General features: G+C 41.6%; 1 protein-coding gene across 1 annotated transcript; it reads right to left on the bottom strand.

Moving 5' to 3' along the window:
• Positions 1–8,903: 8,903 nt before the first annotated feature.
• SYNPR (synaptoporin) lies at positions 8,904–61,814 on the bottom strand. Its single transcript, XM_089919889.1, has 4 exons — positions 61,642–61,814; positions 49,192–49,390; positions 13,357–13,548; positions 8,904–9,161 (listed from the first exon to the last, which is right to left on the bottom strand). Exons 1-4 carry the CDS (start codon positions 61,812–61,814, stop codon positions 8,904–8,906), a joined length of 822 nt encoding a protein of 273 aa, XP_089776015.1.
• Between the last annotated feature and the right edge of the window lie 4,243 nt (positions 61,815–66,057).

Genomic DNA, 66,057 nt, shown 5'->3' with positions numbered 1-66,057 from the left:
AGAACAGGACACACCAGGGCAGCATACTGCCTCTCATGTACACAAGAAAGGGGAATTATACCAGCATTTCTTAACCTATTTTTCATAACATCTTCTGTAAGGAACCTTTTAAGATATTTTTTTCCTAATGCCCCTCCAAGTGAAAATTTAATATCACAGATATTAGATCTGTTTATGTACCATATTATCTGCACTTTATACATAAACAGTAAGATATTTCTGCCCTCATGGAAAAAAGTTTCACCCCTTTGGGGGCAATACTGCCCCGTTGAGAATTAATGGATTATATGTGTACTTACATCTTCATGGTCCATCTCTGGAAGGATCCATAAGAAATTGAGAACAATGGTTGCTTCTGGGGGTGCAGTCTGGGAGGCTCAGAAGGGGAGGACCTCTGATTATATTACTTTCCACAAAAAAAAAAAAATGAGAAAATAAAGGTCTCTGAGTTGCCAAAAGAAGTAACCACGTAGTGAAGGAGGGAGAGGCCCCCCAAGGGAGCGCCTGCTGAGCCCCACCTTTGTCCTGGGCTGGCGGTGCTTCCGGAGCGCTAATGAGACCTCTGAGGTCCTGGGAAGCCCTTGGTTGGAGGAGGGCTGCTACTTTTTACAACTCGGGGGAGGGTTTGTTTGCCCAACTTCAGTGGTTCAGTTGACAGCCTCTCCTTCCCTTTCCCACACAACAGGCTTTCAGGATTCTCTGTTCCCCACACAACTCCAAATTGGGGAAAAAGAAATGATTTTTAGTGAGTTCTTTAACCCCTTGTTACAATGTACCTAGCCCTGCCTTAGTCTCTCCTGAACCCCAGAAATCCCCTCATGTCAACAAAGCAACCTCCCCACTTATTCTTTGTTTCCCAACAACTGAAGCCTCTGCTGGATGCAACAGTATATTTGGGGGAAGAAAAGGAGTCGTGGCAAACTGGTTAGTACCAGGATAAACATCTTCTCGGTTCTAAGCTTTGCTCTTTTGCACTAAACCACACCTCTGATCTGGTGTCAAAACTGTGTGTGTCATGGAGACTCTAATGACCTGGCTGAACCATTAGGGACCCTTTAGTGCACGTGAGTCAAGTGAGCGAAGAACAGCATTAAAAAACAAACGAAGTACCGTGGAGTGGGATGGCATCGAATTTAGTGGAAAACAGAGTGTCTCGTGTGGTAAAGGTAAGATTTGTTTTGTGTAACTTTGAGTTTAGGGCTCTATGTACTGGAACACATTCAAAATGTATTTAATTTTTAAGAGTGCCTGTACCATGAAGAGATGACCCTTGTGCTTTGATGGTCATTTTGTGATTGCCTGTAGCTTCCATATAAACATCTCACCCCTCCAGGAATCCTTTATTCCATCCCTCTTTTTCGTCTCCTCCATGGCTTATCCATATCTGCAATTTGCTTACTTGCTGCTTATTGGGGGGTGAGTGGTACAGAGGGACAGGAACGATGCCATGGATAGTCCTTAACCTATGGGCTTCAGGTCATTCCTGGCTTGCGATCTGGGGGTGGTGTAGTTTGCAAACAGGGGAATGTGAGTCGGTGAGTCATGAGGGCCAAGAGTTGCCGGCCCCGCTGTGAGCTATCTGTAAACATGCTGGAAACTTCAAAGGAGCATTAAGATTCTTCTTCCTCTCTGGCGAGTCGATCTGTTATATCACCTCTAAGTTTGCATATTCTAATGTATCACATTATAGTTGTTCAACAAATATTTACTGAGTACCTAGTATAGTATAGGTACTGTTCCAGGTGTTGAGGACACAGGTGTGTCCAGTCTAGTAAATAAAGTCCCAGCCCTTAGTGGAGTTTATATGGGAGCGGGAGAGATCTAAGGCACAAGTAAACAAATGAATACATAATGTAATTTCAGGTCTGTATGTAATCTCTCCCACTGGGCTGTAAGTACATTGAGGCAAGCATTGTATTTACCCAGCTGTTTCTCCAGCAGTGAGCTGGGCTGAAGGAATGTTTAGTACCTCAAGGATTGCATGTGTAAACAATGCCTTTTAATCTACTCCAGCACCTTAGCAGGGAATGCGATAAACATTGGCTACCTGATGGGAACGCTGTCAAAGTTGGTCTCTCAATACCCGAGCACTGAAAAGCCGTCAGTTGCCCTACATTAATGCTACAGGCTGGGTCATTTTCTCACAGAAAAGGTAATGCTACTGATTGGAACAATTATCAGTTTTAATCATCGTTACCAGCTACTGAGCACTCTGACGAGGTGAATCTGCTATGAAATTTGCTTACGTGATATCATTTTACCCTTTACTGGTGGGATAGTGTGGCAGGTAGAATAATGCTCCCCTTCCCGCCCCCAAGATGCCCACATTCTAATCCCTGGAATCTATGGATATGTTAGGTTCTGTGGCAAAGGGAACTACGGTTGCTGATGGAATCAAGTTTGCTAGTCAGTTGACCTTAAAATCAGGCGATTATCCTGGATTATCCAGGTTGGTCCAATGTAATCACAGACTTCCTTAAAAGTGGAAGAGAGGCCAAGAGGAGGTCAGAGTGATGCAACACGCAAAGAACTTGACCTGCTCTCGCTGGCTCTGAAGATGGAGAAAGAGGGTCGTCAGCAACGGCTTCTAAAAGATGGAAGAGACAAGGAAATGCGTTGTCTCCTGGAGCCTCCGGAAGGGAACAGAGTCCAGCCCACCCCTGGATTTTAGCCCAGTGAGACTTCTGTTGGGTTTCTCCTACAGAATAGTATGATAATACATTCGTGTTGTTTAAGCTACTAAGTTTGTGGTAATTTGTTTCAGCAGTCAGAGAAAACAAACAGGTTGATATCTTTATCTCCCATTGTATGGATGAGAGTCTGAGGCTCAGAGACTTTGGGGCACTTTCCCAGGATCACACAGCCTGGTTTCAATGATGGAACCAAGATAGGAATCCACGTCTATCTGACTACAAGCTGAGGCTTACCCACTGCTGGTAGGAATTTACACGATCAATTAACGCTGAAAAAGCTAATGACAACATCTACCAATGCCTAAAGATGTGACCCAGCTCTAAGCTCCTAGAATACAGATCTGGACCTCAGGTCTCCTCTGAGGAGACTGTGCTTAAAAACGTGTTCCTCCTGAGTGTGTGTGGCGCCATGTTGCGAAGTTCTGTGGAAATGTATGTCATTTCTCACTGTGAAATTTTCACAGAAGGTCTAGGAGCTTTCAGAGAGCGAGATTAACAATGGACTTGTAGAAAAGGACAGCAACGCTCAGGGCAACGTGTAGGCTATGAAATGTATCACATTCTAGAAGGAACATGATAGTGGAGATCAATCAGAAGAAACCTGAAGGTCTGAAGAGACCAGGGGAGATGATATCAGGAGAAATGTCAATTCACAGGCAAGAAGGGAAAATACTGGAAGTAAGGAAAACTACTGAGTTTGTATTTTGCTTTTCTCTCGCTCACCAAAGTGGCATGAAAGCAAGTAACGTCACATGAGATTGTTTCTAGTAAGTAGGGAGATGACTTGAAGTTCATATGAGCCAGTGAGTCTAAGTTCACAGCACAAGCCAGTTAGATTCTCTTAAGCTCCAAGAGGTCAGGTAATGAAAATATAAATAAAATAGCAGAGGCTCAAAGGCAAATCCTTTTTCAGCCACCAGGAAACCTATTAGACTTATTACAACCTCCTTCAAGTGTTTTGTTTGATAACCAGGGGGCCTGCCCCTTTAAGGAAAATACTCAACTGGACTTAAAATATTTCCCACAGAAACACAGGAGTTCCAGGAAGCCTTCTTCTGTTCTCATCTTGGCCTTTTAATGTCCAATGTCCATTATTCATGGAGGCCCAGAGAGGACTGGAGGAGCCAGGGCCGTTCTTGGAAGCACTTGCTGCCAACAGGCTCTGAGGAGAATTTAGCTGAGCCCGAAAACCCAGCAAAGCCTCAGACTCCAAGTCAAGCAGGTTAAGAAATAATTCTTCATTCAGCTGGACCTTTCACACTCTCAATGACTTAATGAATTTAGTGAATCGAGTTTGATTTTATTCACGTTGGCAAATGATTCTGACAAAATCTATCCTTATATCTATGAGGGACTCAGCATCCCTATGGAAGGTCAAATGAAGCACTTGATGGTCTGGGTTATTGTTGAATGTACCCCAGTTGGACAAAGCACATTTGGCTTAAAATGTAGGAGAACAGTGGGGGGTTGCACTGTTGTGGTTTAACAAGGTTTAGAGCAAGTTGTTTTGGACGCGGAGACCTGGATTTGAATTTGGCGTCTTCCCACTTCCACCTCAGTCATCTTGAGCTAAGAGGTTACTTGATCTTTATGAATCTCAGTTTTCTCATCTGCTCAACTGGTATAAAATAGTACCTGATCTTGCATTAAATAGGAAAGTGGAGATAAAGCGTGTGGCATTGTTCTCTGTGTAGACTAGATGCTCAGTAGATAGTAGCAATTAAGAATGATTTTTATTAGTGAAGGTACTCACAAGGATTTTGTTGTTATCTAACTTCCCTGACCTTTGGTTTTCTAACCTGATACGTGGGAGTACTGCTAGCATCTATCTCATAGTGCTGTTGTGGTTAAATGCAAAATGCTTAGCTCAGTGGCTGGCGCACTGTATGTGCTCAATAAATGTTAGTTGTTACTTGATAGTTGTTATTAAAAATTCTTATCTTTGGACAGCCAGATAAAAATCACATGGCATACTGAAATTAAAGTCTTATTTATATGCTGGGTAGACTGGGAGTTAATGGGAAAAAAAATCAGTTAGGAAAGGGACAAGTTCTAGTATTTTTCCTGGCATTACTTGTCCATTATTTGAGCCTTTCAAACTTGAGTGTGAGCTCCAAGATGCCAGGAGCTGTATTTTGCTCACCTCACTATGATTAGAAGTCTTTGACTTATAAAATCTCAGGCTTATGTAAGTGTGGAGTAGACATTCAATAGACAACTAATATTTGTAGAGTGCTGTACAGTTCATCAACCTTTCCCGCACACCACCAGGTCGGTTCTTGTCATTACCCTATGAAGCAGGATTATCTGCGTTCCCATCTTACATTCTAAGCAATAATAGTAACATTCATCCATCACTGATCACTGTAGTAGGTGATTTTGATGCTCTGTGCTGTTTTCTCTTGGCCAGTCTCTAACTTCAGCCGCAGTTGTGAGGGGTAGTTCCTGCTCACGTTGACAGTGACCTGCACCTTCTGTGGCTCCCGCCTCATCCTTCCTCAAGGCTACTGTCCCCGGGAATGGGGTAAATGGGGAAGGGGAGGGCGGTGATAGCACTCATGTCAGTTCCCCTCCTCCCACAGCCAGCATGCTGCCTAATAGTTGTTAGGACTCAAGGTCACAAGAGCCTGCTCAGTCTATAGGCAAGTGCAACCTGGAAATGTGGGAAAGTTATCAACCCTTTGGACAACTCTCAACCAGTTGAGGGGATGGAGGTTGGGAGATAAATATTCCCACTCTTGTCCCTTGCTTGAAAATTGCTGGAGCCACTCTGAACACTAGTCAGAGATCCTGACGGAACTGAGCTCCTATTGGTCTTACCAGCAACAACTAATGTGCTCTTTTAACGGATGGATTTTCCTCCTTTCCTGTCTCACTCTCCCGCCTTGTCAGTCCTGCATCCTAGAATTACCTAGAACCCGGACTGAGAATGTGCCCGCTGTATGCCAGAGGCTGCTATGATGTCTTTACACGGCTTACCTTTTTCATCCTGATACCAACCCTATGAGGCAGAGCTTATCTTCATTGTAGAGACAGGGGAACTGAATGAATGAGTTTAGCATCTTGCAAAGGCATTTACTGACCTGCCCACGATCCCCAGTGATTGAAGGTGGTCCCTAGGGTGTAAACTCCCCTGCGTTCCAGGGTGCACCTGCCTTCAGGTTGTGGCTCCAGAGAAGTCCCTGGGCTTTGGAGAAGGCGCGGAGGAAGACAAAGGACAGGCAAGTAGATGGCAGCACAGGGATTCTAACCCAGGCGGCGGGATCTCAGAGCCCACTCTTTTTATTTGGATGCTTTACCTCCTCCGAGGAAACGAAGGCTCAGGAGGTGAAGTCACATCCTGAAATACAGCTAGTGAGCAGGGAGGCTTCGATGCCAAATGAGGTCTACTGGAAACATAGACCCAAGGTCTCCTACCACACTGATTACTCTCCTTTTCAAAAGGCCAGATCTACTGTTCTTTTCTTGGAACCAGAAGGAATAAAACCAGCTTAACGAAATCCCCGTTGGACTACAGCAGCATTTTACTGCAAATCTGCAGTGGACTCTGGAAGCATGTCTCTATCTGGACCAGGGTGGATAGTGCTTTCCATGACAGAGCCCCGATGTATTATGGGACTGTTAAGGTTGGTAAAAAGAACTGGTGATTCTGAGCATTTCTCCACTTTGGAGAATTCATGACAGCATAAGAATCAGAGGCCAGGGCTTCCCTGGTGGCGCAGTGGTTGAGAGTCCGCCTGCCGATGCAGGGGACGCGGGTTCGTGCCCCGGTCCGGGAAGATCCCACATGCCGCGGAGCGCCTGGGCCCGTGAGCCATGGCTGCTGAGCCTGCGCATCTGGAGCCTGTGCTCCGCAATGGGAGAGGCCACAACAGTGAGAGGCCCGCGTACCGCAAAAAAAAAAAAAAAAAAAAAAAAGAATCAGAGGCCACTCTGTGCCCTGGACAGTGCTGAAGAAAGCAGTCCAATCCAGCCGCTATCCCGAGAAATCAGAGGTGGATGGGCGGAGAACTCATGCCTGTTCTCCTTCTCCCACTCCCAGCCCACTGCCTAATGGGTGTTAGGTCAAAGGCCAGGATGTCCTCCACTCTATCCCGCACCCACCAAGATCTTGTCAAAATGCTGATCTCATCACGTCCCTCCTCTGCTTAAATCCTTCAGTGCTTTCCCTTAGCTTCTTTAGGATAAAGACAGAATTCTTGACCGTGGTGCCCAAGCGGGACACCCCCCCCCCCGCTCCAATAAGCAGCGACACCTCTCTCAAAGCCCCCCTCACACATTATGTGCTACATATCCATCCTGTCTCCTGCCATCTGAGAGCTTTGCAAGCCTACTCTCTGCCTGGGATACTCTCCCTTCCACCATGTCCTTGTGAAATTCTGCGCTGTCTTGAGGCAGATTCAAGCTCCTTGACTTCCCCCTAAGCAGCTCGAGTCCCCCTGATAAGCATTCTCATAGAATCCTGTGTCTTTGTTGCACATAGTGTAACTGGGGTATGATTATTTTACTGTCTGTCTCCTCAATAGAATGTAAGCTTCCTGAGGTGGGGCGTGTTTCTGCTTTCGCTATTGTATCCCCAGTGCCTGGCAGAGCAGTGGGTATACAGGAGGTCCTGGAATGACGGAATCAATCAATGAACAGCCCTGGGCTCATAAAGCAAGGTCAGGGTGAGAGACTGGGAAGACTGTGCACTTATCCTTTGTTCTCTCATTGTTCAAGCTCACCAGGTTCTATTGCTGTAACTCTCCATTATCCAGCCAGCACGGTATGCAATAACTTTATTAAGGTCAAAGAGATATCACGATACAGATTTATCCAACAGGATCCAGAAATGGTTTATACATACCATCTAAGACACACAGCCGTTTTGGCCTAAAGTATTTCCAACATCACAGATCACACAATGAGTTTATACATCGATAACGACTTTTATCTGGAAATACAGATGCTCAGCTTGCTCTCACTGTTGGGCCCTGGCTTTTCAATTGAGTTAAGACAAACAGGCAAAGATTAACATTTTCTTGATAATGAATACATTCTGGGGAATATTTAATGAGAAATATTTAATATTTAATGACAGAAAGGAAGTCATTTTTAATTTACGGGTAACATTCAAATCAGACTTTGTAAGTTGAGCCAAGACTTGAGAATTTTTAATAATTGGATCTAGGACGTATTAGCTTTACAAATAAACAGGATTTAAAAGTTTAGCTGGTAGTGTAGGTTCCACAGACTATCCTTCATAAATTAACATGTTAGCACACTATCTTGACTATGGTGTCTGATACCTACATCTCCATTATTCTAAGGAAACAAAACTCCATCCACACTCATAGTTATTGGGCCCATTGTTCATGGTCCATAGAATAAAAGCCACAAAACACCATAGAAAGTTACAAGAGTGTAAATATTTAGCTAACTAAATAGCATAAATATTGGGCAATTTCCATATACAACACTGAATATATACTAATCAGGGAAAAACAAAAACCCCAAATCTTAGTTACAATGCATTCAGAACTGGATAAAGCCAGAGAGACAAATTTGCAAGTATACAAAGTGGTGAATATATTTCTGTAAACGTCCATTTAACAAATACGTGGTACAAACTGGAAAATTTTCATAAATACAGTTCAAATGTTCATTTTGTGAGAAAATGCTTATTCATGCACTAAATCATATGAGCACTGATTCATCAAATAAAAAAAAATACATAGTAATTGTCTGAAAGCAATACTTAGAGACTCACAATTCTACCGGGTCTGCAACTAAAAAATAATAATACATGCACGTTGTGATGCACCAAACAGTATTAGAGAAAATCACTAAAATGCCTTTCGCGCCAAAAATCGTAAGAAAACTCAGTGCTGTTTAATTTACTTTATGCATATTACATACCAGAGACTTTAAGCTACAAAATGCTTCTACTATCTCAACACGCATACAAAACGACCATAAAAGTATCTGTGTATATAACAAGGTACTCTCCAATCAGCCATCTTGATGAATCATGTATCTCCTCATGTCATCTCTTCTCTAAGTACCATTCATCACGACCCAGGCCTTTCTGCTTTAATGAGGACTAACAGATCTCTTATTTACATTCAACACTCCCTGAATTAATAACTGATTGAAACTCTTAAAAAATTCTCCTGCCACTGACATGGAAGGTGGTGAGGCTGTGTTTGGAAGAATGCCAACACTACCCTGTTAAATCTGATTGGTAAAAGAAGCAGGGCCACCGGGCTGTTGGCCAAACTCATCCGAGGATGGCCCCAAACTCGCCTGCTGGTTGTACCCACTGCTTGATCCATAGGTGTCTTGGTTGTACCCGCCTTGGTTATAGCTACTGGAGTGTCTCTCCACTGGGTCTGAAAGGTATCTCTGGCTCGAGGAATGCCAGCCGGTCTCCTTGAAAACAAACCAGATGTTTCCAGCCCAGAGAATAAAGTTCAAGAATCCAAAGACCTGAAGGAGGATCAAAGCAAGTGAGTTGACAGACTGGACAGAAACCCCAGAAAAATCTCAGTTTCAGAAAAATCCTTCACAACACAAAAGGTCACTTTTTACCTCAATGTGGAGGCCTCTTCCAATTTCACATTTGGAGTCACTGTTTCATTTAGAATATCTGACTTTTCATGAAGGCTTGCTACAATACATGTTAGGCACTGCATAAAAGGCTTTATGTATATCCATTCATTTAGGCAAAGAAGGTGCTATTATTATACCCATATTAAAGATGTGAAAACTGAGGTTCAGCAAAGATAAGGATTTTATTCAAGGTCACATGGCGTGGTTAGTAGTAGACCTGGGACAAGCCCTGTTCCATCTAACTCCATAGACAGAGCGCCTACCTAATCCATCACTACCTCCCCGGATGAGGTAATCCTCATGGTGTGTAAGATATCTTCAGGGGACACAGGGTTGAGTATTTTCATTTTAATGATGGTGCATTAATTTATAAGGTTACCTTCACTTTAATGCTAGAGTTACTATTTTTCCATTTATTGAAATGATATAAATAAAATGAGTCAACCTAACAAGTATGGAGTGGGCTTCCCTGGTGGTGCAGTGGTTGAGAGTCCGCCTGCCGATGCAGGGGACGCAGGTTCGTGCCCCGGTCCGGGAAGATCCCACATGAGCCATGGCCGCTGGGCCTGCGCGTCCGGAGCCTGTGCTCTGCAACGGCAGAGGCCACAGCAGTGAGAGGCCCGCGTATACCGCAAAAAAAAAAAAAAAAAAAAAAAAAAGTATGGAGTAAGCAATGGTACAGGTGGAATGCAGACAAGTACACGCATGGTAGTGTGCACAGAGGTTGTGCTTCTTCGAATAATTGTACTTTCTGTGCCTCTCACAGTCAGAAGTGAATGCCCAAACCACACTCTGAATAAAGTTCAGGTTGCAGAGAGGTATGGAATGTTTTCTCAAGAACTGAATATGAGACTTTCCTATGGAAACTCCTCTCACTCTCCAGAAGGGTGTCCTTGGTGAGCCAGAGGACCGGGTATCACTTCCCTGGGGCCTGAGTGTTTGACGGAAGCAGAACTGTTTGCTTCTGTAAGAGGCCCAAACAGAACAGTTGTTCCCCAGCCTCTTCCAAGGCGGACTTGTTGACTGGGAATTCAGCAAGGCAGTCAGTTTTAACAGCCCGCTTTTGGAGACAGACAATGATAGTGTGACACAAAGCTGTGATGACATTAAAGTATATTTAATAGCCACTCCAGCACGATGGTGACCAAACAAAATGGACTTGGGCAGAGGCCATAGCTCTGGAGTAGGCTCCTAGAAGTCCTTTGCAGTGTCAAAATAATTTATCCCTTATTTGTTGGATGGTGGGATGCTTCAGAGTGCCCTGGGGGTGGGAGTGGCAGGCTAGGTAGTCAAGGTGAAGGACTTCGGGGGCTTGAAACATGGGCTCCAAACTTCAAAATTTTAGCAGCAAGTGGATCAGGACACACTACCTGAATCTCAGTCTTGGAGCCATCCCCTCTGGCTTTGGAATTCGAGTGGCCTGGGCTCTGCAATTTTTTGCTTTATGATTCTGGACAAGGCAGTTAGCCTCTGAACATCAGCATTTTAAAAATTCTATGAAATGGAGACAATTATTCCTTCCTTGGGGGATAGTTGTGAGGATTAAAGAGGATGTGTGTGAAGCAGGTAGACAGTGCTGGACACGTTAGTAAATGCTTACTGATTGCTAAGCTATGCTATGAATCACTTTCTAAAATATTTCCATGAATTGTATTCAGTTGACTCTTTTGCTGAGGCATAAACTGAAGCAGGGCTTTGAGGCCATATTCTTGAGGTGTCAACAGCCCAAACTGAGCATCTAGGCGGCTAACCAATCGCATTGAAGACTGGGTTATCCAGACCTCCCTCCCTCCCTTCCTTCTTCTCTTTCCCCATCCCATCCTTTTGTCTTCCTTTAACCTTAACTGAGATTTATTTAACATAATTTTGTGCCATGTTCTAGGCTCCTTGCTGAAGGAGATACAAAACACAAATAAGGTACTTTTAGTATAATAGTTGCATGATCAAAATGAATTAGGTAATCACTGACACAACTCTAATTTACATATAGGACGTTTTAACCATGTGTACAATAACTAGGATACTTTCCATCAAAGGGGAGAGCTTGATTAAATTACACCTCTGTAAGTATAGGTTGATATATGAGTAGAAAAAATGATCTTGGAATCTTTTCAGATATGAAGGGATGGCTCTGCCCAGGACTATAATTTTACCTGTTTTCTATTCCTTGGTCCCTCCCTTTCCCCTGATGCTACTTCGTCTCTAAAAAAGGGATGCTTGAGAAGAGCCTAGAAATTAGGGAAATGCAACTTAAAAGTAAGTACATAAACAAGGCATTGCCATGGGCCTATTTAAGGAGCGGTGATGTTTTATCGTCATCACAGAGGTATCACCGATCTCTTGTCTGGCACATTTTAGGGGCACATGAGCCCTCGAATTTGTTCTTGCCATTTTGTTGCGACTGAAATCAGAGTAGGGATTTTGATTCTAGCCTAGATGTGGGACAACAGAGAGACTGAAAAACACAGTACATAACATGAGAAAGAATGGAGAGAAGACATCTAGATTATCTGAGGACATGTACCATCATTGCTTCCGTGAAGCTGGAGGAACAGAAGTAGAAATTATGGATGGTTAGTCCGTTTCTGGTACTTGTGACCCAACCATTATACCCCATATAGACATTGGTACCAGCAGTGGGATCCAAAGAACGGATTTTAGGGATACGAAGACTGTTTTGCTTTAGCCAGTTTAAATGGAGTTTTCTGCCACTAGGAACTGGAGCACACAAACACAGATCCAGAACCATAACAGCACCTGACCTGCCCTTCCACACACGACGTGCTTTGCTTTCCGTCCATTCTTCTTTTGATTTTTAAGACATACGTCACATTGTTTCTCATTCAAAATTTGCATCTCCTAGTCTAAACTTATTAGAGACACCAGAAGCAGAATTAAGTGGACCGTGCAGGATGTCATAATTTACTAGAAGAACTAACAAACACACTGATTGATTTTATCTTTGTTCTCTTAGATTCTGAGGTCAGGGTGATAATAACTTTTATTAAGCACTGCCTGTAAACAAACTACAGAAGTAGTAGAATGTATTTTAATGTACACCTCGAAGTATTCATCCATAGCTGGGGCCAGAAGTAAATAAAAATTACTGTGAGACCCTAATATATAGTTTATTTCAATGCTTACTATCTTATTACTAAGGCAAGATTCACAGTCAAACCAGCAGCAGTTGATCAGCCACACTTCTTCCTTCTTAAATGCCTTCTCAGATTAAATTCCAGAAAGTTGTAGAAACATAAGTTAACCTTGAAGCAAAGATAATTAATTTTTAAGGGTGGCTAAAGAATGTCGATCCTTTATCAAACACTGAGCCCTCTACTATTCGGTAACTACTGCTTTTTGCTGCTACTCTAGCTTCTGTTTCTCAGATACAGTTTCTTTCTTTGGAGTAACACAAGTTCTTATACTCATAAAATAAGAATCCAATTTAGTGGCCCTGCTATCTGTCAGGTGTTCTGTCTCCCTGTAAGAGCCATACACTTGATGATAATATTTGACTGTTCAACGAATACAGTTTGGCTTTTCCAAAGTTATCAAGCAACTAAATCAGAAGCATGGAAAAGATTAAAAAAATTACCGTAACTATTATAGGTATTTTTTATACTTTGCATTTCTATCTGTACCCTACTGGGTCTGCGTATTTTTCTCTAGACAATCAACTGGGTGTATTCTAACTATGTGTGGCTGGAACAGTGTTTTCTTTCCAGGAAACCTCTATGCCATCAAATATTCCTTTCAACTTCTGGCAGACTTTAGACTTAAAGTTTAGATTTTATATCTGCTTCTGGCTTAGAATTCTGACTTGACTGTCATCCAAGCAACAGCTGCCAGTACCTGCTGGGCTCTTATTAAGAACTCTTTAATTGGCAGCATTAAAGTCTATGGGTAGAAAACTGGAAGGCCAAAGGATCATCTTGCCTGTGGAGTGAACTATCACCTTTTAGACTGGACTCATTTCAGAGGCAAAATTCCCCAGAAGACTCCTGAGATGTTTTTCTGACTCCTGTGACCGGCAAACAAAGATTTGGGAGGTAAAGCATAGAGGGAAACATACCACAGAAGTGTTTAGGCTGGACATCACAGGGCTGTGGACAGCCATGCATTTGTTGGACGGCTGTTTGCAAGCTGACATCAGTAACAATACTTCTTTGGGATCCGTAGCAACCTTGACATCAGACAGCCCTTTTGCCCAAGCTGATGAACCCACCAACCACAAGAAAGAAAAGACTACAGTGACGATGAAGTCCTACAGAGACAAACAGAAAGATAAAACAGGAAGAGAAAAGTGAGTTCTAGAAACAAATTGATTCGTTTATACAACTCTTTGGTTTGCCTTTTGAAAAATTCCAAGACCCCATAGCATTGGAACCATGTTGAGAAATGAATAAAAGAAAGTTTTGTGGTACTGTATTTATATTTCTAGAAAACAGACTTATTAAAATCACAATAGTAATAATAACTTTTACTGAGCACTTATTATGTGAAGTATTATTCCAAGTTTACATGTATTAATTCATTTAATCCTAACAACAGCACTATGAACCAGTGAACTTGACTATTCTATACTGCTTTTCTTGTCTGCTTTAAGGAACATTCATGTTTTTATTTAAAACAAGTACCTTAAGTTAAAAAGATTGAGGTCCTGCTTAAGTTAAATATGACACAGTAGAAATGAATCACTTTCCATAAACAAACTTTATGGCTGAAGTCAGGATCTATGTCCTTGGAGTAAATATGTTATTTTGGGGAGCTAATGCAACCCTTTTCCCCCCAGTACCATTTTATACAGAGGGATGGTATACTGTACTAAGGTATCTCATATGAGTTAAAAGCTCAGTCTATCATCCATAGGCCTGGGGTTGAATCCTGACTTTGCTGCTTACTAGCTGTGACCTTAGGCACTTTGCTAAACTATTAATACTTGAAGCCTCAATTTAACCCTCTGTCAATTGGGATAATAACAGTATCTGTCTCACTGGATGGTGGTAAGGAGTGAAAATGTGTACGTTTGCCTCTTTTCCCCAGTAAGAGGTCAGCTCCATGAGGGCAGGGCCTTTGTCTCTTTTGCTTATTGTTGCGTATTGGCAGAAGAGGTGCCAGCAACATTTGTTGAGAAAATAAATGAAAGAATAAATGAGTATACAAAATGGTCCCAGTTGGGTTCTATAAATTTCTGTATAGGAGTTTACCAGGTGGTAATGGTAGGGTTAAAGATGACTTTTGTTTTATATAAACTTGTATATTTTAAAACATATTTTATAATTAGACCAAATAAAAACAGCATGGCAATGTGATCAAGGCACTGATTGATTATATCAATGGCTCGCCCAGACAGAACTTCAGGTGGCCCTATTTGTCCTTACAGCAGCACCAGGATTTATAATTAGACCAAATAATAAATGTCATTAGAATTGAGAGTTTTAGCATCAAAAGTTTCAGAAAGCAGCCTCAGGCCAAGTTTTCTATACCTGAGCAAAGTGTGACAATTTGGCAACTATGTCAAAATTCTAGCTAGAGTATAAATTAGCCTCAACTATTTTTTGGTCTTTTGCTAAGCCTAAGTTTGAAGTTACATTCAGGGAGAGATGTGGGAGCAAAGCCCTGACCCCACTTTCCTCCCATTCTTTAATCTACCAAACCAGGTTCATTTTGCCCCATGCTCAGCAAGCCAAAAGCCCGACAGGCCTAGGACTGCAGCAAAGAAAAGATTTTTTTCCGCGATAGAGCCAAGCGCAGGGATGGGAGAACAAATCTCACACGCACCCCCCAGAAGGCGAGGGGCTGGTGGGTGGTGGGGTATTTATGGGATGAGGAACAAAGCAGCAGGGCGGGCAGAGGCGTGCGGGGCGTGGGGAAAGGTGATTGGAAAAAGGTGCAGGAATCCTCATTCTGCGCAGGCGTCACGAGGCTACAGGCCTCTGCACGTGGCGTTTTCGACACGCTGACGCCAAAAGGTCACCTAGAGGACACTGGCGCATGCCCAGTTGAAGGGTTGTTGGTCCCATACTCTCTTGACCAGCTCATCTGGAACTAGACACAGCTGACTCCAAGTTCCTTCTGCCTGGAGGACAGGCAAGTCTTAAAACCACCTTGATTAAGGAAGGCAGGTGAAATGGATTTAACCCACGGTTTCCCTCCAATTGGCCAAACCCAATTGGAACCCCATGTGATCCATGCAAGTCACCTCTTGGACACAGAACATGGTGGACAGGGCAGAGCGTCCATCAAAAGCTGTCCCAAACTAGTGGCTGTCTTAGGAAACAGCTGCTGTCACATTAAATGTGCTATCACATTTAGAGTGCTTCCTATATGCTAGGCACTCTGCTAACCACTTACAGACATCATTAGCCTTACAGCAAGGTACTGAGGTTAGCCCTGCTTTTCTTAGGAGGAAACTGAAACACAGGTCAAATACTTTCCTTATAACTAGTGCCTGGCTTGACAACTGTGCCGTATCATGAGCTCACCCTCACCCTCAGTGTAGCTGGATTCACTTTGCTAAGTCAGCTTTCAGGAATACCAGAATGAAGCTGTGAATCAGGGAACACAGAAATCAAACAGCAAGATAGAAGCTCAGCTCACAGAAGAGCTTTGGATTTTTCAAAGAGAGTATCACTAAGCAGTGGCTGGATGGGATAACTTTCTGGGTCCACTCACAGATTTATTTCATTATTTCATTTGGAACACTAATAAAAGTGACACCTGACTTCTAGAGAATGTCTAGTTTTTAACACACTATGGCAGAAGATCATTGGATCTTCACAATAACTGCACGAGGGCGAAGACAATTACATCCATTTTACAGATTCAGGGAAGTTAAATGATGTGTCCGAGTTGTCATAAGTAACAGAGATTTGAATTCAGGACATTGGGCTCCATGTTTAATGAGTGGTTTTCCATTATGCCCAGGTGTTCTGAAATTTGGGCTACCTAATTGTGGAGACACAGACATAGCAATAAATAACACTGAGCTACAGAGGAAGAAATGCTTTCTCCTTCAGGATTCTCTTGTAATCTGAGTAGTAAAGGAGAAAGTCTCAGCTGGATGTTAATATGTCTCTAACACCTATTTAACAAATATTTAATACCTACCTATCAAAGAAAATTGGCCCCAGGCTCAGAGCCTTCAGGCAAACAATGGTACCTTGCTGGAATACAGTACTGTTTATTTTCTAATGATTCATTTCTATGTTTATCTTCTAATTATGTCAAATAATGCTGGATTTCTGTATCCAGGAGTGGTACAGGAGTTTCTTAAAAAATAAATTTTATTGAAGTTACCAAATAATTTAAAGAACAACAGTAAATAATTTCTGGCCCACATGACAGAAGCAGGGCAGAGAATGTCTGAGGTTTGGAAAGATCTGCATGGCCACATCCTGGGCTGGGAACACTGAGACTCTAACCCAGTGCTATCTCATAGGCATAGAATGGGAGCCAGAGATGTGAGTCACATATATAATTTTCAGTTTTATAGTAAACACATTAAAAAAAAAGCAAAAAGAGATTGGTGCAATTAATCATATTAATACATCATATGTATTCATATAATACAGTTCAATATATAAAAATATTATCATTTCATGCATTATAAAATTATAAATAAGACATTTTACTTTTTTTGGTATTAAGTCTTTAAAACCTGGTGTAATTTATACCTACAGCACACCTTAATTTGGTATTACCTACATTTCAAGTGTTCAACAGTCACATGTGCTATGGGACAGCATAACACCAATCCACAATTAACAAGTGGAAGCACTTGTTGAGGGTCCACTGAAAGTGATGCCCTTTGTCTTGTTTTGGGTCACTAATGTCACAATTTTTCTTAGTACTTGAGTCTGAGATGGCCCTGGTAGCCATCTCGCCTGTTGCATCTGTCCTGGCCTATAGGATTTCTTACATAGGTTGATAGGATGGCATAATCCATTGCCCCAGTGGTCTGGTGGAGGACTGAAGGCAGATCAATGACCAAAGGGAGGCTTGGGTTTTTGGTACTGGCAGCCAAGGGAAGAGATGGGCCCACAGAAACAGCTCCACTAAGTGGGAGCTACATTTCAGCCTAGATGTAGGGGAAAAGTCTGACTTGAGCTCTCTATTCTGACCACATGTGCCAGGATGGTGACTGGTGAAATGGGATGAAATATGGAGTCCCATTTTACAGATGGGATCAATTACTTAAACCCAGCATGAAAGACGCAGAGCCAGGATTCGGACCCAGGGAGTTCAGCTCCAGAATCTGTGTTTTTTTCCTATAATATTTATTGGAGGACAGTTGATTTACAATGCTGTGTTAGTTTCAGGTGTACAGCAAAGTGAATCAGTTACACATATACATATATCAGAATCTGTGTTCTTTTTTTTTTTTTTTTTTAGAGTCTGTGTTCTTAATCTATTATAAAAGCACTCTGTTGCTTTTAGAGGCCCATGATTTTATTGACTCATAATAAAAATTAAGTTGCAATATTCATACTTATGGCTATCATTTACAGAGCAGTTACCACGTACCAGACACTGTGTATTTCATGTATCGCTCATTTAAGTCTCATAATAACACTTTGAAGTGGCTATTGTTGACCCCGCTTTACAGATGAGAAAATCAATGTTCAGAAAGATCAAGTGAGTTGCCGGAGGTCTGAGAGTCACTAAGTTGCTGAGCTTTGTTTGCGACCAAGGTTTGCAGGGCTTCAAAGTCTGTGTCTCTCCTCAGAAGGTGAACGTAATTATATTCCAAACCAGCTTTGATGGGGGGCGCACCGTGTGTCAGGCCTGAGGTTGATGTGCTTTACACGTTTAGCCTCAGTTCAGCCTAACCACAACCCTATGGCGTAGCGTCAGTTTTTCTATTTTACCGATGAAGGAGGAGGGCTTAGAGAAGGTAAGTGATTAGAGGAATTGGGTACCAAACTCAGACCTGACTCCAAATCCCATTGATTCGTTCATTCGTCCATCATTTTACTTGTCCCTTTTCCCAATCATATGTTCAGTATTGATTATTTTCCCACTCTGGGCTGGGTACTGTTCTAAAAATGGAGGAGGGGCTGGCAAACACTGGCCAAAGAACTGTTCCCGGCCCTCAGGTGGTTTACATCTTTGCCCTTTCTGCACTGTCTGGGTTGTTTTATGTTATTACTGCCAGATACACTATCAGCTAATCAGGATCTTGCAGAAAGAAAGCTGCAGTGGATGGGGTGGTTCTGTTACAGGGGCTGAGTAATAATCAGTCATCTGGTTTCACATGTGAAGAATCTGGCTGACACTGGAGAATCAACGTAGGATTTCATTTCTTTTTCTCTTAAGTTAAATTCGATTATGATCGACACACTGCACTTTTTCAGTCTGTTCCCAGAGAACTTTATCAATTGATTTGTGGTTGTTCAGCTGTGGAACTGAGGCCTCCTGTTTCTTCTTGTTTTCTTTTCTTATGAAAAGAAAAAAAAATTTTATGCATCTCTCCCTGTAGCTCAGTGAGAGACAACTGATTTCATAATCTGGGTGCAAGAAGGAGGTGTTCTTGGCTGTTTGGCGATCTTGGAGTAGATGGCAAGGTCTTCAGTAGCTTTCTGCAATGCTGTTGTAAATCACAGGTTAAAAACATTCCTTACAACCTGCTCTGAATTCCAATCGATCCAGCCTAAACCTTTCATTACAAATAGCACAAACATTTCCAAACAAGTCCATAATAATATAAGAAAATTAATAACTTCTCAAAATAAATTAATAGTAATAATGTTACTAGAAGTAGCTGCTATTGATTCAGTGTTTACTATAAGCCAAGCACTGTTCTAAGAACTTTACATACCTTATTCTACTTTCTTCACCAAGAATTTGTGAGGTAGGTCTTATATATAGGTTTTTAGGAAAGAATCACCTAGTAGTTCACTCTACAGTCTTTGGAATCTGGTAGCCCTGGGTTCAAATCTCAACTCTTTCTAAGTAGCTCTGGGACCCTTTAAGCCTCAGTTTTCCAATCTGTAAAAAGGGGCAATAATAACATATATTTTCATAGGGTTTTTGCTAAGGATAAATGAGTTAATTCAATAAAATGCTTTGCTCAGTGCTTAACACAGAGTAAGCCCTCAATGAATTTACACACACAAACACATATATAGGCAAATTCTATACATAATAATTAAATATATAACAGTATAGAAAAGTGTATTAGTGGGTTTTGATGGTCAAATTAGGTGGTTCATTCATTCATTCAACAAATCTCTAGTAAGAACCAATTAGATGCCAGGTCTTAGGGATACAGTAGTTAATAAAAACAGACATGGCCTCAGTATTCATCCTGTTGGAGGAGAATAACTGACTCACATAACCACAGAAGAATGTGTAATTGCAAATGGTGATAATGGCTTTGCAGGAAAGGGACTTGGTGTTTTTAAAACAAACAAAAAATGCGTGTGGGTCACTGGCCAGTCTAGAGGGACGGGGAAAGCTGCACAGATCTGGTTGTATCCAGAATTCTTTTAGGTTTGTCCCTTGGGTGGCTCTCAAAGCAGACTCATGTTGAATAATAAACACACTACAAAATGACTTATCTGGAAGGCCTATGAATTTTTGTGTAGAGGGAGCTTTGGGCTTCTCTTTACTACCTGCTTAATCTATGCCCAAGAAGGATGCATGTTGACATTGGTCAGGACCAAGAGGGAAGTTTGAGTGGGAGGCGGGGAAGCTTGCTTATTGGGAATTTTGGTGGCCCACATGTCTGCTGAGGCTATCAGCTTTCTGCACTTGCTTACCTGTAATTCTCTCCCTCTAAGAAAGCTAAGCAATAAACAGAGTGAGACCCAGGGGTAAAAAGATCTAGGATGGATCTGCTTATATATCTAAATGTTGGCAGAAGAGTATTCCTGCCTTTCCGGACCCTTGTACTCTACAAGTTTGTAAAGCCTAGGAAAACAACCAGGGATGCTACTGTTTCCAGGTGAGTTGCTAGCTTATGTAGAAAATGACACTCTTTCCAAATCGTTGGATACAGGTTTTGACACCTCTACCAGTAAGTACAGAAACAAGTAAGATGCCCAAGTCTTAGACCAGAGGCGAGGCAACTGCTGAAACCAGTTTAGATGTCTTAAAAATAATTGGGAAAAATCATATTTGTAGAGTTAGTCAAGGATAGGTCTGGAGATTTAGAGATGCTTATTGAGCATCTTATCAACCTTTTTAATTTTTATGTATTATTTAGCATTTCTAAAATACATTTGGGCCTGCCATTGAAGCAACTAGATGAAAATACTAAGGTTTAAGCAATTAACCAGCTTTGTCCACTTAACGTGAAACATCTGGGCATAGTAAACATATCTGGAAAACACCACATGTCAGGCGGCATATAGATGAAACATCTGGAGGAAATGTAGTATATAGGAGACGCGGTGGGAGGCTTGAAGTCAAAAGCAGCCCGATTTGAACTTCATCACTCACATGTACCTTGGACTACAATGTTCTTTCAATGTGTGAACAGATAGATAGGTAGACAGATAGATATGACTTGGGAGTCACATATATGTGATAGCACAAACACACTTTTAAAAAAACAGATGACACACAACTACTTTTTTTCCTCCATAAAATGGCAAACAGTAGAGACATGGATAGTTAAAATATCAGGCAATCCAAAGTAATTTCTTAAACTGTCTAAAAATTTAAGTTGCCCCACCGCCAACCTATATTTAAGAATGGATACGTTTTATAGGAAATCATTTCAAGTAAGCTACACTGAGAAATTGTGACTCTGAAAATGCTAGCAGACCTTTTAGGGGCCACCTTCTGAAACAAGTCAGCTCCTTTTTGAACCCTGCTCTGTGCTCTCTTGCTATCACCTTCCCTGAAACTGAAAAAAAAAATGCTTCTCTGGAATTACATAATATTAGAGTGGGAAGGAACTGCTGAAGAGATAAATCCAGGCTGTCAAATACTCCTTTGAAAACATAATCCTATTATTAACTTACTATTCTACACTTACTGAGATATCTCCAGATAGGACATGGAAGAATTGCTATGCACGGCTGGAAATAATACACAGACTTAGAAATTCTCTGGGCTTCAGTGTTGACATCTGTAACATGGAATGGGAGTGCCTACCTTACAGGATTGGTGTGAGGATTAAAATTAAATACAAATGTTAATCATGGAGACTGGAGTATTTTCACTGTTGCATTTATGAAGGTGGTAAAGGTGATGTAACCTTCAATAGACATGGCCTGATTATGTCATGGTCAGTGATATTTGACAATGAATTCAGCTGTAATGATTTGCTTTTCCCCCCCTCCCCACTCTGTATTCTGATGTTCTTTCAAAAATACATTCACTCTGCTGAGGTTAAATTCATATGGCCAAAACTTTGTATTTTCTTAATACAGTCTAAAGTTCGAGTCAGTGGTTCTTTGTGGATAGAGCTTCAAACCTATTTGGCAACGACCAGGAGTGTCCCTGTCTGTGTGCGTGTGCGTGTGTGTGAATATATCATCCGGTTACAATACATGATAGAAAAGAACTGGGATAATTGTGTTAAGACACGAAAGGCCATTTGAAGAAGAAGTTCTGCCTGGGCTACGTTGGTCACTGCTACATTCTCAGAAGGCACACAGTATGTGCTATTTAAATTCTGTTCATATATTGACCTCATTCACTGGAATGTAAGTTCCTTGGGGATGGAACAGTCTTAGCCACCTGTGTCCCTGTGCCTAGCCAAACGTCTGGCGTGACTTCTCATCTATAGCCACTGAATGCAAGAAGAAAGGGAAGAGACTTCACATTTGGCAGTCACCCAGAGTGGAAATCATTTGGATTTCAAAAATCTCACGTTTTGTAAATTATTTCAAAGATATAAGAAACTCCTAACACTGGCTGCCTATAAAAAATTACATGACTGGAAGAAAGGGATGGAAGAAGGGTTTGGGGGGTTTGTTTTTATTATTTTTCTTTATATCTATCCCCCCGTATACCCTTTCAAATAACTGGATTTGAAAACCTGAGTATAATTTTAGAGTAGGCATATTTTACTGGATTTGACCTTCGGCAATTGTGAGAAACTTTTCTGTTTAGGGGAATGATTATGATTATATTTCACACTTCCCTCCCACCGACATTTTTTTTTTTTTTTTGCAAGTGAGCAAGCGGTGTTAGCACAGTTAGGTTCATGAAAAGAACTGTTATTTTTCAAGCATTGCTTCTGCCTTCCTAGAATTGAAGACCCATTATTCTGTCATATATCAACCCATCTGTCAGCCTGCAACAGATGGTTAAGACGAAGAACTTCTAAAATACCAACGAGGAAATTATCCTGCACTTCACCATCCACAGCTTAAATTCAGCCTGACTTAAGAAAATTCCTTCGCCACTTCCCCGCTCACCATACAAAGTGAAAACGAGGGAAAATACTACATTTGAATTACAAATTAGAAGCCATTTCCCGAGAGGATGGTTATTGGATTCATCGATGCTGGCTTCACTCTGCCAGTTGGGGAGAAGACAGACCCGGGTTCGAGCCTCATTTATGCTGGTTCTCAGCTGCGTAGCCTTTGGTAGTTTATTTGACCTTGTGGGTCCTTATTTCCTCAACTGAAATAGTAGACAGTTAATGGCCTGTCTTAGAGAGTTACTGTGGGAATGAAAAAAGAATGGCTAATCTGTGGGACAATATCTTGCACAACTAGGTACCCAATAAATGATAGGTATTATTATTTTCATGATCAGTTCTTCCTTCTGTTCTTAGCCTATTTCTCATAAGTCTATTCCAGATGGAAGATTCTGTGTCTCTGGCAGGCAAGATTTGAGCAGGTGCCTAAGGACAGAAGGAAGGCAAACATGAAAAAGTGACAAGGTGTGGATGAATCTGAGTGTGTGTCTGTCTGTAATGTGTGCTGCGTGCATAGTGTAACTCGTGGAAACACGGTGTTGTTGTTTGGTGTGTGTTTGAGGTGAATGAACAGGGAGATGCGTGGAATTGAAATGTCATTGCCTTCTGCAGGAATCCGTTTTTTGTAAGCCTGAGGGGACCAGGGACTTCTGCCCAAACACTCCCCCAAAGAGTCATCATATGTTTTCCTGGTTTTCGTTTTCAGTCTGGATGAAATAAATATTTGTGATTTATACCCTGTCGAGGCATAAATATTAATGGAATCATAACTTATGTTTCTTGCTTTATTTAGCTGATTCCACTTATTTTTGTCAGTTCTATCATATTCCCAACATATAACTGTTAGAATGTAATGCTCACAGTTTTTTTGCAGTGGGAGTTTTGGGGAGGATAGCTTCCTTTTCCCCAGTGCTATTCTTTTCTAAGCGCCAATGTGTGTGATAAGAGAGAATGGCAGGCCTGAAAGCTCTGAGAAGCAAGGTGTGTCCAAGAGCTGCGCTTCTCCACTTTAGGTGCCACGGATCACCTGGGTATCTTGTTGAGATGTGGATTCTGATTCTGGTTCAGTAGGTCTGGAGTAGGTCTGAGAGTTTGTACTTCTAACAAGCTTCCAAGTGATGCCAGGGCTGCTGATCCAGGGACAAACTTTGAGAAGCAGCGTCCTAGCCTATGTGGAAACTTCCTCCCTAAAAGTGACCCAGTCCACACCAGAATCCACTGCTCACCACTCCTGCTCTCAAGGGCTTTCCCGCTATTTGCACACATTGCCACCCTGCCTCACTTTCATATAGGTAGGTCTCATTTTCCCACTTCAATTTTAAGATAACTTTCTTCTTATTTTCTCTCTTCCAGCATTTATTGAGTAATTTCTATCCACCAGGCACTGTGCTGAGTGTTAACCTCATTTAATTCTCAGTGATAAGGTAGGTACTATTATTACCATCAATTAACAACTGAGAATATAGAGGTACAGTGAGTTGAAATAAATTGCCCAAGGTCACCCACCAAGCAAGTGGTAGGCCCAGGACATATACACAGTTTGACTCCAGAGCCTGGGCCCTCAACCCTTATGGCTTTGCTAAGATTATGTCTTATTGAAACTGTGTCAAATATATTTTTATACCTACTGCCACACCTAGTCCAGTATTATTTTTAATAGATATAAGCAGAGAGAGTAAAAATCTGTTATACAAATAAAGAAGAAACATGTATGCTCTTTTTTCCTTTTTTTCCTTTTTGCTTCCCAAACTGATGGCTTAATGAAACCTGTGGAGCTGAGTATCAGGGGGTTAGGACTAACATTATCATACGAAAGTCCAATAATAGGCACTTAGCTAAAAACTGCATATTATTAGAATCTGGTCTCGAGAAGTTATGCTATGTGGACACAATTTGACCTATGGTATATTAAAATCTGCTATAATGAGATCTCATTATATGCCATATTGTGTCCTGTTGATGAGAGGAAGAAATGAGCTGTTAAAAAAGTGAAGGTTCTACATAAGATATTCTTAGTCACACAGAGGACCCTGATTCCACACAGATTTGCAGAAATTAGCTGAAGATGTAATAATCTCACACCAGTTTGCAGAGCTGTCCCTGCTAAGTGCCGCTCATAATATTCTGTTTTTAAAGAGAAAAAATCTTTTCCACTATTACAAAAATGAAGCCAAAGAGAAAGTGGGTTTTTATTTTGGAGCACAAAGAAAGCTGCACCCTGTTCTGGAAGTAACTATATAACACGCTGGTTCCAGATTTCAGGAATCACCCTCATTCCATTTATGCACCGTGGCAAACAGTATTGAAACTAGCGGAAAACACCTGGGAAATAAACATTTTGCAAGTACCTTGTTTTGATGATTTGGAGAGAATCTGAAAGCTAAATTATGGTACCTGTTAAAGTAACTGTGTGTAGCTTAAGGTAAAAAGAAATCCACATTTGCAATAATAATAACCTTTTAAAATGTGTTGGAAATATGAGTTGAATCATGCACAATTAGAGATGGGGTCTAAGGTTTTTTTGTAATGAGAAAAATCACCAAGAGTGGAAATAATCTTTGATAAACCTTTCAAGTCTCCCACATTGAGGGCTGTCCTAGCTGTTGTGTATGCATAAGGTTGTGGGCTTGTGTTTGGAGGCCATGTATGAAACATACGGAGCTCTGAGCTCTGGAATTGCTTCCATTCAGGGAGATGCTCCCACTGAGATGGACCATGTTGCTGTGTTGATGCTTTTTGGTTGGATGGAAGACCAAGTGCCTACAGGGTGGAAATGTTTTATGTTTCTATATATCTTTCTTATATGTGGGCACATGTTTTGTTAGTTTTTGCCTTTTTTTGTTTTTGAATTGATCATTGAATGATCATATGTCAGATGCACATACAGTGCACTCTGCTATGTTGTGGGCTTGGAATGGCCATCAGGTCTTTTTGTTTGTTTGTTTGGTTTTGTTTTAGTGACAACTCCCTGCCCCTACCTTACCCAAAGGTTTCAAAACAATGGTTCCCAACCTAGGGCTCCCTTGAAGCACTTTGTGAAGTGTCAATTTGGAACTGAGACTGGATGAGTCTTGTTTCTGGTTTAGTATGTAGCTTTTCTGACCATATTCAGGACAGTGGTAGAAACACACCCCTTGGAGGTCACTTCTTTACCATTTTCCCATCTCCTTAGTTTTCATTCTTTAGAGGGTCAGGAGGGCATAGGGATTAATTGCTATAGTTTTAAAGTCAGTGCTGGATTCTTCATGGCTGATTCACCGTGTGACTTTAGCCAAGATCCCTGAACCCTCTCAACCTCAGTTTTCCCATCTGTAAAATGGTGGGACAATACCTACCTCTGAAAACTTTTGTGAGGATTAACTGAGATGTCACACACGAAGCACTCATTACAGGATGCCTGACTTTCATTAACTACTCAACAAATATTGACTGTTAGCATTATTCCTTCCAGGTGAACTAGACGCAGGGCAGAATTGTTTTACGAGGAGACATACTTGTCAAGAATGAGTTCCCAGAGCAGATCATTGGTGGCAGAGGTGCAGCCTTTCTGGAAGTGAGACTGTGGATGCTGGATGCCAACCCACTTGACTAGAATGAGAGCCACCCATTGGCTTTCAGGGCCAGAGACTGGCTGAGTGGTAACTAAATCTAACTAGTTTTGACATCACTTTAATGAAAAGACTGACATTGGCTTCGGCTTCTTGGATGCTCAGCAGCAGCTGCCCAGCTGAATTCCTCCCTCTGAGGCACCTGTACTGCACTGTGCACCTGGCTTTTGTGGGTATTTCTTTCTACTTATTCTGAGAGCGACACTGCCTTTTAACTCTCCACAAGGCCATGCCTGATTTAGGATTTGTATTGCTATAAGCAAAGAACAGTTATTAAAGTATTTTTCTGAGTCACAGTTTCAGTTGCCCCAAAGCACTTAATTCCATGAATTTGGGGAAAAAATGCAATCTTTCCCACACATACTGTTGTGTTTGCTAAACCACCTGCGTTTTATCAGTACACATATTTTCCACAAGCAAGGCAAACTTTCTCACAACGGTGAGTCTGTCCTAAAGAGGTTTTGATTAACTTTGCTCATAAAAAAGTAGTGAAATAGAGAGCTTTCTTTTTCTAGCATTCACCAACTTCTTCGTTTCTAAATACAAAATGGATGCAAAGGCTAATTTCACCTCAGATATTTGAGAGCACCTACCTCCATTGGGTCATATAATAGCTGTTTATGGATTTAATGAATGGGAAGACCTTGCAAATGAAAATTCCTAATTCGTTTTTCATAATTTTAAATGGAACAGTCCTCTAATCCACCCCACCCCTGCCATGCTTGGCATTCAAAACTAAAGAGAAATACCACAGTGTTCTTCCTTAAAATGATAGACAGCAAGTATTCTGTTTGTTTTTGTAGCTTAATACGAGGAACTAACCTCTAAAAGAATTTGAAATTACTTATTCGCTTCAAGTGAGAACTAGAAAAATTATCTAGATAATCCAGGACAACTAAAAAAAACCCAAAAGAAACAAAAAAATCAGTAAACATCATTGATCATTCATTTACTTTTCTACCGTGTGTCACGTGGGCTCCTAGACCCTAGAAATATAGGAGCGGACAAAAGCAGACAAAAATCCCTGCCTTGTAGAGTGTACTTTCTTGTGGAGCAGACAAAGAACAAGGTAAATAAGTGAAGTATGTAGTGGTTTGAATAGTGGTGAGTGTTATGGAGAAAAAATAATGCAGGGAAGAAGGAAAGGAAGGGCTGTGATAGGGAGATGGATGCTGAAATTCTAGCTGGGGTGGCCAGGGAAACCTTATTAAGAAGGGAGGTTTTGAGTAAAGACCTGTAGAAAATAAGGGAACCAGCCACGTGGACATCTGGGTAGAACTTTTCAGGCAGAGAGAAAAGCAGGCACCAAGGGCTCCAAGATGGGAGAGAGCCTGGTGGGTTTATCAATCTAGAAAAATGGAAGCTTGGAGTAATTCACTTTAAATGAACAGTGGTTCTTTACCTTGTTAGGGTCAGAGACCCTTTATAAGGATGTGATAACAAATGTACATGTATTGCTCCAGGGAAATCGGATCTGGTGAAGAATGAGGAGGGGAAGTAGGAGATTGTGGTCACATTGTCAAAAAGAAGTGACAGGGCTTCCCTGGTGGCACAGTGGTTGAGAGTCTGCCTGCCGATTCAGGGGACACGGGTTCGTGCCCCGGTCCGGGAGGATCCCGCATGCCACAGAGCGGCTGGGCCCATGAGCCATGGCCGCTGAGCCTGCGCATCCGGAGCCTGTGCTTCGCAACGTGAGAGGCCACAACAGGGAGAGGCCTGCGTACAGGAAAGAAAAAAAAAGAAGTGACAGTAGTCTGAATTAGGGAAGTGTCAGCTGGATTCAAGCAAAAGATAATGAGATAGATTTAACGGAGTTTAGTGAGGGATTTGATTTAGAGGTGGAGAGAAGGTGTCATAGTAAGTATCCAGGTTTCTGGCCAGGAAGATGGGAAGTCCATTTACTGGGTACCCAACTCTGAGAATCTATGATTCCAGCATATTTCACAATAGCAAATTCTACCAGCTCAGTATGTTGGCTTGGTAGACCTGCCCTGCTGAACTCAGTAAGTTTTGGGGTACGGGCAGGTCAGGCTCTTGGATGGTCATTTAATCAAGACACAGGTTTGGGATCTGTTTACCCCATTAAAATTACATGAAAAAAAGTACTACCGGGCTTCCCTGGTGGCGCAGTGGTTGAGAGTCCGCCTGCCGATGCAGGGGACGTGGGTTCGTGCCCCGGTCTGGGAGGATCCCACATGCCGCGGAGCAGCTGGGCCTGTGAGCCATGGCCGCTGAGCCTGCGCATCCGGAGCCTGTGCTCCGCAATGGGAGAGGCCACAACATTGAGAGGCCCGTGTGCCGCAAAAAAAAAAAAAAAAAAAAAAAAAAAAAAAGTACTACCATATTTCTAAATGTTCTCTTTGAATAGGGATGATTCAGGAAAACCTCTCATTTATTCATTTTAAAATCTTTTAGATGGGAGGCCTTCTGATGGTCAGTTCTATTACCTTAAGTTCTTAAGAGTTCTCTTTGAGAGCCCTTTTCTTGTTTATCCCTAAAATATGGGAGTTTGTAAGGTCACAACTTCCCTTTTCACTCCCCTCTCTCCACACTCTCATCCACAGTCATGACCTCCTCTGAATTTCAGATCCGCATCCCCTTTCTTTGCTACTAGCCGCATATGGATGTCCTACACTCCTTCAATTTAATTTGTTGGAAAAAGAAGCCCGTCTCTTTCCTGAACCTACTTCTCCATCTGCAGGTATCAGCTTGGGTGAAGGCAAAGTCTCCTGTCACACGGGGAAGCCTTCTTAATCTCCTTCCTATCCCTGCCTTCCTGTGGGATAGTGTCGGGTGGTGACTGCCAGCCCAGGCCCTGGATCAGACAGATGTGGTTTCACTCCTGGCTCAGCCATTCACCAGCCATATTACTGACCCTGGACCTCTCTTGAAATGGGGATTAAAACATTTAGCTCACAGGGTTTCTGTGAGCTTTAAACGAGTCATGCATGGGAAGCCCTTGGTTTCCCGCCTGGTGCTCAAGAAAAGTTGCTCAAGAAAGAGAAGATGTTATGTTTCAGCTCTTACTGCTTCCTCTTTACACTATTGCAATTGTCTGCTCTTCAGCCCCCCGTCTCTAGTACCAGCATGTTATTTAATTGTTAATATAAACTTTTAAAAAACACAGGTTTGCTAATACGCTTCTCTGGCTGAAAACTTCCAATTGCATAGATAAGTGCATTAGAATTCATCGTGCCTTGGGAGTATTTTTTGGGGGGGCAGGGGAGGAAGAAGGGTCAGAGATCTTTTATAGAATGTAAATCTATGCTCCATAATTAGGCTCATCCCACCTCTAATAACCTCAGGTCGTTCTAATTCCCCACTTTTAAATACACTCACACATACACACTCCTTTCTGCTCTCTTCTGTCTGGCCCCTCACTCCACTTCTCTCCTCACAGAGGATGCTTACCACCATATTTACCCATGGAAGCCAACCTATGTTCCCCTCTTTGACCTCTGCTCCTCAAAAAAAACTTCCCAAGTTTTTCCAGTTGAAATCAATCCCTTGTTCGTTCTTTCTTCCTCATTGCTTTTCCCTCATTTGCTTTCCCCTTATTATAGCCCTTGGCAGAGTGAATCAAAGAACTCTAAAGCTAGGACTCTATATTTCAGCTTTCTCAGAACCTAGCACAATGTTTTGCACATAACGATTTCCCAATAACTGTTTGTTGAATTCAATTAGAATGATTTCAGTTTCTGAGAGCTAAATGTAAACATCCAGACAGCATTTAAGCATTGCGTTTCCCCAGCCACCTGCTGCTCCCTGGTTCACAGTTTACCTTACAACTGAGTGTGAGAATCCTATTTGCATAGCCATTTGTCTTACACATTGCCAACAGGCCCGGATTTACCCAGTCTTTGCATCACTACACCTTATGTTTAGTTCTCCCCACCAGTGAGCCTTTTGGGTGAGATTTGCCACCTGACAGTTTAGACCAGAGATTAAAAACCAGTTCATCCAGTTTGACTCTCTAAAAAACGGTATTGATTAGGGGCAGAGTGGATGTGCAAACGGGTCCCGGGTTTCTGAGGCACACCTCTGTCCTGGTCAATATGTTTACTGATGATTGGGAAGAAGACTTAGCTAACATGTTTTCTATGCATGGGATACTGTGGTCTGGCCTGACATACTGTTAAGCAGAATGATAGCACAGTTTTAAGAAAATCAGGTGCTTTTCAAAACCTGGAAAGTCATTCCAACTGAGAATTCCCTTCCTAACTCTGGGTGAGAGAAATGGCCAAGAACTTTCCAAAATTAGCACCGATTCCCTTATCTTTATGCAAATTACCATCTGGTGTTTGTTTCACGTACTCACAGAAAGCCAACTGGAATAGAGTATATCAACTACCAGCAACATTTTATTCTGAAAGGTCCACCTGATATCAAACTGATGTACAAAGTTGTGAAATCTCTAAATCTATACAAGGGTGATGGCCTCTGTTGATTTTGTGTCAAGGAGAATCTTTTTAATCTAGTGTAGGAAGAGGCAGTGCATTACAGGCTCAGTTGGGGATTTCTCTAATGCAGTAGTGTGTCAGATGGACTACAGAGTAAAGGAAGTCATTTTACCTAAAGTTAAAGATAGTAACTTTATTGTCCCTAATATTTACCCAGATATTATGACACTCTGGATCATAATAAAGTAGGTGTTTATTTTCACAATCACTGTCCTAAAAATTATAAACAATTGGTTCTTATTGAAAAAGAGTTTAGTACAAAAGCAACATAAGAAGTTAACTTGAAGCCTTCTTTCAAAGCCTAGGCTTCGAGAAGTCACAAACCAAACTCGTCATTTACCTTTACTCTTTAGCAAGTTTCTACATAAGATCTTCCTGACCCCCCAACAAAGAATGCCTGTGGCTGAAGATAATTTTACCTACCCAGAAAGCAGGAGGCCCAGACCTTCTGTCAGGTTTCCATGGGCTTGATGATTCAATTTCCTTTGAGTAAACTGACCACAGAGTCTGTTTGAACATTGTCTCTTCTCTAAAGCTTTTCCCCCGCAATCCTAGCCAAGGTTAACCTTGCCCTTCTGTCAGAAACCCCAACTGTAGCTTGGAGCCGTGAAAACCACATCTGGGAAAGGTTACTTTTTAAATTTTATTTATTTATTTATTTTGCGGTATGCGGGCCTCTCACTGCTGCGGCCTCTCCCGTTGCGGAGCACAGGCTCTGGACGTGCAGGCTCAGCGGCCATGGCTCACGGGCCCAGCCGCTCCGCGGCATGTGGGATCTTCCTGGACCGGGGCACGAACCCATGTCCCCTGCATCGGCAGGCAGACTCCCAACCACTGCGCCACCAGGGAAGCCCAGGTTACTTTAAAAAAAAAAAAAAAATTTATTTTATATTGGAGTATAGTTGATTTACAGTGTTGTGTTAGTTTCAGGTGTAGAGCAAAGTGATTCAGTTATACATATACATACATCTTGTTCAGTTCCTTTTCCCATATAGGTTATTACAAACTACTGAGTAGAGTTCCCTGTGCTGTACAGTAGGTCCTTGTTGATTATCTATTTTATATTTAGTAGTGTGTATCTGCTAATCCCAACCTCCTAAATTATCCCTCCTCCACACCGGGAAAGGTTACTTTTATTTACAATCTCTAACTGGTTCCCATGCAGGGAGGACCCCTCGGTGACTGAGCAAGGCTAATGGGTTTGGGGATGCAAGCTGAGAGAGAGCTGCATGTTTGTGATAAAAAAGAGGAGCAGGGGCATCATGAAAGAAGCACCCTCTGGAAGGCTGGAGAGGCTGGTGGGGGGAAGTTCAAGAAGCGGAAGAGACAGGTGCTGGCCTCAGAGCACCTGCCAGAGGGTTGGCATGAAATGGGGGCCTGGGATGAAGACCCAGCCTCTGACAAAGTTTTACTTATTTATTGACATTAACTTTTTGTTGTGTGACATGCAGTGTAAACTTCTCCAGCAACTCATGCCGTCTTCCATAGTCGAATCCCTCACGAATCCCTCATGTGTGTGGTGGTGGATTCTGTGAAGCATCAGCGCCAGCTTCCTGCTGGGTTCAGTAATGTGTGGGCTGTAGAAGGGTTTCACCTGTCGCCCTGCCTCAGATATTTGAAAGTGCTCACTTCCATTCTCAAAAGTGTATCTGTTTGGAGGATAACTTACAAGGTCACACAAAATAGCTCTCTTATCTGACCATACTCTGAAGACCAGACACATTTTATCCCCGAACTGCCTGTTTACTGATCTCCATTTCTGAGATCATGGGCTCTCTCAGGGATAGGATACTGTCTTCATTAATTCATTCAACACTATGTATGGAGTTCTGGATTACATGTGTCAGGTACTGGGACACAATGAAAGATAAGTGGTTTCTGCACTCAAAAATCTTACAGTATGATGAGGGAGACTGATATATCTGACATATAACCAAACAATTACAAACCAGACAGAGCTCACCACAGGGCTCCTCTACCTCGGCACCACTGACATTTTGGACCAGATAATTCTTTATTGTATTAGGGTGTCCTGTGCACCCTAGGATGTCTACAGCATCCTGGGCCTCTACCACTAGATGCCAGTAGCACGCCCTCCAGTAGTGACAACCAAGAACGTCTCCAAACATTACTGGATTTCATACTCCCTTTAGTCCCCCCACCCCCAGGCCCCACCATTGAGAACAACTCATTCCATTAAGGTTAGTCCCGAGGCATCCTGGGAGGAGCACCTAGCTCAGACTTGAGCACAGTCTTATTAATTCTTCATGTTGAACACCTAGTCAACCCTCAGTAAGTACTTGATAAGTGAATGGAATGCATAATAGCATACTACCCTTCAGGAGTCTTAGAATGAAGTCTAGTAAGTTAGGGGGGTGTTTAAGTATGAGGCCTCAGGCAGGATTTGGCCAACGAATTTCACTCTGAATCATCGGCACCAACATTGTTCCCAGAAACACCCTATGTTGCCCCAGAGGGACTGGATGCCTAAATGTCACAGTGCAGATTTTCTAGCAGTTATTTTTCTGTTAATAAATACTGTCAAGCACTTGGGCAAATATTAGCTGCATTAAATGCTAACTAGTCATTATAAAGCCACATAAATATTTTAGATTTCATCAGCCACAGCACGGAAAGAAAAGAACCCAGATTCTAAGAGGGAAAAAGAAAAAAAGCCCTGACATTCAACTAATGGCTTTACCTACTGATGCAACCCACCTGGTAGCTTGAGACCTAGTGCATCTTGGAAGTAAATGTTCTTTGCAAAATACAGCTAAATCTGTCCCAACTTTGGTTGAGGCATTTGTCCCCAAGTCAGATATTGTTTCGATGTAAATGAGGACAAAAAAAATTCACAATACAACCCACATATTCCTTTCACACAGCCTCTGCCCTGAACCAGACTGACATGAGGAATGGGACAGCAGGACTGACTGGCAAGACAAGCTTGATCCACATGTTGGCCTATCCTCATGGATTTGGACGTGCTGAACAATAACGGAGCTTTCCAGAACAAGCTATGTGACTCTGGGCAAGTGACAACTTCTCTGGGTAAGACAGAGGGTGTAGAAAGCAGTGATTTCAAAGCTGCTCACAGCACTCAAGATTTATAGTTTTACATCCTTAAAGATTAATGGAATTGAGGGGTTCACAGTATTAATTTTGATTTTGGGGGTGGGGAAGAAATGTCAAACAAAAGCCAGCCTGCCAATAGTCCTGACATCCCTCCTTAATAATGTAATGTCAAAACTACAATAAAGTATCACCTCACACTGGTCAGAATGGCCATCACCAAAAAGTCTACAAACAATAAATGTGGGAGAGGGCATGGAGAAAAGGGAACCCTCCTACACTGTTGGTGGGAATGTAAATTGGTACAACCACTATGGAGAACAGTATGGATGTTCCTTAAAAAACTAAACATAGAAGTACCATATGATCCAGCAATCCCACTCCTGGGCATATATCCAGAGAAAACCATACTTTGAAAAATACATGCGCCTCAATGTTCATTGCAGCACTATTTACAAGAGCCAAGACATGGAAACAACCTAAATGTCCATTGACAGAGGCACGGATAAAGAAGATGTGGTACATACTGGCCAACCCTATAATATATATATATGTATATATATACACACACACACACACATATATACATACATACATACATACACACAATGGAGTATTACTCACTCATAAAAAAGAAAGAAATAATGCCATTTGCACTAACATGGATGGAGTGAGGTGAGGTAAGTCAGACAGCGAAAGACAAATATCACATGATATCACTTATATGTAGAATCTAAAAAAATGATACAAATGAACTTATTTACAAAACAGAAACAGACTCACAGACTTCGAAAACAAATTTATGGTAACCAAAGGGGAAACGTGGTGGGGGGAGGGATAAATTAGGAGTTTGGGATTAACATATAGACACTACTATACATAAAATAGATAATCAACAAGGACCTACTGCATAGCACAGGGAACTCTACTCAGTATTGTGTAATAACCTATATGGGAAAAGAATCTGGGAACGAATGGATATATGTATATGTGTAACTAAATCACTTTGCTGTACATCTGAAACTAACACAATATTGTAAATCAACTCTACTCCAATATAAAATAAAAATTAAATTAAAAAAAATAGTGTGATGTGACCATCTGATGAAACCTCACAGAACAGAGTTCTGAGGTTGGCAGCCACAGAGAATGAATGCGCGTGATGGCTTGCTTAGTCTGAGCTAGCTCCCAGCTGTCCTCTAGCTGGTATGGAGTTGACCATTATGGCACCCATGGACCGGAACATGATCCAGCTGGTAGCCCTGGGCTTTAGGTTATTAAATCTCTGGGAATTCTCTGAAACCTCTTCTTTCTCCCAAGATAAATATTCCCAGCGACTGCACGGAGACCCACTGATGTTATTTAGAAGTTGCGATTAATAGTATTTCCCCCCTGGAGGAATTAGTTGTCCCCCTAATCGCCAAATCATCATTTCTTTGCTGACTCCCCAGAGATTCATTTTATTTGTAGCACTGTCAAAGCACACACAAAACTGAGCAGAAGAGCTGCTTCTTTGTTTTAATGTTGCTGCTAAGCTTAAAAAAAAGAATCTTCTCCCTCCTTTAATTCCTTCAGGAAACATCTCATTCTCAGTATTTATTAAAAATGGGGAAGCAGCCCTAGGAGGCTTTTGGAGGTCTAAGTTCATAAGGTGAATATGCATAAAGGCAGCAGAATATCAAATTTTTATAATTACACCTTTTCATGCACACAGTTCCTGGAGTGAAATTGGCTTTGATTTAGGCTGATTTAATATAGCCTTTCTAATTTAAATCTATCCCTTCACTTCTACTTAGCTGTTCTAGATGGGAAAAATGGGTTCCTATTTCTCACTTTAGCAAACCAATAAGAATTCTGTATGTCTAAACAAGAGTGCTGGGATAGCATTTAATATCTGACCTCTTCCCCTAATTCAAGAGCTACGGGGAAGGAAAGTATTTCTGTTTTGGAGAGATAAACTATTAAATGAGAGGGCAAACGAGGATGGAGAGAGACAGGCTTAGGTGACGGTGCCTCGCATAATGCTTTACTCAGAGTCAGCAGGCACTAATCTTTGTTGCAAGAACAATGCCTAAGACAGGAGCAAAGTCTGAATAATCTCAGAGCAATGAGGCAGTTAAGAGCACATACAAAGAATACATAGTTAGAAATGGAATTTTGATGGAAAGGAAGGCCTGTTAGAGTAATTTGGTTCAGTAGGTAGAAAAAAAACCAACTGGAAAGACTTTGAGTTGAATTACAATGGAAAAACCCATCTGTTCTGCTAACCCAGCACCTATGGTAGCATGGAGAACTCTCACATAGATGTATGATTGCCTTAAACAGACAGACAAGTGGATGTAGGGGTCGGAATTCTAGTTAAAGGACCACATACACACACGTTGGAGCTTGGAGTTCATTCTATTAATAAGCGCTTAGTGAATTCCTGCTTTGACCCAGTTAGTGCTGGTTCTTCAGCGATAACAAACCCAGTCCTACCTTCGAGAAGCTCTTTTTCCAGCATAGGAAACTGACACACAAGCAGACAACTGAAAATGTGGCACTGTCCTGGGATCAGAGATGTGGACAGGGTCACCCTGCCCAGCCAGGAAAATTTTTTCTTCCAGGGAATTTCACTTGTTTCAAAGAAACAAGTTGACTTAATTTCCACTCACCCCAGCAATCCATTCATATATATTCTGTCATCAAATTACTTTATATCAGCAAGAGTATAAAGTCTTGGTGAATTAGCTTTTTTTATTAGGCATGATAGAAAAGATGTTTCTTTTATTTTACAAGCACTTGGCAAAGAGCTGAATTTTGAAGATAGAATATTACCAGATCTCGACTTCTTTGTGGAGAAAATTCATATCTGAGTCTTTAAGGGAATCGCTCTTACTCAAGAGTAATTCTTTAGTTTTCTGATTACACATTTCCCAAATAATCTCTCCCAAGCACAAAGCAGGTAGGCGTCAGTAACCAGTGGCTGAAAGGATGCTTCAGAAGTTTATAAATCTGAATTTGTCTCGATGAAGTACAATTATAAATACCTCTTTTAAATGAACAGTATGAATTAAGGCCAAATTTCACATTTCAGAGAGGAACAAAGATGACAGGGATGCTAATGTACTATATTTTGATTCCATCTCCCCCTTACAAAATGCCTAATCAGAACAAAGTACACGACAGAGATACCTTAAGATACCTTGGTTGGGCAGACTCCTTGTACATTGTAGCATGCTTGCTGCAGGCGGAATCTGAGAAGAGCTAGGGCCCAACATTTTGAAACGGCAAGCTCAGTTTCTTCTGAGCTGAGGGACTGTCTTCATAACAATGATGCTTATTTCGATTTCTGGGATTCTGTTGCTTGAGTGCCAATGGATACCTCCAATATCTAGAGACCCAGATCTTGACAGTGCATATTCTATATTTCTGGCAGTTCTTCCTGTGTCTCTCTTGGAATACACATTGGCTGTGTGCAGCCAGTGCTAACCACAGTTCCTGGCATACAATAGGAACTCTCAACAAATACGTGTTGAAGGAATGCACACAACGGACCCTATCCTTGATGACCAGCTGGGAAGGTCATTCGTTTCACTTTCATACTGACTCTAGGGAACTATAGCTGTGTTAGAAATAGCCCTTGCCCTTCAGATATTTGATGTTTAGTCATGGAATCCGACAAAACAACATCTAACTCAAGTACAAAGCAGTACTTGTACAAAGAAAGATTTCCACACAGAGGTATGGAAGTTTGAGGAGGGAGAACTCAGATATCTTCTGGAGGAAGGATGTGGACGATGAGGAAATACTGCAGGGAGCAGATAGCGTTTGAGCTGGGTCTTTGAGGATGAGTCAGATTTTGATAGGCTGAGAAGGGGAGGAGATGAGAACCTTCCAGGTGGCAAGTGCTCAGTAATTATGCAGAAGTAGGCCTGTAAACAGCATGTTTAGGGAATGGTGAGTCATCCAGTTTGGTGAAAACTTGGGATATAGGGAATGGTAGGACATGGCTTTGAAGAGTAGGTGAAGGGTCATGGCTTAGGAGGGCCCTGAAGGCTGGAGTGAGGAGAGGTGAGCCAGAGATGGACCATGGCATAAACGCAGCTGTGTTTGGACTGATGGCTGGAAGAATGCAAGACAGGAGGTGGGGGACTTCATTGAGAGTCTCCACAAATATGACCTAACACGAATCAATTCTCTCCTTTCCAGAGCCCCTCCCCCTGCCCGTTCCCTATAAACTTTGCCAATCCTCCAGGCCTGGGGGTTTCATAAAGCTCAGAATGGGGTTTTCAGCAGCCAGACCTTCTAATCAGGGACACGAATCCCATATAGTTTGGTCTTGGTTTTTTCAATCCTGAATCAACAATTTCTAGAACAAGTGAAAAAAAAGGGAAGGAAGGCTGTGGGATATAGCTTAATTGGGGGTTTGAAAGAAGCCACCAGATTTATGCAGAAGCTCATGGGAGGCCGATGGCAGCCGGGCAGGGCTGGACACAGATGCCCTGGTCCTGCTGCGCCCTGGCCATCTGAGGGCTTGCCACACACAGAGCTGCAGGCCTGAGAGACACCCCAGCATGAAACTTGTAAAGCACTTCCTTATTTTAAAAAAGCATCACATGCAACTTCTGTATGTTTGTTTTCTTCTTCTGTTTGTGGCCAGAGGAGGAGTTAATGATCTTGAATTTCACTTACTGAGCCTCAGTGAGAAAGGAGATTGCCAAAGCTATGCAGAGCCCACCTCTGGGGCCAGGTGTACACTGCCATGCAGGTTAATGCCTGTCTTGGGGATTCTCCCTAGTAATTAAAGCCTGAGCTTCTGTATACTTAAACATGGCTTGAATTGAATTTTTGATGTCCCCTTAGTATCCCAAGTTTAAAAGCAAATGTTTCAGTGGAAGCCTCCTTAGAGCAAGTGGTTTTATTTTTTCTCCCTCAGAAGAAAATATTCTCTTTGCAGATCGTTTTTGGAAGAGCTCTTCTCCAACAGTGTAAGACTGAAGGGTCTATGGTAGAATCAAAATCTGGAATCCAATTTTTTCATTCAGATCAGAGGTAATTTGTTAGGGATATATTTTATATGAACTTAAAAAAATAGAAACTTCTATAAAAATCAAGAGAACAATTTCTGAGTTTTTAATCCTAAAGAAATGATTTAAAATACACGTCAAGATTGAAGCACAAGGCTGATCATCACAGCATTGCTGAAGAGAGAGAAAAATTCAAAACCACGCAAAATTCAAAATCCAACAACTAGAAGCTGGTTAAATAGTTCATATTATCTCGTGATAATGGAATATTATGCAGCCATTACAAATGGAAAGAACTAGAGTTAAATAATAATGAATATTGAAGTACTGCCAGAGTTATTCTATCTTATTCTTTCTTGGTCCTATGAATAAATAAACTGTTTTTAAGCATCTACCATGTGCTTAGCATCTAACCATCATATTAGACATTTGTTATTTAATCCTAGCAAATATCTTTTGACGTATGGGTTCTTATAACGTTTTTTATAGAGGAGGCAGAAATTATGTATAGGTCAAGATTATTTCATTTGGCAAGTATGAGAAACCCCAAACTAGCAAGCAGAAAGGGAAACTCAGTAACTTACAAAAATGGAGAGTCGAGAGTGTGTCAAATCCAGGTGCTCATTTTTGTTTTTGGTCAAGTCACTCTGTCTCTCTCTACCTTTCTTTCGCTCCATATCTAGGATCTGCTTATCTCTGCTCAGCTTTATTCTTTTCACAGGTTCCTTCCACATTGTGGGCAGTGTGACCACTATCAACTAAACTCACATCTTCCTAGCCTCACAATTCCAGAGGAAGAACTTCACTCCATAGATAAATCCCAGAGGAGACTCTGACTGCCTGGCTTGAGTCACCTGACCATTTTATGTTATTGGGTGAGGCACCATGACTGATAGTTCAGCGGGACTATATGAGTCTACAAAGGAAGGTGGCAGGCCAAGGGAAATGTCTACTATTATATTATTTCCCCCTACATTCTTGCTCAAGCCATTCCCCTAGTCAAAAAACCCTCCCCTCCATCCAGCTGGTCTCTACTCTTTGTCAAGTCTCACAGACTCCATAAACCTTCTTTGACCACTCAAGCCAATAAATGGCACTTGCTGTTTCCCATTGATTCCTACATGATGTCTCTATCACCAGCACTAGTAAAACACACTTCTCTTGTGCTTTTATCATGATGTGTCTTCGTCCTGCCTCACTGACTTGACTGTCAGTTGCAGCACAGTGAGGGTTTGTATATTTCATGCCACTGCAGGCCCCGTATGTCTTGCACATAGGGGATGCTGAATAGGCTGACATTCTTAGATTTCATTTTCATACTTCCAGATAAGAATGGGGTGGCAGCGGAGTACCATGATGAAGAGTGTGTCTCTGAAGCCTCACTCTCTGTGCATCACAGTACAAGTTACTTAACCTCTGTAAATCTGATCCAGCATCTGTAAAATGGGCACAATAATACCCACCTTAAAGATGTTTGGAGAATTAAATGAGGTAACTACTGTCTAATTTAATTTCTGGCTTGTGGAAAGTGCTCGAGAGTAAATGGCAGCTCAAACAGTGGCATTTTAGCCTTCTTTTCCTTAGCCTCAACTGCAATTTTTCTAAGTTCTTTTTCCATTGTAATAATTTCCTTTTTTTTTTTTTTTTTTGGTCTTGTAATTTCTAGGTTGTCAATATCTACACACTTTTCTGCCTACAGGGGTGGCTAGTCAGTTTGGTAGTGGGCCCACAAAGCTATAAATAAAAGTCACTGCAATTCAGGCTTAGGTGTTCTTGAGGCAGTATATGAATCAATTAGATCTTTCTTAGACATTTCAGAATAACTTAGAGACAGATTCCAAGTTGCAGGTCTCAGATAACTAGGTGTTTGAGTGAAGGGGAGATCACAGCTTGGCCAAGCTCTCAGGTATTTTCAATTAACCATGTCCCTCATAAGGAATCCAAGCCAGTTTTACCTTGAGTCACATTCTCTTCTGTTCCCTGGGCAAGGTGTGAAGCTCTCCCTTGCATGGCTCTGTGGCTTTGATTAGAGTCCTGCTAATAAGCAATGGAAATGAAGATGCCCAGCTGGGAGAAAGAGCTGCAAAAAAATCCAAGCTCTGGACTTTGTGCCAATTATTTGAAAGTTTAATGAACCGTGGGTATTAGCGCAAGACATTACTGAACTGCTGAAAGCCCCAGTGAATCCAAGCTGCATGTGTGAGTGTCTGCTTGTTCTGGAATCAAAGAAATAAACTTAGCAAAGAGTAAGGATATTTTTGCCATCATGGGGGCGGGGTGAGGTGGGCGATACTTCATCACTTTCAAAATATGATAGGAGGAGGGTAAAAGTCTGAATCTAGTTTCTCAGTTGGATGCCCCCAAACAATCACATGTTCCAAGTTTCTACCTGTTACACCACTTTGCTCTTCACACTCTGCTATTTTCAGACTTGCCAACTGACAAGGGATTCAAGCTCCTGTTCTCTGGAGCCTGGCTTATTTAATGGAACTGTGTTCTTGCCCCTCTTTCCCTAAAATATGAGATCTGAGTGCCAGGATGGGGGTGGGAGAGCTGAAGGGAGGGGAACTGAGTTATGGGGACAGAGTGACCCCATCTTAGGGCTGACGGCATCTGTCTCTAAAGACAACAGCTTATACTGAATTTGGAAGCTCTAAAAAACAACAAAAATAATATATGAGTGTTTGATGTCAACAGTGCAACAAGAAGCCTTCCAAAGCATTTCTCAAGACGAGAGTCAGTGAAGTTAGTATTTATCCACTTTGTTTTTCAGCCAATCAGTCCACTGAAATGTAATAAACTCTAGCTGCATGGACAGCGCAGTATGGACGCCAGACTACATGATGGAAAATAATGGCTTGCATTCATGAGCACTTGCTCCTGTTCTAATTGCTTTGTGTGCAATAACTCATTTAATCTGATCGACGACTTTACAGGTTGGGAACCATTGTTATCTCTATTTCACAGGTGAAGAAACACAAGTACAGAGAGGTTCTATAACCCGTCCAAAGCCACACAGGTGACAGACAGTGGTGCTGAGATTTGGACACAAGCAGTATGGGTACAGAGCCTGAATTCTTAACCACTGGTATACCCTACTGTCTTCCCATGACAGATTTAGCCTTCAAGGGTAATAGGAATAAAGCAGGGAACTTGAGGCCAGCAGCTAGGTCTTACTCTGCAGTGTGTCCTTGGTGCCTAGCACAGGGCCTGGGACCCAGCAGGACTTAGACAGCCTTGATCATTACTCTTGAATCCAAGGAAGAGCTTTGTCTTGTAATCAAAAAGGAAACACATTTGGGGCTTTGCCAAATTTCCACTAGGTTCTGGTTTTTCTAATTGAATGATGAGTTCCCTGGAATGAGAGGAAATCTGACAAAAATGGATGGAGTCTGGACAAACACTCTCTGCTAGCCCTCTGAAGGCACTGGCTCCAACACAGGACAGGAAGAGCTCTGGGCCCCTGAAGAATCACACTAATTCTATAAGCAGTTCACTGCTTTTATTAAGGCTACCGGACTACAGCTCATCTCTTTGTTTAACTAGTTAATTGGAGAAATGTGGTACCAAATACGGTGGGGATTAACGCTCCTCTAAACTGTAATTAAGAATCTGCTAATCATACGAAAGCTGGAAAAGAGCTGAGGATGTAAAATCTAATCAAACGTGTAGACGTTGTGCTGTGGGAACATTTAAAGTGGATCAATTTATTTGCCTTCATCTGTGGTGCCGATTCTGGAACGATGTATTTGTTGACGCAAAATATATAGTAGTTTAGATTAACAGTTCATGGTAAGGTTAGGTCCATGCCCTTTTTTTTTTTTTTAACATCTTTATTGGAGTATAATTGCTTTACAATGGTGTGCTAGTTCCTGCTGTATAACAAAGTGAATTAGCTATACATATACATATATCCCCATAACCCCTCCCTCTTGCGTCTCCCTCCCACCCTCCCTATCCCACCCCTCTAGGTGGTCACAAAGCACCGAGCTGATCTCCCTGTGCTATGCGGCTGCTTCCCACTAGCTATCTATTTTACGTTTGGTAGTGTATATATGTCCACGCCACTCTCTCACAGCTTACCCTTCCCCCTCCCCGTGTCCTCAGTTCCATTCTCTACATCTGCGTCTTTATTCCTGTTCTGCCCCTAGGTTCTTCAGAAACTTTTTTTTTTTAGATTCCATATATATGTGTTAGCATACGGTATTTGTTTTTCTCTTTCTGACTTACTTCACTCTGTATGACAGACTCTAGGTCCATCCACCTCACTACAAAAAACTCAATTTCGTTTCTTTTTAGGTCCATGCCCCCCTTTTGTACTGCCAACACTTCTTGGTTCAAAGAGTGAGGAAGTGGAAACTACAGACACACACACACACGCACGCACACACACACACCCCACAAGCCAGAATGTCAGATTCTGACAGGTGTGCCTACCCCTAACAAGATACACATTTGGGAGGCTTCAAATGATGGTATTCTTTTTTTGCACCAAATACATTATACTTGGGGCAGAATTTCAAAATAATCTCCTCCGTTTAATCTCCTCCGTTTATCCTCTCATCATCCACTACGTGCTGTGAAGTTGTCTTTACTATTAGCCCAGCCCACCTGGGGAGGGAGTGCCTTGGCTTCCGGGTGGAGGTTCACTTCCTCCTCCAGGTAGGTCACCAAAGTCCATCTACATAACCTCTAGCAGGTCATTTGTAGGAGACTCATAATTACTAAATAATTTTCCTCATCAGGCTGGATGCTTTTTCACCCATATACACACATTGCTTGGCCTGTTGAAGATACAATTTAAGTGAAATACACTTAGACATGAAGTATAACTAACATGATGAGAGAAGAGAGAAGAGAGAGGGAAGAAAGAGAAGAAAAGAGGGAAAAAGGGTGAGGAAAGGGAGGAGAGAGAAGAGGAGAGGCTATTCAGCAATTTCTGAATAGCTCAGAGGCTGCAATTCTGATTTCCATCTCTAATGACAGCCAAGAAAGATGCAGTTGAGAGTAGGAACACGCATGGGATTCTCTGAGCATCCAGCTCTGTGCCTGCCTCCTATTCTCCTCTCCGTGATGGCCTCGGCCCCTACTTGTCAATGGGGAGCCTTATTTTGTTAGGGGGTTAAAAATCCACCTTCCAATCACCTCATAGAGCGGGGTTCCAGAAACAGAAAGGTTAACTGGAAGGCTCAACCTAGCAATTGCGATCTTAGAAGTAGTCCTGAGTCAAGCTTGATCGTGTGGGACTTGGCAGCGGGTGGGGGGGGGGGCGAGGGAAGAAAGTGCCTGGGATAAGGGGACTGGAGGAGAGTAGGATTATGAGGGCTGCAGGCAATTAAAGGAAGGTGCCTGCAATTCCTCTTTAGGGGGCTAAGGTACTACCTAGTAATGGGCAGGAGAAAAATTAACATGAGGATAACAAGAGGGCTACAATTAAATACCATTAATCCATCACTGGCTGGTGTGCCTCTCCCTGTGCAAAGCTCTTTGTAGGCATTAACTCTTCCTTTTCTTACAGCAGCCTTGTGACATGTGTATTATTATTAGCTTCATTCTATAGATAAAGTCGTAGGCTTCCAACTGTTAAATAACAGGTCATACAGGGGGATTAAAATCCAGGACCCCAAAGTTTAGCCACTACCCTCAAGGCCACTGGCCTAAGAGTCTGAGTCCTTGTTCTGCCATTAACTTCTTTGACCACAGGCAAGGTCCCTAATCTCCCAGGGATTCATTTTCCCATGCCTGGTGCTTGATAAAGAGGAGTCACAGTGAATCTGTAGAACGAGGCTGATTGTAATCGCTCCACGTCTCTCTCAGGATTGTTTTGAGGCTGGATGGGGAATATGAAAATATTAGGAATGCATCGGGCATAAAACAAATGTGAGCCATGGTACCACCGCACGACCGCAATGGTTGTAAACACTTCTAGTCCCATAAACTGCCTCTGGTCAACCTGATCTCCTTTATGGGAAAAGGAGAGCTTCAACAACACAGCCCCTTCCTTTCCCACAAAATCTTAAAGTGAATATTGATTCTACTTGACATTTAGAGTAGTTACTTTAAACCAAATCTCTCCTGAGAAGGATTCACCAAAATGTGGGATGGTGTTTATTAGATACTCATTCTGAGAGCACTTTGTCAGCTCTGTAAGATATGTTTTTAAACTACTTTACATTAATATTAAAAAAAAACACCCTAAAGCCTCACATCGTCACTATTTGACATGAGATCTGAAAATGGTTCAGAACATCCTGTCTCAGAAATCTAGGCAGGAGATTTGGCTTTAAAACTGTACTCTAAGGAACATGACAGAATGATATAACCAGAGGTGACATTTCAATTCCACAATCATGAACCATTCAGGTGGCCAATTCTGCTTTCTGAGAAAGATATTTATTCATCTGTACAAGAAGGCACTCACTGTGGTGACGTACAGTAGCTGGCTGAGTTTTTGGCCTGATTTTCTCACTATTGTGTCATTCAGCAACATTAACAATTACGTTACTTCTAAAGACATGCAGATTCTCATTTTCACTTAAAGGTGGGCAATCTTGTCAAGCATATTCAGTAGAGAAAGATACCTTAAAAAATAGCCATTGATAATAGCCATTGGCTCCAGTCTGCCTGAAATTGCTCACGACTGCTTACAAATACATAGTAATCAGTCCTGGTAATCTCTGATTTATAACAGCCATTGATCTTGGGCATGTTTAAAGCCTGTTTTCTATCACTGACATCCTTTATGTGCAACAGAGATAAACAGAAGAAACCCTCTAGTTATCCTAGCATCATAGATTCAAGGCAGCCATTCTATGACTCCAAATGGATTCTGAAGGCAAATTTTAAAAAACCCTCTATGACAGTCAAAGAAGCAGAGAAGTCTAAGGGTTCTAGGGTTTGGTTTCTCTATATCCTGAGCAAGAAAATAACAGGAGCTGTCCAGGTGTATAAACCAATTTGTCCTACCCACCTATGCCCCTCCAAATTTGTAGCACATTGCCTATCAGGATTTTGGACCCTCTTGCATGGTAGTTATGAATTTGGGCCCTGGATTTGGAGAGACCTGGGTTCAAACTCTACCCTCTGACTATTAGTAATGTGACCTGGGAGAGTTAATTGGGTAACTTCAAGCCTCCCTTTCCTCACCTATAAAAGTGTATAACAATACAAGCTACAGTTGTTGTGAGTATTAAATCAACTCTACACAGAGTAAGAAACTCTATCAATACCAGCCGGTATTATTGTTGTTACTATTATCAACACCATCACCATCCTCATCACTTTCCTCCACACTGATCTTATCTGTGCATGATGTATCCTGTCATGTCCTAGAGGATTATAGAGAATCCCGAACTACAGAATAAAGGGAAAAAAAATCCCTAAACAAACAAAGCAACAATAACAAAAGAATAGTTAGTGACAGGAACAGAGAGAACAAGTAATGATCAGTAGCCATCTTTCTGAATAAATAGGCTTGGCTTTAAAAAAGTACAATTACTGTTAGTTTAGTATTTGAAGGTTTTCTTAGGTAGGAACCACATTCTTGAGATCTTGCTCACACTGTGGACTGGCCTTAACCTACTAACTCACAGTTAAGGGTGGGTACCATAGCCCACCCCTCCCTCCCCAGTCACGGCCCCACTGTGGTGGGATTAGAACTGGAAAGGCTTGTCATTTGCAGGTGCAATGGCGTCATACTGATCCTCTACATTCATTCTGTCTCTGTGACTCTTAGGATTCGGGCTCGCTTTTAAATTAACTTTTATCTGCTAAGTAATGAGCACATCAGTTTTTTAATATCACTGAAGTCTCACCTAGGAGCCTTTCCCTTTTTATTACTAGAATTAACTCCCCGCTCCTCCCCTTCTTCCACGATGTAATAAAACAAAACCTACCCAGTGTAGTAAACAATTCAGGATTTCATTATATCCTGCTTGATGGGAAAGACTATTTACACAGAGATGAAATAGCATGGCCTCACAAGATTACTTCTTATGAGGAGAAAGTAGTTTTATATAACAAAATAGAGCTTTTCCCACTTTATAGGCAAACTAACTGAGTCAGTTTCTTCTCTCTGGAAGTCAGAGTATTTCCTCAGACTTTAGAATTCTGTGAGAGTGTCTGCATGTATCCAGGAATGGATGCACACATGTCAGTTTTAGAGTATACATACACACACACACACACACACACACACACACACACACATATCTCAACCTCTTTGATGTATCTATCTACACGTCATGCGAGGGTTAACCCCAAGGTAGGTGACACTGTTAAAGATCTTTTAAAATCATTAAGACCAGTAGCTCCAATTTGGGAGGGAAAATAAAAAAAAGCCATCTGTCCAAAGGTTCAAGTTCTGCTGATTGACTCTTCTTTTTCCACAATAACATACTGAAGTGCTATAAAACAGATCTTTCCCCAGTCCCTTCAAACTTAATCATGACGTTTTACAAATAAGGGTTTCTCCCAGCTACCCTTCAAAACATGTTGATTTTAAGTTTCTGGTCTCTATAATATATAGATTAGACTAGAGATCTGTAAAATTTATTTCACTCACGTACTCCCTAAAAGAATTTGTAAAAACTGTGTGCCTATTCGTATAAAGTTGACATATAATTTTGTTTTTATTAAAAGTCTAAACAGTTGCAAGAGTGTAATGTTGGGCATAAGTATTGATATTTAAAAATATATCCCATTGTATCAATTTTTAGATGAATTCAATGGAATTGTTATTTGATACTCTCTATTACCCATTTAAAAATTATTAAACAAATTCCTCATTAACAGTCAGAAACTTTACATGTTCTTTTTGTTCTCCTTGAACTTGTATTTCCATTATACTTCCCCCACCGAATCATAGCCTCATACAACATTTTTTTATACTGGAAAGCATTTTATCGATCACCCTGTTACATTTCTTTGCAACAAAAATATGTATATAAATTAAAATTACTCTTTGATTACCCATGACCCTAATGCTTTAAGTATCGAAAATTTTTCTTTTGAGCTGGGTAATCATTAAAAATGTTATTAATGCACAATTGTCCAAAACAACATAAAGACATTATAAATGTTAATAATTATTAAATTTTAAAAGTAAAATTTTTATTAGAAATGTATGGGACTGTTTTTTCTTCAATTAGCTGATGTACTTTTGAGGGAAAAATATTACTTACTTCTAACATGGGACTTGATTCAGCATAAATTCTATTTCCATTTCTCATTGTACAGATGTGTTGAGAAGGTTTGCTCACAGAAATGAGTAGATGAGAATGGATGGGGTTTTGTTATAGTGATGCCATTAATTTCTCTGAATTCCTTCTGAGTAATATGTCCCAGACCACAGAGTTATCTGTCATCAAAAATTACTTTTTAATGATCTATCAGCTGAGATTAGGAATTTCTATTTTATTGAAAGGAAAAAATTGGAAACCTCCTTAGATGCAAAAGGATACACTACCCAGGCATTTGAATAACTCACTTTTGTCAATACCAACACCGATATATCAAATGGTCCTTTTTTTTAGTGTCTCCAAGGCTTCGCAACCTAGCAATATCCCGTGTGTGGGGATGGAAAAGAAGGATGATTTTATTTTATAAAAGGGGAATAGGTGATTAAGAAAGAAGCATTAACATATTTTCAGAAGCAGGGCATTCTCAGTAAGATAAGTTTTAGGCAAATGTACATGAGAAAGCTGAAAAATTTTAAATGTATTTCCTTAAAGTTATCCACGCTTATGTACCCCTCTGAGAGTTGTGTTCCCCTATGTGTCTGTGTGTCCCTATTTGGACAGGCTGAGCTAGACTGGTTTCACCCATGTGAGTCCTTGAACCATTGTGTAAGGAAAAGAAAGTGGGGGCGGGTTGGTGGTGGAAAGAGATAAGATAGAGATAGATAGAGAGAGAGAGAGAGAGAGAGAGAGAGAGATTCAGAGACAGAGAACTCCATCTTCAAACTAAACCATTCTATGACCAGTCTATCATATACCAAAGGAATAACACATTTCAATAAGTACAAGTCACACTGTCTAAACAACCAGTGAGAACAAATGGTCGACTAACTCCATAATACTGGCATTATAAATAAATCTGCAGCAAGCCTCACTACTCTTTCCTTGATCTCATGAGATTTCCAAGCATTTATTGCAGAGGAGTTTCTAGCAACTCTTACAATACTTCTCCAGCGCAGGGGCACAAAAGAATGACAGGCATCATGTTTTCATTTTAGATCTAAGAGATTTGGATGAAAAAGAATGTGATTGCCTTTCAAATACATGCCCTGAGGGCTCAGGTAACTCCAAAGCCTTTAAGCACTGGAAAAAAGAAATTAGAAAGGACGGAAAAAGTTATTTCATAAAGCAAACCACTTACTATGAGTGGACCCCGGTTGTTTTCTCGATACTTGTTCTGGAAGAAAATGTAAACGACAGTGGCGGCCAAGGAGTAGAGGAAGGCAAAGACAGCCACGGTGACGAAGAACTCTGCCGAAGATGAGGAGTCGCCAATCAGGGCCACCTTCTGCCGTTCCTTCCCCTCACAGGTGGGCACCTCAAACGTCACCTGGTGTAACCTAAAGTACCAGAGATACCAGAGAGGAGAATCGTTAAAATGCTCTGGAGAGAAAACTCGATGCCGTAAGTGAGATATGATTTGAGACCTTCATGGCATGCCTCTGTGACAAATTCATTAGAGAAATTACAGAGACTGTAGCTGGACTCGTGGAAGCAGATACTGCAGTTAAACATCATTCCGTTAGGTTTCACAGTAGCTAGTCACTTTAGAGAGCGGGGAGGAGGGAAGCGGAAAGTGATCCTGAAATGATGATGGGTTAGACTATGACATCCTCCCCCTTAAGTTCTCCAGTGGTTTCTCATTATACTTGGACTCACACCCTAACTCCTAAGCGTGACCCACCAGGTCCTGGCTTACGGTCTTTTTACTGACTGTTCCCTTTTCCTCAATCACTCTGTCTCCTGACATTGCCCATGGCTGGTTCCTTTGTGGCATTCAGGTGACAGCTCAAAATGTCATCTCCTGGGAAAGCCTTTTCCTGACTGTTAATCTAAAATAGTTCTTTTCCCTTAGACATTTCTATCACATCTCCCTGTTCAATGTCATTCATAGCGCCCATCACCAACCACACTTCCTTGGTAATGTATTTAATTACTTTTTTTCTGTCTCCACTTGATTTGGGATCTTGACTTTCTTCTTCTCTGTAAATCCTGAATGCCTGACACTTGTTCGACACTCAGTAAACAGGACTTGGATAAGTGAACAAACATTCTTGATTCTGTAAGATGACTGATATGCCCTAGTTTGATTGAACTTTGAGAACTTCTATTTTAGAGAATAAGTTCTATCAGGACAGCATCCAGGCCCAATATATTACTTAATAGAGAAAAATAAGATTTAGGAAGGCAATACATTCTGCTCAATAAATGACACCTAAGGAAGATGTGTTATATCTAGTACATAACTCATGCTGTGAACTGGGTGGTGATCTGTAATTCAATATGGGAGCCAAAATTCTGCTTCTTCAGAAATGACTAAATTATTCCTTGAGTATTAGGGAGGCACTTGGAAATAGACATGAATGGGGCTTAGTGATATCAGTAAAGGAACACCTGGAAAATTATTTACAGAACCAACAATGATGATAAAACCATTGACGAACACGATAAATTCCCAACTTATGCTTAAGAAGTATTTCTCTTACTAAGCAAAACTTGATTCCTTTAAAATATATTTTTTGTGTACATTCTCTTACAATTCGGATAATGACAAAATGATAAAATAGCAATACTAATAGCAGCTAACATACTGGAGCATTTATGTGCTAGATATTGTTTTTTTTTTTTTTTTGGTATGCGGGCCTCTCACTGCTGTGGCCTCTCCCGTTGTGGATCACAGGCTCCGGACACGCAGACTCAGCGGCCATGGCTCACGGGCCCAGCCGCTCCACGGCATGTGGGATCTTCCCGGACCGGGGCACGAACCCGTGTCCCCTGCATCGGCAGGCAGACTCTCAACCACTGTGCCACCAGGGAAGCCCTAGATATTGTGTTTTATATGTATTGTTTCATTTAATGCTCACAGCAGTCCTATGATGTAGGCATTTTATTGCCCCTTCCCCCTTTACACATGAAGAAACAGGCTTAGAAAAGATTAATTTGTGCTAAACCACAAAGCTAGTAAATAGGGCCAGGAACTTTTTAACTTCTACGTTAATCTGTTTCTATTAAATAATGAGGATATTAAAACTAGGATGAGTTTTTTAAAAAGTGGAGCCCACGGACAACTAACATCATAACTATGGGTCTTGTTAAAAATGTATATTCCAGGGTCTGCCCCAGACCTACTGAACTGAAATCTCTAGGGGTGTAGCCTAGCTGACAACCAAAGTAGAAAACTCCAGTCCCCCTAAGTTCCTTATTTCTCAGAAATCTATTCTTTTTCATTTATTGGTTGACTTGAGAAAACTGTTTACATAGTCAGCTTGATTTTGCTTATTTATACTGAAGATCCTCTTGCTTCTTGTCAACCAGAAAAGTGTACAGCTTCAGTAAAATTCAGGAAAATAGAAGCATTCATCATGGTTATGCTGTAGAGACCCTTCCTCCCCTTGCCAGAGATACTAAGATATTTCTCAATAGCTGAGTCTGTGGGAATGCTGAAAAATGAAATAGATTGAAAAGGTAATCATGCCAATTATTCTGATAGAGGTGATTTTCAAATAATGAACCCTTTTTTTTCCTCACTATCTTGTATACCTCATCCACGCAACATGTTTTTTTTAAACATCTTTATTAGAGTATAATTGCTTTACAGTGTTGTGTTAGTTTCTGCTGTATAACAAAGTGAATCAAGTACATGCATACATATATCCCCATAGCCCCTCTGTCTTGTGTCTCCCTCCCACCCTCCCTATCCCACCCCTCTAGGTGGTCGCAAAGCACCGAGCTGATCTCCCTGTGCTATGCGGCTGCTCCTCACTAGCTACCTATTTTACATTTGGTAGTGTATATATGGCAGTGTTATTCTCTCACTTCGTCCCAGCTTACCCTTCTCCCTCCTTGTGTCCTCAAGTCCATTCTCTACATCTGTGTCTTTATTCCTGTCTTGCCCCTAGGTTCATCAGAACCATTTTTTTTTTTTTTTAGATTCCATATATATATGTGTTAGCATACAGAGAAAGTTTTTCTCTCTCTGACTTACTTCACTCTGTATGACAGAGGGAACCCTCTTGCACTGTTGGTGGGAATGTAAATTGATACAGCCACTATGGAGAACATTATGGAGGTTCCTTAAAAAACTAAAAATAGAACTACCATACGACCCAGCAATCCCACTACTGGCTATATACCCTGAGAAAACCATTAATTCAGAAAGAGTCATGTACCAAAATGTTCATTGCAGCACTATTTACAATAGCCAGGACATGGACACAACCTAAATGTCCACTGACAGATGAATGGATAAAGAAGATGGGGCACATTTATACAATGGAATATTACTCAGCCAGAAAAAGAAACACTCAACCTGTATTTTTAACAAGAAGCTGTGTAGTTCACGCAATGTCTAGATTCTGGGGATAACGTAGGGAAGAAAGATAGATGGGCTGGTCCCTGCTCATGTTGAACTTCAAGTTTAGAGGGAAAAGATAGCTCTTCTGAGAGGAGCCCTAGGCTAGTCTGGAGGTGGGGTGGTCAGGGTAAGATTCCCTGTGGAAGTGATTTTTAAGCTGCAGCTTGAAAAGTGAGTAGAAATTGTCCAGATCAAAAGCTGAGAAAAAAGCACAATGAAATACAACTTCACACCTGCTAGGATGGCTACAGTCAAAATGATTATAAAATTGGAATAAGAAGCGTTAGTGAGATTAGACTGGAATAACAAGATAGGATTGGAATAATAAGTTCCAATTAGAAAGCTGGGAACTTTCATACATCGTTGGTGGAAATGTGAACGGTACAGCCACTTTGGAAAAACAGTCTGGCAGTTCTACAGGTGGTTAAACGTAAGAGTTATCACACGGTCTGACAATTCCACTCCTAGATACATATCCAAGAGAAATGATAACATTTGTCTGCACTAAACTTGTACTAGAATGTTCATATCAGCATTATTCATAACAGCCAAAAAGTGGAAACAACCCAAACATCTGTCAGCTGATGAATGGATAAATGAAATGTGGTATAGCCATAGGGTGGAATATTATTGTCAATACGAAGGAATGAAGTACTGATCCAAGTTACAGCATAGATGATCCTTGGAAACATTATGCTAAGTGAAAGAAGCCTGTCACAAAGGACCACACATTGTATGATTCCATGTATAGGAAATGTTCAGAATAGACAAATTTATGGAGACAAAGGGTAGGTTAGTGTTTGCCTAGGGCTGATGGGGGAAGATTGGGGATGATGGCTTAGTGGTACAGGATTTCTTTTTGGGGTAACGAAAACACTTTAGAATTGATGGTGGTGATGGACGCACACTCTGTGAATATATTAAAATCCATCCAATAGTACATTTTAAATGAATGAATTGTATGGTATGTGAATTATATTTCAATAAAGCTGTTAAAAAATAGAGATGAAAGAGCATGTATCAAGATCCTGCAAAGTTAAGGAGCACAGCACATGGGATGAAATATGCCTAGGGATCTGGCATATGGCAGGAAAGGGGATGAGTGACAGAGGATGAGCTGGAAAAGTAGCCAGAGACTCTCACTGCAGGGTCTTGTGGGTCAGGTTATAGACTTGGGACTTTATACCTTTTAAAATTTTTCCTAGTGATGACAACTTTTAGGATTTATTCTCTTAACTTCCATATATAACATATAGTATGTTATATTTATCACGATGTACATTGCATCCCTAGTACTTATTTATCTTATAACTGGGAGTTTATACCTTTTGACTGCCTGCATCCAATTCCCCCTCCCACTACCCCCCAACTCTGGTAACCGCAAATTTGATCTCCCTTTCTATGAACTTATTTGTTAGTTTGTTTTTGATGTATAATTGACCTACAACACTATGTTAGTTCCTGTTGCACAACACAGTGATTTGATATTTCTATACTTTTCAAGATGATCACCACGATAAGTCTAGTTATGATATGACAACACAAAGATATTACATAGTTATTGACTATATTCCCCACACTGTCACTCACTTATTTTGCAGCTGGAAGTTTGTACCTCTTAATCTCCCTCAACTATTTCTCTCCTCCCTCCAGTCTCCTCCCTCTGGCAATCACCTATCTGTTCTCTGTATCTATAACTCTGTTTCTGTTTTGTTATGTTTGATCATTTGTTTTGTTTTTTAGATTCCACATATAAGTGAAATCACACGGTATTTGTCTTTCTCTGTCTGACTTATTCCACTAAGCATAATACCCTTTAGGTTCATCCATGTTGTCGAAAACGGCAAGAGTTCATTCTTTTTTATGGCTAATATTCCACTATATATATATACATATATATATATATATATATATATATATATGTCTTTGTCCTTTCATCTATTAATGGGCACTTAGGTTGCTTCCATATCTTGGCTATTGTAAATAATGATGCAGTGAATACAGCGGTGCATATATCCTTTCTACTTAGTGTTTTTGTTTTCTTTGGATAAATACCTAGGAGTGGATCTTTATCTGAAGACCAAGATTGGAAAGATTTTCTTATAATAAACGACATGTAAAACAAAAATAGCAGGCAGGACCACATCACCTGTGGCAACTATTTAGAAGCACGCACACTTGCTTTCCAGATGTCAGGATCAGCAACGCTTCCAAACGCCAGTTCCCTCAGCTCACACGTACAGACTGGGTCTGCAATTTTTGTGTACTCTGAGAGCAGCAGGAAGGGGGAGAATAAAATAAGTTTTTTCTATGCAGTCAGCTGAATATCAACATTTTCCTCGTTGCTAACTCATCGCATTGATTTACAGTAAATGTTAATGGTGCTTATGGGCACAAGGCAAAAAAAAATAATCACTAACATATTTGCCGTGCTTATTAATACCAGTGATCTATAGCTCGGTATTTAGCTCTCAAGCCACATGGGGTAAAATCAGGACCAAGAGGGAAAACAGAAGTGAAGCTCTATGCTGGTGTCTGTTCCGTGGAAGGGAATAGGGATCGTTTATAAAGGAAGAGCACGTCAGCTCAAAATGGTCTGAGCATAATAATTCATACCACTGAACATTTTGAATGCTATGGGATGGCATCTCTTACTAAATATATTTTACCAGAAAGGTTCTTTTAGGTAACAGTTACATACATATGCATAAATATATATACTTTATTTTGGAGGGAGAGATTTTAGAGTCAGCATGTGTTTAGCAGCTATAATAACTTTGGAAGCAAATAACATTCATTTAGAACCTAAACAAGGGAAAAACTGTTCTGTGCAGACAGAGCGGGTTGGCTGATGGAATCTGGAAACTGACGGGGCCACCTCTGATCTTCTGAAGGACTAGTCAGGCAGCAATCGCTGAGCCTCCAAAAGGATGAAATCCAATTTGTTCATTTCAAATGTATAATTCCCTCCTCAGCTGGCCTGACTCAGTCAAGGGGTAATTGAATTTTGTTGGGTTTCACCGCATTGTGTCAATCCACAAAAAAAACCCTCCATGTGACAGTAGGTTCTTCTTTTTTCTTTTTAAAATTTTACCAACACTTAAACACAGCCTTTTAAGCATTTCACTCCTGCTTCAATTAAACTAAAGGAACTGCTGGGCACCCATAGTTTTTAGTTCTGTTTGTATGGCTTGAAAAAATATTAAGCAAGTTGGTGTTGCTTTATTAATAAAAATATTTATGACAACACCACCACCATTTTTCAACCTCCAGGCATTGTGTTAACTTCTTTACTGGCTCATATCTCAATGCTCATAACAACTATCTTAAGTAGGTACTATCTGTCACCATTATACAGATGAGGAAACTGAGGCTTGAGGTGGGTAGTGAGCTTGCTGGAGGTCATGTGGTAGTGGAGGGCAGAGGTGAATCTGAATGCAAGCAGATTAGGAGGACCTATACTAGTAACTACGGCACATCCCTGCCTCTATGCTTCTATACACTACCAAACGTAAAATAGATAGCTAATGGGAAGCAGCCGCATAGCACAGGGAGATCAGCTCGGTGCTTTGTGACCGCCTGGAGGTGTGGGATAGGGAGGGTGGGAGGGAGGGAGACGCAAGAGGTAAGAGATATGGGGACATATGTATATGTATAACCGATTCACTTTGTTATAAAGCAGAAACTGACACACCATTGTAAAGCAATTATACCCCAATAAAGATGTTTAAAAAAAAAAGTTATAGCATCCTTAGATTTCCAGACAAAGGTTTGTATAAAAATGACTAAGCCAGCTTTCCCATGCCATCTAATCTAATGGTAGACGGATAGTTTACACTGAATAAGATTCTAAACCAATATCCGCTCTGCTTCCACCTCGAAGCACGTGAATTAGGCATCGTACAAGGTACCTAGCAATGATGGAGTTGAATCCCTTTAGGCCGACCAACAGGAAGTCATTAAAAGCTTCCTAGTTTCCAAATTTTGTGCTGGGTTATTCTAACATTTCCTTTAGAAGCAAGTAGAGGGCAAACGAACCTGACTGCTTCACGTACTGAAATTGTGATCATCATAGTGTCCATGGTTCTTTACAGGAGGGGGGTAGAGGCAGCACAAATTCATCTTCAGAGAGCACTGTACCATTAAGGGCATCTGGTAGTAAGACTTTTGAAGTTGTTGACAATATCTTTCACCGGGTGTGGAAGGAAATTGGACTAAAGCTCCTAATAGCACACCTGGGGGTGGTTCAGTGCAAGACAGTAAGGACACATCCCAAGGGTGGTGATCCTACCCAGGAGTTAATGTGGGAAGCATTAGGCTGTTGGGGAGCAAGCTGCTGCCACTGAATTTCTGACGGCCAGGATTCAAGCGGCCGAGGTGGGGACCAGAGGGCAACTGGCCAGTTGCGGTGCTGAGCACGTTTCTCTTCCCCAGATAAATTTCCACAGCCCCTGTTTCAATCCTTTTCGATCCCAGTTGATAAAGACTCTAACCCTCTTGCTCCAGTTCTTTCTCTCTTCCCAGTAGGAAATACTGGCATTTATCTGGTTTTAGATTGACTTTTCCTTTGCTAGTCATGTGTGTGTGTGTGTGTGTGTGTGTGTGTGTGTGTGTATAATAAGTGCATTTGCCTGTGCATTTACACACTCACAGACACCCCTACTCGCTCAGCCTGTATGATTCACAACGTAAATCACTACAAGATCCTGGAAGTTTACACACACTTTCACACACTACATCTCATTTTTCCCCCCCCAGCAACCTTCTCCATTTGAGAGACGAGGAAGCTGGAGCTCAGACATCTTAAAAGGATCATCAAAGATCACCCAGTCGGCACAGAGAAGGTAAACTCCACTATGCTCAGGTCCTTCATTCATACAGGAGGCATTTGTTGAGCCCTGCGTGCCAGGCATCAGAGACGCTAAGATGGGAAGGCAATGAGTTGTGAATGATGCAAGTAGAGATTATGTACAGGACGTTGAAAAGGACAAGTCCCCTCTGACTGTCATTTCCCCTGGTTTTCTTACGGAACCTGAAACATGGCATTTGGCGACACTACTTAGGATAGTGATAGTCAGGACACCTCTACTACCGCTGGGTGCTAATCACCAACTGACAACATTACTGAGCACGTACTAGGCCAGGCACCGTGCCAAAGGTTTTCACGCATTATCTCACTTAAACCTTCAAACTTGATAAAGTGGGTACTATTTCCCTTCTTTTAGCAGTAAGGAAAGTGAGGAACAGAGTGGTAATACAACTTTTTGAAGCAAGGGCCTTGAAAAGAGTCTATCCAACCCCAAAGTTTTTACTCTCAGCCCTCCCACATGAAAAAAATATAATGCTATTCATTGTTTTTATCACTCACATCTTTACTGACTTCCCACACCATGGCTGCCTTTTCTGAGAGACTTCTTATAGTTGGCTCTCTCCCTTAATCTCTCCATTTCTGTTTGTTTCTCAACAGGACAGTGGTCATGGACTGAATGTCTGAATGTATGGGGTCCATGCTCCCCAGGCTCACGGGCAATTTCAAACTGTTTCTGAAGACTCACATGTTGATTAGAGCAAGGTTTTCCTTTATGCCACCAGCACCTCATAAGGCATATTTATATGCTGTGGTCAAAATCTGGGGAGTGTCTCACTTCACAGAGCCTCAGGTACAGGATCTACTTGGAGTGGACAAGGCAGAAGACGGGGACAAGGTGAGGACTGAGAAGAGTCTTGGGAAATATGCTGGTTGCAGTGAGAGCTGAGAGGAGGCTCCAGCAACTGCCCTCAGGTTGCTAAAGTTGGACACAAGTTTGAAGTCCTCATCTTGCAAAGAAGACTGGAGAGACTTTGTCTGAGATACAGGACTCAATGACCGTAAGGTGATAAGGATCCGTTTACCTGGAATGCCTCTGTTGACAAAAGGGGTCATTACTAGGCTCTAGCCAACGTTAAAGAAACAGCAGAAATAGAAGACAATCCAGTTCACAAATATCCTTCTGGAAGCACCTCAGGGATTTTAATGATGCTGTTTGTTCCCATGAAGGTCAGTGGACCTGGAGGTGGTACCTACACCCCTGTCTGCTAGACCTGAGAGCTGACTTCCAGCTCCCTTATTTTCAGGTAAATGGCATTGTCTAGGCAGCCAGAATCGTTTATCCAGATATTTTTGCCCTAACCTTGGTTGAGTCAAAACCAGCTTCATCTCCAAGACTTGCAACAAAAGCACATCAGGTATGCACTAAAAATATTTTACTAGAAGAAGAAATCAAAACTAAGGGAAAGACAAAATGCTGTATGCATTTCTGTTCTTTTTTTTTTTTTTTTTGCGGTACGCGGGCCTCTCACTGTTGTGGCCTCTCCCGTTGCGGAGGCTCAACGGCCATGGCTCACAGGCCCAGCCGCTCCGCGGCATGTGGGATCTTCCCGGACCGGGGCACGAACCCACGTCCCCTGCATCGGCAGGCAGACTCTCAACCACTGCGCCACCAGGGAAGCCCCTGCATTTCTGTTCTTAAACACAAGGGCATTTCTCCCTGGTGTGATTATGTATTAAATGTACTAAAGCTTACTGTTTCCATGGGAGGAACTTTCCATTACTTTTTGTTATCTTCACTCACTGTCAGGGAAGATAGTTGTTCTCTTAGGGAGAGTAATAATAAATATCAGGCAGAGGGAACTGAGCTAGACATCGGAAAATGCAATCAGGATTACTGCAAACACTACTCTTTTCTACACAATTCACTGTGCTTGTTCATATGAGGACAAGGCTGGAAAGTGACCAGCTCTTCCCTCAGTGTGTGCGTGTCATCTCCATGGGCCACAAAGATATTTACCCAATTTACTGAAAGTGCGTTATACTAGAAGGATCTTTTCAAATTTCATCCCTCCTCCCGCAAGTTTGCATTTATATAGATAAACATTTCAAAGTACAAAGGAAGACTCCAAGGTGATAAAACAGGAATGGATCGGTGGAAGCCAGGGAATGGCCTGGAGTAGGACTGAAAGAAGAAGAACTCTATGAAACCCATATAATGACTTGCAAAGAGGCACTGCCATTCTCAGTAAGTTGTGATTTATTAATTTTAGTTTCTTCAAATAGAATTTGAGTCATAGGGAACTCAGACTGCCCCTACATTGTCAAATTAAAATAGATAATGAGGTCATTATCTTATATTTCAGGGAAAATCTTTTTTTTTCCCCTCTTGTTTGCCTTCCCTGGACTGTGGTGCTGTACTCAAGTGAATTATGAAACAAACAAGTCCCAGAGGTTTTTTCTACACTTGGATGTCCAGACAACTGCCTATCTCTGTCCATTTTATTTTGTTAGTATAGAAATGCTTCACGAATAAACAACTTAAAGGGTGTGACTAAAAGATATTTATGGGGGCTTCCCTGGTGGTGCAGTGGTTGAGAGTCTGCCTGCCGATGCAGGGGACACGGGTTCGTGCCCCGGACTGGGAGGATCCCACATGCCGTGGAGCGGCTAGGCCCGTGAGCCATGGCCGCTGAGCCTGCGCGTCTGGAGCCTGTGCTCCGCAACGGGAGAGGCCACAACAGTGAGGCCCGCGTACCGCAAAAAAAAAAAAAAAAAAAAAAGATATTTATGACATTCAGAACACACACAGGTCACATGGGAGAGGGCCACACAAATCTATCTGAGCTGAAGTTTTGTTTAGAATTTAGGTCAAACTGATCTGATTCATTAACAGTCAAAATAGGCTATGTATAAAAATTCAGTCAATACAGAAATGATTAAAGGAGGAAAATGTAAGGTTCCTCATAATTTCATTCAGTATTAACAACTTAAAAAATAGAAATCAAACAGGTTCTTTAATCTGCTGTTTAGTACCTAATAATATGACCAGTAAATACCTTATTTTTAAGGAAGATTTAGCTTATTCTTAACAGTCATATAATATACCTACAGGATATATAAATTATATTGTGTAGAATGTTCTGTATTAGCACACGTTGCACAACGGTTTTCTTAATGATCCCCCAGTGGTGGAAATTTTGATTGTTTCTCATTTGTAACCATTAAAACAATGCCTTGAACGTATATTTTTGGATATCTGTATGATTGCTTTCTTTGGATAAATTTCTAGAAGCAGAGCTGCTGGGGAAAGGAGTATATTAGTCCGGGTTCTCCAGGGACTAATAGGATAGATATTTTAAGGGATTTAAGGAATTACTCACATGACTATGGGGGCTGGCAAGTCTGAAATGCACAGGGCAAGCCAGCAGGCTGGCGATCAGGTAAGAGTTGATGCTACCGACGAGAGTCCAAAAGCCTGGACAACTAGAATTTCTGCGTTGCAGTCCGAAGACACAATTCCTCTTTTCACAAGAAACCTTAAGTTTTGCTCAGCAGACCTTCAACTGATTGGATGGGGCCCACTCACATTATGAGATAATATAATACATTGCATTTATTGTAGTGCTTGCATGCAATGGGCAATTACAGCTACTACTACTCGGTGAACTGCAAACAGTTTCCAATGCTCAAAATTCAAGGTGTTAAGTCTAATTACTAAAGTTGATTTTAAAAATCCAAATGCTTTCAAAAAGCAGAATTCCGAGACCTAGAAATATGACGTGTTCTATTACTATATTGCTCTGTCAAAAAGTCACCCTATCAAGCAGTTATTTGGTCATTTTCTGCTGCTGCCTGCCGTCATTTCATTCTTCACAGAATAATGACCTCGTTGAATGTTCAGGATAGGGAAACTAACAGAACCCTTGCTGGGTAGGAAATTCAATATATCTGCCAGATTATAATAAAATAAGAAGAAATCGTTTATACATATAGAACAAAACGCAATCTCCTTTAAACCACTGAAAAGCTATTGCCCTGTCAAGCGGCTATGGAATTGTAAACTTCCAATTCTTCGGTTGTTAATATTGAATATTACCACAAGTACACAAATGCTTTTTGGGAAAAAAAAAAAAAAAAGCCTGAGGCACAAGGAAACACTGTTCATCTTAGTTAACTAAACATAGTTTGTTCAATATATTTATCAGCTCAGCATGGAAAAAGTGCTCTTCGTTGTTAGCAGATATAACGTCACCCATGTTTCCGATGCTTTGCCAGTGTCAGGGGATTAATCATACTTTTTTCAAGTTGCATCTGAACATGACAGGTAAGAATTCATTTTCTGCACAGTAACCAGAAATCTCTTAGAAACATAAATAGGAGCGTGTCACTCCCCTGCATAAAGCTCTCCTTCAAGCTTCCCCTCCCACTCAGGGCCATATCCAAAGCCCTCATCGTGGCCTACAAGGACCGACATCATCTGGGTCTTGCCCACTTTTTTGCTGTCATCGGGCCCACTTGCCACTTTCTCTTCCTGAACACAACTACCCTCACCCACCGGGGCCTCTGAACTGGCCTCCATGTTGTCCACAGTCAGCTTCATCTCTTCATTCGGGTTTCAGTGCAAATGTCACCACCTCTGAGAGGCCTCCCGTGACCATCCAAAGTGCATGTCCCACCCCTAGTCATTATCTTTCACATTATCCCATTTCATTGCTTAATTTATCTTGTTGTTTGCTCTACTGTCTGTGTGAAATTTCCCTTCTTATTTGTGAAACTGTGTTTTGCCTGTCTCTCCCCCTAGGCACTCTAAGTAGCATGAAAGCAGGGATCCTGTTTATTTTCGCTACCTCTCTGTGACTGAGCACCAGGGCAAATCTGGTTCCCAGTAAAGACCCCATACGTATTTGTTAAATTAAGAAGAAAGGAGGGATGGAGGGAAGGGATGCAGGGAAGAAGAAAGAGTAGAAAGAGAAGGGATAGATCTCATTAAATTCCTAAGAAGAGATATTTGTCTGGAAGCTGACCCTGCTTTTACCTTGCAGAAGAGTAGAAAGAGATGCCTCACCTGTTGTGTCAGAGGAAACCAAGACGCAGAGAGGTGCAGGCGCTGGATCAAAGTCACATACAGCAAGAATCACGACGCAAGCTCTCTGCTCCTAGATCGGGGGACCTTCCACTACGGTGAAATTCCTGCGAGGAAGAAACTCTCTGGTGGCCCAGAGAGGCCACACCTCGAGGCTGGAAGAGCCAGGGGACTAGAAGCCCCAAATGGAAGGCAACCTCGGGGGCCTGGGGGCCTGCTGGAGAAGCCCAACAAAGAGCCCAACCCTCCAGGCCTTCTCAGGCATTCCCCATCGACCCTGAATGTCTGAGCCACACCTGTGCAGCTGGGTGCTGCCTTTGTCCCAGTCTGTCAGGACCAGGCTGCAGGATCACACACTTCCAGCCTATCCCCCACTCATTCATTTATTCATCCAGCCAAATCCTACATGGAAACACTGTGCCAGAGATTACGGATATCAGAGCAAACAATATGGAGATGGTCTCTGCTCTCAGTCTTTGTTCTAAGAAGAGGCAGACAACTGAACAATCCGTTTCAATAAATGGCGATGAGGGGTTTAAGTCCAGGGGTTTACAGGGGCCCTGAGCTAATCTAGGCAACCAGAGAAGGCTTCCTGGGGGAGGTGATGTTTAAGTGAAGCCTGGAGGGTGAGGAGGGTATAGTGGCTAGAGAGCTGGGGAAGGGTGGGCTCCAGGCCTAGAGGTGAGAAAGTGTGTACTTTGAGGTACTGTTTTCTTTTAGAAAATGGAAACAGGATTGCCATAGTCACTTCTATTATTAATGGTGATAATAGTAACAATAACAGCTAGCAGGTATAGATCCCTGCTTTTGTGCCAGCCACTGTACTCTGTGCTTTACATACCATATTTCCTTTACCCTTTACCAGGGACCTGAGAGGTATAATCATTATTATCCCTGTTCTACAGATGAGGAGACTGAGGCCGAGCATAGTCCTAAAAGGAATGAGCTGGCTTCCATCCCCACCCGTTCTAGCCTAATACAACTGGTCTGTCCAGAGAGACTCTTCTTGCACAATGGAGCGTTCTTCACCTTGCCTCTCCCAGGCATATGTTATGCTTTCCAGCAGACAGGATGTCTCCTCAGCTATTCCCAGGGGTTCATCTGAGCCAGTTCCCTATTCACCTGTAGTGGGGAGGAGCTGGGTAAAATTTTCAGAATGGTTGATGCACGAGAAACTAGCTTGTTAAAAATTAATTGGCTGTGGTGGTGGCGGTGTGATGAATTGGGCGATTGGGATTGACATGTATACACTGATGTGTATAAAATGGATGACTAATAAGAACCTGCTGTATAAAAAAATAAATAAAATAAAATTAAAAAAAAAATTAATTGCCTGAAAAAACAATCTGCCAAAGAATCAATTAACCAGAAACTGTCAAGGAGACTTTTACCACAGCCGTTTTGCCGCCATGTTTGAGGTTAAAGATTCTCCTCAACTGGAAGGCTGGCAAAGATGTAGGGGTGTGTGTGTGTGTGTGTGTGTGTGTGTGTGTGTGTGTGTGTGTGTGTGTGTGTGTGTGTGTGTTGGAGTGTGGTACAGGGCTTGGTCCAGTGCAGCTAATACATTGGAAATATTTTAGGAGGGAAAAATCTATCTTTCAGCAAAATGATTATTTGGGGAATTGGCTCAAGGGAAATGGCTTTCTTGCATATTTGGTTCTGGTGGGAATGAACAGACACCCTCAGGGCCACCCCACACCATCCCTGGAAAAGAACTCTTAGGGACTGACTTGGTGCCTTTGAAGCTAGCATCAAGAATGAGACTTTGTCCTTCACACTGCCCAGGCGAAGGCATGAGGTGGCTTCCTCCCATCGCCCATCCTAGTCTACATACATGTTTGTGGTCCCAGGCAGTCCTTTTCTATGTCTTGCTTAATCCCATCCTGCTTATCCAAGCCAGTCTCCTGAACTTCTGTCTCCAAATAACTCACCCCAATTTGGAGCAATCTTCCATGAAAGACCATTGTATAAAATGTCTAGCAAGGATTCTACCAGAAAGACTTTGAATTTTTCAATGAGGCCAGTGATACCAAGCTATTCATTGAAGGGTCCAAAAAGTCTTCAAAAGGAAAACAGTATTTAGTCATTGGAAAGATTTCAAACAAAACAAAACCAAAAATGCTTCTCCTATGTTTTTTTCTTCTTGAGTCACAGAATGCTTAAATGGAAGAGAGCAGAAGCTAAATCCAACTTCTTCCCCTGACAGTTAGAAATCAAGGTCTAAACCATGTGAATATATGCTGCACATAAGTCTTGCAAGTAATTTCATGTTCAATATTTTTATTTAGCTCCCTGGAAATACTTAATGTTTCTGAAAATTGTAGATCACAACTCTTCAAACTGTGGTTCAAAGACCCCTGAGGATATCTGAAACCTTTCCAGGGGGGTCATGAAATCAAAACTATTTTCACAATAATACTAAGATACTATTTGTCATTTTCAATCTCATTCTCTTGCAGGTATACGGTGGAGTTTTCCAGAAGGAAAACTGTTGTGGGATGTAGCCATTGTTCTGATGGCTAATTAAACATGTATTTGCATATTTCTTATATTTTATACATTTCTTAGCTTTGATTTCTAATACGGTAATCTTCTAAATATTCATAGACATATTCTACACAAGTGAACAGTTCTTTGTGGTCTTCAATCATTTTTAAGAATGTAGAGGGGTCTTGGGACTTAATGTTTGAGAAACGCTGCTCTAAATGAAGATTTTTTACTTTCCCCAAAGTTTTCATTTTTCTTATGCCCGTTTTTGATATTCAGGTTACACGGGCATGCACGGCCTGATACTGAGTGCCTATCACGTGCACGTCATCACACTAAACAATCGCTTTTATTGTCATCAGCCAACGAGTGTGTAGAGTATGTATTAGCTCCCTGTCCTTGGCAAATACTGAATAAAGGGCTCTTGTATCGGAACTGTAGATGACACTACCTAGACATCCTTTATCCAGCTGACTGTGCATGCCTCACCTAGAGGGCATACACCTTTATCTCAGATTATGAGATGAAGATTTAGATGATAATAAACATAGAATAAGGACCAGCTCTGTGTACTCTCCAATGAGGATATTTTGCTGAATTCATGCTCCTTATGTTACAGCTCCCTTCCGTCTTCCTCTTCCCCCGTCCTTATCATGCACAGGCTCCTTTCTTTTTCTGCACTTTCCCACTTAAAGTACTACTCAAGTACATTTCCATGATGAAGCCTTTTCTGAGGATTACATGCCTCACTACTTTGCCCATCTTTGCGTTACCTGTGCTTCTGTTTTCTGCACTTAGCCCTTCATGAGTAAAGTGTTGTTTAGACCCCTAGAGCCTGACTACCCACGTTCAAACCTCCACCATTTACTTGCTTTGTCACCTTAGCAAATTTCTCAATTTCTTTGTCTGCAGAGGATGCTAATCCCAGTATCTACTTCTTAGGGTTGCTGCAAGGATTAAATGATATGATACACATAAAAAGCTTATTAGCACTGTGCCTGGTACAGAGTAAGTGCTCACTAAATACTATCATTATATCTGATGGAATGAATAGCTGTGTGCCATGTCGCAGACACAGGTAATGCCCTGTACTGTATTTCCTTGGCCTACCTGAGTGCAGGCAGCTGCTGGAGATGTTGATAAAGCTCCTATCTTACGCTCTCTTCTCTGTCTGAGGGCCTCCCTTGGCCCGAGGAAGCCTGTTCTGCTGCAGGGAAGGGCAGTTGGAAGTGTGTGCGGGGTTAACTCTCTTGAATGCAGCTTGTAAACACTT

The sequence above is a fragment of the Delphinapterus leucas genome, chromosome 10, assembly GCF_059928025.1.
Source record: "Delphinapterus leucas isolate spDelLeu-1000000601 "Yukka" chromosome 10, BTC_Dleu_Yukka2, whole genome shotgun sequence".
NCBI classification, from domain to species: Eukaryota; Metazoa; Chordata; class Mammalia; order Artiodactyla; family Monodontidae; genus Delphinapterus; species Delphinapterus leucas.
This window is presented reverse-complemented; position numbering and strand designations above follow the sequence as displayed.

Bases quoted from the DNA above. Each gene is read 5' to 3' on its own strand.
- SYNPR (XM_089919889.1), bottom strand. From the start codon at position 61,814: ATGAAGCTGACTGTGGACAACATGGAGGCCAGTTCAGAGGCCCCGGTG. The intron at 49,391-61,641 runs GTGGGAGGGGAA...CTGGTACTTTAG, and splicing joins GGCTTTGGATATGGCCCTGA to GTTACACCAGGTGACGTTTG. The intron at 9,162-13,356 runs GTATGTTTCCCT...ATCCTCCTTCAG, and splicing joins CCAGCCTAAACACTTCTGTG to GTCTTTGGATTCTTGAACTT.